Source organism: Clarias gariepinus, chromosome 16 (genome assembly GCF_024256425.1).
Source record: "Clarias gariepinus isolate MV-2021 ecotype Netherlands chromosome 16, CGAR_prim_01v2, whole genome shotgun sequence".
NCBI lineage: Eukaryota > Metazoa > Chordata > Actinopteri > Siluriformes > Clariidae > Clarias > Clarias gariepinus.
Window position 1 is genome coordinate 23697366 of NC_071115.1, and position 53485 is coordinate 23750850.

The window sequence follows — 53485 nt, forward strand, 5'->3', positions numbered from 1 at the left end:
TTGAACAAATTTTTTTATTTAGTGAAAAAAAAAAAACTAGACAAAATTGTGTGACTACTAAAACATTGTTGCAGACTTTAGGATTTTAACAATTGCTAAATTAATATGTAATATGTAAAATTAATAAGTTTTATCAGAAATTGAATAAGTATTCAATATTATTTAGAGCAATTTATTAGCATTTATTAAGCAATATATAATATTTAAAATATATGCTTTCAGGTTTCTGATTATTAGGAACAGGGTTACAGCAAGCACAGTAAAGAAGAAATAAAACATCTGATAAAAATGTACATTTGATTCCTGACCAGGACGAATCAATCCTCAATTCCTTTAGAATGATTTGCAACAATGCTAAATCCATCTATGTGGTTTCCTAATTAACTAACCTGGATAAAATGTCATATAATTAAACTGCATTTGCCATTAGTTAGAATTTGGCATGCTCCAGTCAATTTACATTTCTGATTAGTCAATTATGTTAACTACATTAGCTAGTCTAACCTGGCATTCGCAAAAAAAACGCAAAAATTTTAATTCATATTCAAATTTTATTTGTCACATACACAGTCATACACAGTACGATATGCAGTAAAATGCTTATACAACCGCCCGTGACCTTCAAATAAAAGACTTTAAATAGGAAATAAATATGAAAAAGAAAATAGAAGGTAAATTTAACTAAGAAAGAATAAAATAAATCATTAAATAAAATAACAGTACAGTACAAAATATACAATATAAGAAAAATATATAGGAAAATAACAGAAACAGCTGTACAATATAGAATTTATGGATTTCTTTGTGTAGGAATGAAGTTGAATAAAAATAAAAATGTCCGGGGGGGCAAATATGCCTAAAAGGGACATATTTAAAGTGACTTGTGTTCAACAGTCATACTGTATATAAATGTAGTATAATTTGGGACACCGGCTTCCACCAACTCCTCCTCTGTGCAAGATTGTATTTCTCTTTCCTTGATTTCTATACTACTACAAGCATATTTTAAATAGTATTTCTCTGCTTGTCAGTCTTTTTTGGTGACACTTGACCTCTTTACACAGTTCCATCTGCAGCTCATTTATATGTTTGTCTTTGAGTGTGTTTGTGTGTATAGATGGATGGATCTGTCAGATTTGACATTGAAAGGACATTCGACTGGTCCCCACTAAGAAAAATGTTTCTTTCTTTCTTTCTTTTTTTAAACAAAAACAGCAGATGTTTCGCAACTACAACAGCTAAAATCTTTCCGTTGGTTCCTCTGCGTGTGTGTTTGATCTCTTTACACCCTGCTCTGTGGAGCATAAATCTTACACTCCTGTTAAAGTGTGTTCGGCAACTTTTAACACATCCGGAATGTGGAGCGCTTTTATAACGTCGCCTCCAAACATCTGGAATTGGCACAACGCTTCATTTTGTACGTGTGTTTCAGTGCTCGGTTCAACACACTGTCAGTTTTACAGGGCTGGACAGACACACTAATCACTACACACTGAAATTACAAGCTGAAATTATTACTCTGGCCGTCATTTTTCATTTTTTGGGGTGTATGGAGAAGCTGTGTCCTATAATGTGGTGTGAGTGTGTGTATGTACATGTGTACCCTGCAGCTACAGAGTTTTACTGCTTCTGTGTAGAAAGTGCTGAGTGCAGGTTTTCCTCCAGACATTTATTAGAGCGCCGCGGGGAGGAAGGAGGCGGGGCGGTTGTCGGGGTGTGGTAGTGTTGGGCGGGGCTCTGCAGAACAAATAAGCCAATCATTTATCCGACCTGCATGAGTGACAGGCAGGGGTGTATTTAACACACCTGAGCATGATGTGGTGCAGGAGAAGTGGACTCGTGTGCAAGGTGAGTTTACATCACATGGGTACATGTTAGTAATATACACATGTATAAGAAGGTAGATGATTATATACTGGTATGCGCAGGGTGATAGTAATGGTATAAAATCATGAAACCAATTGTTTAAATGGGAATTATTTTGTCTAACTGTCTGTGACACTAAAAGAAAGATCTTTCAAGGGAAACAATGACCAAGAAGTCTTAAATTAATGTTTATGCTTAATATGCTGGACATTTTAATGGTGAAATATTTAGTTATTCTAAAAAAAAATCTTTATCATCATGAAAGCAAATGAAATCCTAAAACGTACTAAATTTAAGTGGAGGATACCTGCAGACCTGCCATGTCTTCATCCTGTGTAATCTGTTTCTCCTCTCTCACAGATGAACCCTCTCTTTTCTGCCTCATTCCTTTTTTTACCATTTTACCTTCTTCACCTTTGGCTCTGTTACTAGGTTAAATAAAGAAAAGTTAATTTTACCTCTTCATAAAAAAGATAGGTTGATTTTTTTTTAAAGATGACTTAATAGGGTGTACTTTAGAATTTTGGAACATGATTCATTTACATGATCTTTTGAAATTCAAGTTGTCTTGTGAAAGTGGTGTATCAAGTACATTGTGTTGAGTTTTGTTTGATCTTTATATTTTCAGTTTTAAAGTCATTTTCAGTCTAAAATATAAAGAAAAATATCAATTTTACAGATTTCATGTATAAAAAAGTATCGGTCCGGCTTTTGGGTGACTCTGTATTATTATTATTAATAATAATAATAATAATAATAATAATAATAACTGTAGTAGTAGTAGAACTGTACATCTAAAAATGTATTGCTCAAAAGTCAATGCAAACAGCAGTTAGTTATCCAGAAATATTAACCATCTCATCAAAACCTGGTCCTAAGAAACTCCAATATTTTAACACATTGATACAGTTACATCATGTTAATATTTGTACATGCGCTACATTTGATAGATTGGACTAACAAATGCCTTAATTTATCCTTAAAAAAAAGGTTAGCATTTTCCTCAGGTCTATTGTTCAAGGCTCAGGGGCTCAGACGCATACACGTCCACCTGTACGCATACCAGTGAATAATTCAGTAATCATAGCGTTAAATGTCCAAGCTGTTGTGGATCTTGTAAGTATCCTTACAATCATTTTGTTTACAGAAGTTAAGATTACAGTCAAATTTAGGTGTACAGTAGGCATGCCATTAATTAGCTGCATTAATAATTATATCAATAAGTAAGACGCTCATGTGTATGTGTATTTGTCCACACAGCCAACATGGTCCTGAAGCTTCTTCGTGCATTGTGCTGCATTGTTCTCCTGTCACGTGAGTATCAATTACTCTTCTGTTTTTGAGTTCATAAGATTTAAAAAGTTTTAAAAGAAACCCATTCAATTTAAATGAAACAACCAAAATTGATCAATAATTCATTGGTTAATAGTAGGTTGTTTTTCATTTAATTAAACCGAATAAATCTGTACATATGTTCTAGTCTTTCTTTCCTAAACCCTAGAAGACTCCATTTTGTGAACTCCTGTAAAGAGCTTGAATTTTTAATAAAAAAAAAAAAGAATAAATAAATAAATGAAAAATGTAGTGTTTTGTTATGATTAAAGGTAAATTACCGACTTTGGCCTAATTCCCAGTTGTAAGGCAACATTAGTCTCAGCCCAGATAAGGCGTGTCTCTGAGGTCTCTGACACGCCCCTTTCCCCCAGACTGATCTAAAATCCCTAATTGATTTTAATTCTTTGTTGTTGCGGTTGGAATCTAGTGGGTTACATTACCGCCAGCTGTAGGTCTCATTCTCCCTCGTCTTCCCCGGCCTCTTAATAGCCATTTTTCCAGCCCCGCCTTCCTTAACACGTCTGATGCATTGTTCTCTGATCTTGCTGATCTGCTTTTTCTGGGACTTCCACACACTCTTTTCACATCTGCTCTATATGTCTATACATTCTATATATGCAATCTTATAATTGGCTTACTCTATGACGTGGTTTGTGTGTTACTGTAACCTGATGTGTATTATTGAGATGTACAGTAATTGATATAATCTAATTGATCTGTTGTGCAGAATGGTCTGAAGGGAAGTCGCTGCTCAATGGCATTAAGCCAGAAGGTAAACATTTTTCTTAGAAAAAATTACGCTATAGTACTTTTTCTACCTTCTTCACTTACTAAATTGACATTCAACTCTTTCTCTTCCCTCCTTCTTTCAGAATCGGATACAGTCAGTATAGATGCGACTCAAGCTAATGGTTTTCTTTCACGCTCTCGGCGGAACGCGGACCCACGCTGGTACCGACAGTATCCTGACTTCCAGTCCTATTATCGCTACTACAGTAGCATTGGCCACACTGAGGGGGTAAGCACTGAACACACCTGACCTGCACAAAACTACAAAAAAATCCTACATGACCTCCAAACATACTAAATCCCATTTCTAGCACACAGTAACAGGCCGCTGCAGTGAGAACATCAGCCAAAAAATCTATTAGCTCATGAAGTGAATCCACACAAACAACTGATCCTTAACTGTTAAACCAACTAATTAAAATACTTTAATTAATTATTATTATTATTAAAACAGCCTAGCTTAAGGCTATTTAATAGAAAAAATAAGTTAAAATAGCACAAACATACTGTATAGCTAGGTAAGAATGGCATATTACTGTACAGTATAACACAGCTGGCTAGCCTGATGCAAAGAGGTTCAAATGAAGAAGCTAAATAGCAATGTAATAATAAAAAAATTATTTGCTAAATTTTCTTTAGAATTAGATTTTTTGTCATTAAAAATGTCATTGGGATGTATTTAAAATCATAATATTTAGTGATTTGCAATATAAATCTAATCGGCACATAGGTATCATTTAACAACAAATTATTCGAAATAAACTCAGTGGTGGGAAAAAGATGCTTTCACCCCTTTGGATCAAGACACGACCAAGTCGTATATACAAGGTGCCGTATAGGCCATACAAATTTAACCCATGCGTATTTATTAAAGGATAAAGAAGCTCCAAAATGTCAGCACTGTAGCACTACTCTAACCATAAAGCATATACTTTTGACTGCTTTTTTTGTCTGCCCAAGTTTTAATACCATAAGAAAATTTTTACCAGAACAAGATTTAAAAAACATATTCTGCAAAACAAAACCAGAAAAACGTTTACAATTCTTATCAAAAGTACACCTAAAGAACCTTATGTAAAGTCTTGTTCTTCTGGCTAAGGCCATGCTATAATGTGATATTATATTAATTTCCTTACATTATAACATAATATTATATTGGTTAGAATTAATCAGTTTAATGTTTAATATGTATCTAATGTAAAATAGTCTGGGAAGCTGATATAGCAATAAACCCTAATACAAACTAACAAACATGGGTATCGTGATAACAGTCTAGCGGGTGGGCCCTGGTGATTCCAATTCCTACTAGCTAAATAGCTAGCTAGTTTTACTTATTTTTAAAAAAACATTTGTAAAAGGAATCTTGAAAAATTAGATGTAACATTAAAACCACAAAATCCATCCATCCATCCATTTAGAAACCTCTGTAATCCAACCAGGGACCGTGGATGCCAATGGTGACCATTGTATTTATTCGCATTTTTACGACCTTGGTAGGACCTCTGGTCAACAATCATATACACACACACTACAGGCAATTTGGGAACACCAATAAGGCTAATTTGTATGTCTTCGAATTGTGGGAGGAAACTCTCCAAGTAGGTGACAGACCTGAGGTGGGAATCGAACCCGGACAAAGCAACAGTGTTAAGCACTAAGCCACCACACCACCACCACTAAATCAGCTAAACATTATCTAGATGATAGATTACTTAGTTGAGGTATGAAATGAAAGTCATAATCATGTTCTTTGTGTGTTTCCTATATTTCTCTATTCTGCTGCACAGCTGTATGAGATTGACCGGATCAGAACGCTGTATCAACAGATGAGACAACTGGAGCAGACATACGGTCCTGATGCGGCCACCTTCCAGAATAAGCTTGGCATCCCAGGGCTGCTTAGATGCGACCCGTCTAAAGACAAAAACTGCAAACTACCCCGTCCTCCTGCTTCTGTGAAAGGCCCTGCTCCTCCTCCTGCCCCTAAACAAACCCCTGCCCCACCTCCTGCACTTGTAAAAGGCCCCTCCGCCTTGGTCCCCTCCCAGGCTGATGTTATTCACCTGTGTAATGCCAGAGATCCTCTGTGTAAGCCTCACATTGTCTACCTGCCTACAGGGGCAGTTCCTGTGCTCTGTGACCCCCGATACCATCCCAACTGTAAGCTACAAGGCCCACCACCTCCCCCACCTGCCTCAGTCAAAGGCCCCGCCCCTGCTCCTCCTCCCTCACCTTTAGTCCGTAAAAAAATGGAGTTTGATTGTGACCCTTACTGGGATCCCGATTGTCTTATTGACAACCCTCCTCGCCCCATGAAGGGTAAAACTCTACCTCCTCCACCAGAGCCTGAGCCTGAAGAGGATGAAGAGGAGGAAGAGGAAGAGGAGGAGGAGACACCAGCACCACCTGCTCCTATTGCTAAGAAGCCCGCCTATCCGTACTACGGTTCTCCGTATCCATATGACTACAATGCAGAGCTGTACAACCCCGCTCGCTTTTCCTACCCTTCCCCCAACATCAAATAAATAAACAAGAAATCAGGAGCTAGTTATGACGGGGGTGTACTCGCTTTAACTATACGTACGCGAGAAGGATGTTGTGCGTATCCTGTGCACATCCAGCCCCCTAGTGGACAAACCAGTTAATTCTCCATCTCGAGTAGCTGCCACGTAGCGGTGTCACGTATAACCCTGGCTTTAGACCTTCACAAAACAAACACAACAACAACAAGTTTCCAACTGTTTACTTTTTTCCACTAATTCTGACTGAATGTTTTTTTTTTTAATACATTTCACATCCATATAAAATTAAACCTAATTATAATACGTTTTGTGTTTTGTATACTTTTTTAGCAATTGTACATGTGTGTATGTGAAACGTGGCAACATCCTGCGGTGTGTGTACTGTATATCACTGCAGGTTGCCTTGCTCATTAATGTGTGTATGTAAAGGCTGGGCTAATAAAGGCAGTGCCCTGCAGTGTGTGTTTATTAGTGCTCAAAAGCAGCTGCTTTCTGTTAACTATAGCCTTTTCCACTGATCCCGCATTCCCTTACACACACACACTGCAGGACACTTAGGGGATAAACGTAGAAAGCACTGCCACGTATCTCTTGCTCTCGTACACACACTAATGAGCACCATACCTGCTGTGGTAGTCAAACAACAACAGTGTCAGGGGTCTTGAGAAAACCAGGTTCCCCTCATAGCACCAAAAATTTAAACAATTTTGTATCTCCCTACACAGTTGTACACTCAAAGTAATAGATTTTTAAAGCACTATTACTCTCGCATTTGGGTCAAACTGATATTAAATAAACAAACATGATAAATGTTGTACAATAAAACGAAACATTTTGAACACATACATTTTTCTTCACAACCATCTATTTGCACATGTTCAGATAAATAACATTAAATAATAATACAACTTATGAACTCTACAACAAGACGGCATTAAATAATAGGACAAATGGCTGATAAGCTGTTGCATGGCTAGGTGTGACCTGTTCCTTGACCAATCAAGCAGATAAAAGGTCTGGAGCTGGTTCAGGGTGTTATTCGCTGCATTTGGTAACGGTCAACTCTCAACATGTGATATATGCAGGTAATAGAGGCCATCACTAGGCTGGAAAATACAAAATAAAATAAAAAACATTGGAAGTGGCTAATACAACAGTTTGGAGCTTAAAGAGAAGTCATTAACTGGCAAGCTCAGCAACAAGTAACTTAATAATGAATCCTGTCCCTGGTGAACAACCCTTTGTCAAAGTTTACAGTCACAAGATGGCTTTATGAAATAAATACAGACATTTAACAAGGTGCAAAGCATTCAAGAACAAAAAGGCCAGATTAGACTACACCAGAGAAGATGAAACCAAAATGAACTTGTATCAGAATGATGGGAAGAGAAAAGTATGGAGAAGGAAAGGAGTAGCTTATGATCCAAAGCATACCACATCATCTGTCACACATAGTGGAGGCATTAAGTGTGTATGGTTACCAACAGGACGACGTCACTGGTGTTTATTGATGACTGCTAATAAAAGTAGCAGAATAAATTCTGATATGTATAGAGCTACTCCATACTTTGTGCTCAGACTCCCAATGCTGTACAACTGATAGCAGATGGATAATGATCCAAAACATACAGTAAAAACTACTTGAAGCAAAGAAATAGGATATTCCTCATGGACAAAGTCAGGGACCTGCCTTCAACCCAACAGAACTTTTTTCTCAATTACTGAAGACAAAGTGCAACTTTTAACATCAATAAAAGTGATAACGTACCGCTTGTTCCGAGTGTACCAAAGCATATTATTAAGTATCACTAATATAGGCACAGTTGTTTGAGTTGTGTTTCTTTTTTTTTTTTTCAATGAAACCCACCCATGATTACAAGAATTCAGTTTCATCTATGATTGGTAGATAGATATCCATATGGACCAAGGGCTAACATGGCTAATATTTATCTATTGAACTGAAAGGTTTCACCACTCACCTCAATCTGATTTAAAAAAAAACAAAAAACATTCTGACCGAGGTGGATTGGGTCAGATTGCTCCAAACGAGGTGTTTACATGATAAATTTTTATTTTCACTGGGCTGTCATTCCGATTAGTAGTGGAACATTAAGGTCAACATATTGACACCAGTATCAGCAAAGATATTTTAAAACGTCAGAACATGGAGAATTCACACACACACACACACACACTGGACTTGTGATGAAATGTGTCAAGAATGAAAACTTCAAGCAAGTGCAGTAATGAGTCTCTTAGCTGCAATAAAATATTTGAATGGTGAAAACATTCAAGGCCATATGACCAGCCAAAATGGCTAAGCCCCCTTCAGTCATTCCCATAATCATTTAGAAAGTGAAACATCTGATCCTTGACAATTGATGGACAACTTGTTACCAACTTGCAGAAGACACGCATCTGTAGGAACTGAAGACACAATCATTTACCAACACCACTAGCACATTAAAGGAATTTGACAGGGAGTTATTGCCTGACTCCAAGAGATTTCCAGGTTTGGGCCATTAAAGGAGTTCCTGGGAGGCCAGCGTTTTAAACATAAAGCAGACAGTCCGAGTATGGCTCAGACATACTGAGAAAACTTTCTACCTTGATGGTCTCCAAGCACTAGTGAAGCGCTGAGAAAAGTGCATTATGGGTCAGCATAAAACTTTTAAATCCAGGTATATCATGACAACATACACAATCCTTCTCAAAAAAATCAGAACGTTTATTAACATAACACACACTACAGAGTAGAACACATCAGAGTGTGTGAGTCGAAGGAGTTGGTGGAGATATTATTATTATTATATAACAGAACAGAAATAACTTTACACGTTACCCTATATGAAACCAGCGTGTGTGTGTGTGTGTGTGTGTGTGTGTGTGTGTGTGTGTGTGTGTGTGTGTGTGTGTGTGTGTAAGAGTTAGAAGAAAAGCCCCCTCATGCGTCGGCCGATCCCCTGTCTGTCGTAGAGAACGTTGAACTTGTTGATGAACTGGTTCATGCTGTTGCAGGTTTTGGTAATAGTGCCAAGATACGCCATCAAGCCCACGTCGTTACATTGCTGCCCGCACATATGCACAAACACACACACACACACAGAATATATTGTAAACAATTGGGTCATTTCTGCACTACTATACTGTTTTGTTGTAGATTATTTTGCTATAATGTCAAATCACTAGTTTTCCTCCTAACAAACACTACTGAGTACATTTTGATGGTCAGAATGAACAGTGAATAAGAACACCATCCCCCCCATATTTATACATACTCATATACACACTAGTGTCAATAGTGTGTGAGACTCACGTCGTAGAAGTCGGTCTTGAACTTGAGCGTGCTGAGTACAGGTAGCCGGTGACACAGGGCGTTTGCTTCACGCAGGATCTCGTGGTTAAATGGAACTTCACCTACACACCCAAACAACACAAGCTTAGTGTGAGAAATGCAGTAAAGGTGTGATATAGTAGCATGTCACGTGTTCAGGTCTCACCAGCCTCCACTGCTTTCACATACTCCAGGATGAGTTTGACTCGACTGTGCAGCATCTTAATAGCACTGTGCTGAGCTATGAGGTGTTCTGCAACTGTGTGTGAGAGAGAGAGAGAGAGAGAGAGAATGATTCGACAGACAAACATCAAGAGCAATGTGTTGAACTCAAACTACAATACAACACCCAATATTATTGCACTCCTAAAAATAACCTGTGGAATTCTCTCCTGTTCCCGTCGACGTCATGCGTGCCACGTGATCTACTCCGATTCGCTCGGCCTCCTCTGTCGCCAAAGTATACGGTAGCTCTGCAAACAACATAGTCGCCTAGCAACAACATAGCACAATTAGAGTCACCACAATCATCATCCACAATCAAGATCCTCAATCATCATCCTCCTCCTCACCTCTCCATTAATAATGTCGATCACGGACTCATACACGCTCACGGGCAACTAGAGAAATGAGCAGAGAGAGCATCTGTGTATCGGTAGTGTATATTATAACATTATTTTTAGTGTGTGTGTGTGCCTATAAGTATGTCTTACGTCTGTGTGTTTAGTCATTGGGTTGAGCTTCAGGAACAGCGGACTTTCGATGATCTCACACACCTGCAATACACACCCACAATTTTTCACTGAAACACTGAGGCCATTATAATGATTTATATATTTATAAAATCACACTCTTTAGTTCCACCCACCTGCTTATGAATGTGGATATCTGATTGATCTGGAAGGCCACCAGTCGTGTACCAGCCAAGAAACTCCATGTCCTTGAATACTTGCTTGACTAATACACACACACAATAAGAAGACCTTACTAATGGTTCACCTCACTAGGTGTCCAGGTTCAGATTAGAAACTGGGAAATTCCAGTGAAATGGTGCAAGTTGTAGTGTTCAAATTGAACTGGGGCAGAATAACAGAACAGTAATAAAAGTTAAAAACTCATCAGAAGCCCAGGTTTGACTTGAACTGTAATAATCCTAGTTTACTAATTTAGAGTGTATTCCGCCCCCTTGTGTCCTGTTCCTGAGATGCAGGATTTACTGAGGATAAATGTACTTACACTGCTCCTCCTTTGTGTAATAATACTCTTTGTCGATGTGAATTCTGTCCTCCACTGTGTGGAACAGCAGCTCGAACGAGTTCATCACCTCGATGTTGCGGCCCTCCTGCTTCCCAATCAAAGCACCAATAACTGAAACATAGCGATACACGCGATTAGTACACACACAATACACAACTTTCAACACATTACAACAGCTCTCAAAATTCACATCTTTCTCTCTCACCTTGTATTACACGTCCCTCTTGTGACCGTAGCCTGATCCAGTGGTCTGAGATGTTCAGGATCACGAGCGGATGAAGTGCCACAGACACACTGCCAGTGACACCAGACGCCATCACGCTGGGGCTCGCTGCATGCGCGCACACACAAACACACAGCTCATAAGATTATATGGATAGTGACATAATGACCAACATAACAGTGTTGCACTGTGTGTTCTGACACCTCTATATCACAACCAGGATTAACCTTTTCATCAAGTTGATCTACACTACCGCTTCTATTAGATCAGACTACACAGGCCAGTCTTGGCCACTTATGGCTCTGTTGCCAGTTCACACGTTTTTCTTCCTTGGATTTAATTCAATTCAATTTTATTTGTATAGCCTTTTTAGCAATTGTAATTGTCGCAAAGCAGCTTTACACAATCAAAAGAATTTAGGGTTGTATGGAATGTGAATGAATCAAAATGGTCACGTAGTCCCTAATGAGCAAGCCGAGGGCGAAAGTGGCAAAGTAAAACTCCCTGAGATGGCAATAGGAAGAAACCTTGAGAGGAACCAGACTTAACAGGGAATCCATCCTTGCTTGGGTGAAACAGAAAGCAGAATTTGATCTGCATTCATACTGTGTGTTAGGTGGCAGGCAGTTCAGCATAACATTTGATGTTAATTGATGTTAATATGGAGTCCAGGTAGTTATTGGAGACTTTAGGAAATGTGCGACAAGTGTATCTCGACAGAGAGAGGGAAAGAAAAGGGGGGGGAGAGAACAGAAGAGCTCTTTTTGGTATGTCCTGACCACAAACATCTCACAAGACTTGCAGTTCTGAAGTCGCTCTGACCCAGTCCTTCAACTAATCAACTTCAAGGAAAATAATTTTTATTGGCTGCCAATTATTTCAAACCTATTTTATGCCGCGACTGGTGAGATATTGAAAATGTAGCCAAGGTAAGAAGGGCCAAGTTGACCCACCTGATATTAATCATTGTATAACTACATGATGTAATAAAGGAAAAGTAGCTGACATGTATGAAGATACAAATAATACTATCTGATGCCACAGACTTAATTAGTGGCACGTGAAGGTAATAAGCTGAATGTATATTGTTAAAGAATATGACTTTAAAGCTTCTGCACTCACAGGAAGTAGACTGTCGATAAGAACCATGTCCAGTTTATAAACACATACAGCCTTTATTCTCATATATGCAGACAGAGACATTATACCTAGAAATTTCTAAATATAATTTCTAGATATTTCTATCTCTAGAAAATTCTGCGTTCCAAATACACCATTAAGCCCAAAGAATACCTAAACAGAACAACGTCTGAGGAAATCGTAATGCCTTTAAATGTTGTATTCCTGTTAATATGAAGATATCATATCGCCTTAAGGTGTTGTCAAAAACAAAATTTAGCTTGCATGCTACGGACCAATCACTACTCGATTTCTTACTCAAAGGCGGGACAACAACGACAGACATCCAATCAGAAACAACCCGAAGTGTGCGCTAGCCAATAATCACTAAGCACAGGTTTTCTCCAGAGGCTAAGGCTCTTCAGTCAGCTATTTTATTGTACAGACAGCTCTGAATTTACCACCTCGCTGCGTTTCTTACTCACACACATGATTACAGAAATGGAGCAACACAAACTGTGCGGCATTAATGTTATAAAATGCTCATGTGAACACAACTTTGGGACAGAAACACTCACCGGCCGCGTCCACTTCCATTCCTCCACCATTACTCGCCGCCATCTTTGCTGGGTTGAAACCACACATGCGCAATACTTAACGGGCGGATGTACGGCGGAGCGTGACAATGCGCATGCGCGGGACTTGACTTTCAGTTTCACATTTTCGCCGCAAGATGGCGGGGTAGTTTTCAGTTTCTGGTGATGCACGCATTTTATTGAACGCGGCTAATACGTAACATAAACACAACTATCATGACGGGAAAATCGTTTTAAGCAATAGTTACAAGGTTAAAATTAACCTTATTAGCCTGATTAGCTATAATTTAATCAGTGATATTATTATTTCAGGTTGAAGCCCACATACATGTCTGTCTTTCTGTACTACAGAACTCTCTTCCTAACAATAATATAACACTACTCTCTCTCTATATTTATATTATATATAATATAACACAAAGAAATTAAATTTTGTAAGGTTAAGTATCTTACGCCTTATTTACGCTAAGTTATACCTAGTCGACAGCCAAATACACTCCCTGAGGGAATTACAGTTGAAAAATCGAAAAAGTAGATCAGATAAAAATGAGGTTTTGTTATAAAACGATTCCAGCATGTAAAATTAAACTTATACCTTTTCAGCGCTTTTATTTTAACTGTAAAAATATTATCTAATCTCAGTGAGAATATTCAGCTTGGCTTTTCTGATTAATATCTATTGGTGCAAGATGTTTTGTTTACATCAAGCAAGTCGCTTATTAGTATCTTGTTTTAAAGTAGATTATTAAATCCGCCACAAAACTGTTTATAACATTTCTTATTTCTTAAAAACTTTTGCAGTACTGTACTTTGATAGTAGTTGATTTAAGACACTCCCCACTGTTTGATCCGTGTGCACTACGCTTTCAAAACTTGCGGTTTCTAACCTGGCCTATAACTGCTCACAACATTACTTCTACTTAACATTCTTAATTTAATGAATGGCCCAGGTTTAACCTCAGGCAAATACATAAGTACTGTACTGTCAAAGTTTCATTATATACTGTCCAGCCAGTTTTGCATGATGCTGTGACAAAATCTAAATGGATAGACAGACAATTTTCTGAGGTTTCGTAAAGGTATCACTGAAAGAGTGAGTTCTGAGCAATGTACAGACAAAAACTTTTATTTATATAGATTAAAACACCCTGTCTAATATAAAATGCATTTATTAGCAAACAAATATGTTTGTTACAGTCAACAAATGAAAGAATTCTTGTGACAGCTGTTATGTATTTCTAGGCACAAAATATTGCAAATGTACCTAAGAAATCTAATTATTTACTGAGGAATTATTATATGCAAATGAGGGAAATGCAATTCTAATTAAATATTCGATTGAGCTTTTTACATGTAAATTATTATTTACATTTTAATGAAGACAGAATAAAACAGCATGATTCTGGAAGGACTGGAAGGAAAAAAAGGTTATCAGCTCCCTGCATTGTTTATAATGACCACTAGGGGTGCTGATTTCCTCATGTAGTCTCGCTCACTCACTCACCGTCATTACCGCTTAATCCTGTATTCAGTGTCGCGAGCAGTGGTGTCTAAAGTATTCACATTCATTACTTGGGTGAAAGTATAGATCCTAGGGTTTAAAAAGACTTCTTTAGAAGTTGAAGTATCAACTCAAGCTTTTTACTCAAGTAAAAGTGTAAAAGTACTGGTTTTAAAACTACTTAAAGTATAAAAGTAAAAGTAACATAAGGGGGAAAAAAGCATTAAGGATAAAAGCTTAGGCTGTGCCACAGGCCTATATACTGCACTAACACCTCATAAAAAAAGTTTTTTTTGTTGTATTTTTTTAACGCCCATAGTGATTTGGGATACTGTATATGGCAATTGAAAAAGAATGCATTTTAGTACAATGCAAATACATTAAATATCCTTATATGTGTACTACTGAGCATTAACATGTTTTATGGAGGAGAAGATATGATAACTAGTTGCAGATGGTGCAAAAAGTCAAACTTTAAATGTACATCCAAGCTTAGCTGCAGGAATCTGTGAGGGCAACATACAAGAACATTAGTGTACCCAGGGCAGGCTTAGTAACAATTACCCTTGTATGGTTGTCTACAATAAACATTAGTGCTGTCAGAATGAATGATTAATCCAAGTGATTAATCAAAAAATAAAATTATATATCATTCCTGTTACCTTCCTGGTGATATTACCTTCCTCGCTGGTGCTTGGTTGTGACACTTACCTCGAACCTTGAGTCTCTATCACGGACATCTTCGTCTACTTTTCACAACCTTAAAAAAATGCTATTTTATTCAAACATAATTGCTGGAGTGTGTGATGTGACGTCATGTGCAGGTGCGATGGATCGCGTACCAATCAATAGGGTGTCGGAATGGTATGTTTATATTATACTTCTCATCCAACCACAATCAAATTCACTTCATCTGGATGTTTGTTTTTTGAATAACAAGCTGACATAAAATAGGAGTAACGAGGCTATTTTTAAAATGTAAGGAGTAGAAAGTACAGATAATTGCGTGAAAATGTAAGGAGTAGAAGTAAAAAGTCGGCTGAAAAATAATTACTCCAGTAAAGTATAGATACCCAAAAAGTATTTGTACTTCGTTACTTGACACCTCTGGTCGCGAGGACCTGGACCTATCCCAGGAGACTTAGGGCACGAGGCAGGATACACCCTGGACAGGACACCAATCAATCGCAGGGCACACACACATACATACACACACTACAGGCAATTTAAGAACACCAATTATACTAACTTACATGTCTTTGCACTGTGGGAGGAAACCGGAGAACCCGGAGGAAACCCACCAAGCACAGGGAGAACATGCAAACTCCATGCACACAGAAACTGGAATCGAACCCGGACCATGGAGGTGCAGGGTGACAGTGCTAACCACTACGCCACCGTGCCGCCTTCGCGTATTCTCCTGATCTAATAAAGATTTTAGGTCATGTTTAAAGGAGAAAAAAAAAAATAGGACATCGTCACCTCTGATTGTTAGAAATGCAGACACTGGCTGACATGACTCACCTTTCTCACCTGGATGACTGAGAATCTTCACAGACTTAAATGTCTTTTGAACATACACATAATTTTGCATGCATTTGTGTGAAAGAGACATAAGAGACATAAAGGTGTTAAAAAAAATTTATTTAAAAAGATGAAACATGGTAAAGACTACAGCGTCTCTCCTTGGGGCGTTACGTATCAGTCTCCTGAGGGAAAGTGAGAGAAAAATGCAAAAATAAGACTGATGTAGCAAAAATGATTGTCAGAGATTGCTGTGTGTGTATAAGATGTGATTTTGTATGTGTGTGTTTCTGACCTGTATGTCTGTTTGATTGTGCGTTTGTCACAGGAACTCTTGTTAGAGCTGCCAGTCGAGACAGGAAACTCTCTTCTTCTTTCTAAACATACAACATAATTTTTTCATTTGCAGTGTGTGTGTGTGTGTGTGTGTGTGTGTGTGTGTGTGTGTGTGTGTGTGTGTGTGTGTGTACTGTATGTGTGATATCTCACCTGAAGCTCATGACTAATTGTTTGGGTTTGATGCTGCAGGTCCACCCTGTCACACACACACTCCTCCTCGCAGTGAGAAAGAAAATGTTCCTTCTGCTGTGCAACTCTACACACACACACACACACACACACACAAACACACACAAACACACATTGACTTTCCCTTTCTAACTTTTCTATCACAGCCAACTAAAAACAACCGAAACAATTATATTTAGTGAAAATAGACTGTGTGAAGTAGATGGGATTTACAGAGGCAGTTCACTTACACCCCAAATCCCTCTTTAAAATCGAAACCTTTGGTATGTGTGTGTGTGTGTGTGTGTGTGTAGTTGTACCTCCTGTAAAACTCAGTTGAGTGTGGTTTCCTAGCCCAGTGGCTGAGCTCCCGCTGTAGACATCTTACATACTCTGCTGTCTTTTGCCATCTTTCTCTCAACTCTGTGCACACACACACACACGCACACACACAAACAAATATATATATATATACATATAAAACGTTCTCATACACAATAGCGATAGGTACAGAGATTGTGTATAATGAAGATTAACAATGCGTACGTAAGTGCTCTTGAGGTGGGAAGAGCTGCGTTGCCGTGACGACCGTGTGCAGGTGAGAGCAGTAGTTCATTACAAGAGTGAAAAGAGAGTCACGCGATACACACCCACTGTCCAACAGTATCCTCATCAGCTGGTCCTGTGAAGAAAAAATACAGATACAGTTAAGAATGTACTGTATACAAATTTATATTCATTATTATTATTATTAATAATATTATAAAAATTATTTTATTACCATTTATTCGGCTGCTCTTATTGTTTTTTTTCATATATTTTCTATATTGTGTATTTTTGTGTAGTTATTTTATTTGTAACTTTTATTTGTATATTTTTATTTTATTCTTCCCTAGTTAAACTTACCCTTTATATTAATTTTCATATTTATTTCCTACTCATATTCTTTTATTCTTAGGTCCCGAGCAGTTGTCCAAGCATTTCACTGCATATCGTACTGTGTATGACTGTGTATGTGACAAATAAAATTTGAATTTGAAAATATTATTATAAAGATGCTGTAATTTCTCTTATTATTGGCTCACCTTTTGTCCATCATCAACTGCTGTTTTGTCCGACCGCACTGATTCGACCAATCCCTGTCGAACGCTGCGGGCGAGGGCGTGGCTGATTAAAAACTGGGCGTGGCCTCGTAGGCGTTCCAAGGCTGTTTCGAGGTCTGAGAGGAGCTCCTGGTGAAGGCTCTAACCAAACACAGAGGTTTATTCATTTAGGTGTATTAGGGGTGTATGGAAGTGTTATGTGTGTATCCCAGTTATTTACCTGTGTGTCTATGTGTGAGCACTGTGTAGTCGTCATCTCTCTCAGGGTTGCGTTATAGAAGTGTTGAGCTGCCAAATGGTGCTGGATGTCTGACAGCAGGAGGCGCTGTTTTCCTTCAATCACTGCAACACTGAAAGAAACAAACAGCAGCTTTAGAGTATTTTTTGATGTGCTATCTTGTTGTGCCACAGGTGAAATGGACACAACATGGACAAACTAGTCGATGTTTAAGGACAGACTGTAAAAGAAGTGATGATAAAGAAAAAGAGGTGGGCCAAATAAATGAAGGGTGGAGTTAAAGGTCAGATAAATAAAAGCATAGATACATGTCGGGGTGGTGTTATAAGGAACATGAACACTCTCACCTGTCCCTTAAGTCTTTCTGCCTGGTAATCACTGCTACGGTAACCTTCATGTTCTGGTTGCCTAGGTGATGAAGTGCAGCGGTAGCTAATGCTTCCTGTTCAGCCCAAATCTGCAAAGAGAAAGATAAATATGAATGAATGTTGCGATATAACGTAACTGAGTACATGTACGTAAGCACTTGAGTAGTTTTATTAAAGGATACTTTTTACTTTTACTCTGCTCATTGGTACAGCAAATATCTGTACTTTTACTTAACTACATTTCTGCGTGGCGTTATGTTACCTAACCACATTGCTGTGCAGTATTTCAACAGGAATTTTGCCACCGAGAAAAAGAGAAAGTCTTTCTGTTTTTTACTAAGAAAAAGGCTACTATAGACTAATACCAATCTTCTTTTGGTACTAAAGTAAATTTAAAGGTGAGTATGTCTGTACTTTTACTTATACTTGAGCACCATGTGCCCTAAAGAAACTTTACTTTTACTCAAGTTTAGTATACCCATACTATACCCACCTCTACCTCACCTCCCCCACACTCTTAAACAAACCTGATTGCTTTGCTCAAGATGCTCTCTGAGCATCTGCAGCTGCTGCTGGGCGTGGCTTTGCTTTTGTTGCATCTGATTGGTCCAGGTAACTTCCATGTTGTTCACTAGATTACAGCAGTGCTCCTCAGAAAGGGCGGAGCTTGTAGTAAGCATGCTGACAACACACTCACGCCACAACCTCCTGACGCTTTCCGAAAATTGACAAAAGACTTTCTGAAACACAAACGCACATACACTTTAAATTTGCTTTAGACGTTTTAAAGCCTGGAGGATGACATCAGATGTACTCTCACTCACCTTCCACACTTCACACACAGCATCGGACACTTTTCTGTCTTGCTGTAGCTCATACTCTTGTCTCTGCGTCCAGTGTTTCGACGTCAGCTCTGCCATCAGCTGAGAGACAGACAATGACATCATCAGTGGGAGGGGCTTTCCATTTCCAATTTCGTCTCCGAAAGCAAAAAAAGGTTCTTGTACTTTTTTAACTAAATAGTAAGTAGGAGGAGCTGGGCATGTCAATTTACAGATAAACAAACAAACTATGCATGGGATATGCCGTTACCCTGGCAACCTGCTGAGCATCTTGATGATCATGTGACTGGATCATGTGACTCTCTCTGTTCTGAGCCTTTATCATCTTCCTTATCCTGATGTCTGTCTTCCCACAGTGATCGCTGGCCAGCTGCAGGGTGTGCTCTGTAAGCTCTACACATATGCACACAAACTCGACGTGTTATAACTGTTTGACTACAAGTGTGTTGAATGCTGTGTGTGTGTGTGTGTGTGTGTGTGTAAGCATACGTTCAGTGCAGCGCTGTAGCTCATCACTCATCACACTCTGCAGCTCACTGATCAACTTCTCCATGTTATCAAAGTCCAGCTGTCCGTCAGCCGTCAGCTCCTCCACTGATTGGCTGGTGAGCTGTATTATAAGCTCCGCCTCCTGTCTCATTAAAGCAGTCCTAATTCTTAGCCAACCAGATAACTCCTCCCACCACTGCTGCCTGTCCCACAGAGTCTGGAGGGAAGAAAAAGAGAGAGAGCGATGGTCAAAGGGCAAGTCTACCTTTTTTTCTTTGTCTCTTCAGAATGTCTGCCTCTTAATTCGTACACTCTGTCTTTTATGTGCTTTAATTTGTACAGTCTAACTGAAATATGTGCATATCAGTCTCTTGGTTGCTTTAACTAACATCACTATTTAAAACATCAGGCTGTCTATACTTCTAACGGTGTTCTTTGTGTGTGTGTGTGTGTGTGTGTGTGTGTGTGTGTGAGAGAGAGAGAGATTTTCAAACCTGAATAATGTGATAAGGAATTTCTTTCATCTGCTTTTCCACCAGCAGCAGGCACTTGATGAGTGTCACCTCCCGTGGGGCATCATTCGGCTCGCAGCACTCAGGATGTTGACAAAGTCGCTCTAACTGTTGAGCAAAGCTCAGAGCCTGCACGGTCGCATACACACACCCAGAACATAACACTCTGTTATCTGTAAGCTTAAGCTCTCACTTTGTGTCGACACAAGTGTATGAATGTCTGTCCAGTTACCGTATGTAGTGCGCATTCCAGTGTCTGTCTTCCTGCTGTTTCTACTTCTTCCATGGAACAGATGGGCTCCGACCCCATCTTGGATCTCAGCGATCCAGAAGATGATTCCCTTTTTAGCTTCTCTAATTCCTGCCCAGAGTGACCGTGAGTTAACAAGTCATTCTCTTGTTCTTGTACATGCTTAAACAACAGCAACAACACAAATATTAGTAAGGTCTCAGATGTGTATGGAGAACTGTTAAGAATTATATGAACACATTTGGCCCATCTGCAGTACCATCAATGCCCACTGTGGGCAACATTGTTAGAAGCAGAACGACCCCACAGATATACTGTATATATACTGTATATTGCCTTCACATGCATACAGTATGAACTCAAGTAACATCGAGTAACATCCAATTCTTAATTCAAGGGTTTAAGGGTTTAAAAAGGGGTTAATATGATGTCGGCCCATCCCCTTTGCAGCTATAACAGCTTCAACTCTTCTGGGAAGGCTTTCCACAAGGTTTAGTAGTGTATTTATGGTAGTTTTTGATCATTCCTCCCTAAGCACATTTGTGAGGTCAGACACTGACGTTGGACGAGAAGGTCTCAGTCTCCCCGCTCTAATCCATCCCAAAGGTGTTTTATCAGCTTGAGGTCAGGACTTTGTGCAGGCCAGTCAAGTTCTTCCTCACCAAACTCGCTCGTCCATGTCTTTATGGACCTTGCTTTGTGCACTGGTGCGCGGCTATGTTGGAACAGGTTTTACACCAACATGTAACACTGGTGCGCGGTTATGTTGGAACCGTCCCCAAACTGTTCCCACAAAGTTGGGAGCATGAAATTGTCCAAAATGTCCGAGTATGCTAAAGCATTAAGAGTTCCTTTTAATGGAAGTAAGGGGACGAGCCCAACTTCTGAAATGCAGACAGTTTTTTGTCATCGACTGTACCAGTGAGTGTAAATACACAAGTGTACACAGGTACGGCAATACAAGGTGTATACAAGGTCACCAACTAGAAAATGATGAGGATGTTCTCAGTGTCCTAGGTGTCCATCAGTCTTACACACAACACATACGCACCTTCTCCTGCTGCTGTATGAATCTACTGTCTGTACTAAACAGAGCTTGTACAATCTGCAGGAAAATCTGAAATAAAATAAATAAATAAAAATAATGGATTAGCTTATAGTGAGTGTGTGTGTATGTGAGTGTAAGAGATACACAAAACCTACTCCCCACTGTTGCTTCTGTAACTGAGCCATATGGTGCTGGAGGTTTTGCAGCGTCACACACAGCAGACTGAGTCTCCTCTCATCTCTAATACACACACACACACACACACACACACACACATGCACGCACACCTTCAGAAACAGCTCCATCCATACAACCAGTGGTGTTCGAGTCAAACTGGGACTTGTTGTTTCTTAAATGAAGGTGTACAACCAACTGACGTTTACAGAAGACTTTAAGCACGGTATGGTGATGTGACATGAAAAACTTTTGAATTATGCAAATGTTTTGAAGAAGGTTGTACGTCCTTGAATGATGAACCCCCAGCCAAGGTGGCTCAGAGCCCAGTGCAGTCGCTCCCATGGACCTCCAGCGAGTGGAACTCCTGTATGGTCCTGACCTCACTCCAAGCCATTTGGCCCATTAAAGGAGTTCCTGGGGGGCCAGAGTCATAGTGAAGCAGGCACCCCAAACATGGTTCAGGCATACTGAGAAATATTTTTATCTTGATGGTATACAAGTACTACTGAAACGATGGGATAAGTACATTAGTGTAGCAAGTGATTATAAAGAGAAATAAAATGAGATTTTACTCTTATAACTACGTTCTGTTATTCTGCACAAGCAAAAGCCCCAGGTTGACTTGAACACCCACAGTAGTACTCTTTTTTTACTATGTATATAAGGGTTGGAAAAAAAAAATCTCATGATACATCATACAGTATATCATGATATCATTTTGTAAAGAAATGTTCAGGGTTATAGCAGTGGTGTATATTATATAAAAATACTCTATGTTGAAAATGTATAAAAACTACAAAGTTGTTGCTGATTTCTAATAAGACAATGAAAAGGTATTGAAAATTGAAAATGATTATTGATTGATCACAATATTGACCGTATATAGTTACATTGTCCAGCCGTGTTGTGTACTCACTCAGGGTAGGACAGTGTGTGTACATAGTGTTGGGCTCTCCTGAACGTAAGGTCCGTATGTCTTTTGTGGCTGGGACTAGATGAAACGCTCTCGTCCTCGTCTCCACTCTCGCCGGGCCAATCAGAAGACGAGGAGGCGGAGTCATGGGGTGAGGGATCCGAGGCTCCATCTGCTAAAGGCTAACAATCAGATAATGCATATAAGACATGTAGATTAGCTTTACGAGCCATACGATTTAAGTCTGTACATGTCAATCTTTTTGATTGACATTTCACTCACAAGAAATTTTATCACAAGTCCTGGTTTGTTTTGAATGCTTCTTGCATTTTGATCACTGGATCAACTATTGTTTAATGAAAATATGTATGGAAGCCTGGGGATGCCACTTTTTCACAAAATCTTGTCCAGGCAATCATGTACATTATATAATTAACACAGGAGAAATCCTGTCCTTAGCTCATTTTTATAAAATGTATATATATAATATTGCTAACAAGCTGAACAACAGCTTCTGGACAAATCTATAATCGTATCAATTTAACAAGATAATATTCTATGTAATTTAAACTTTGTAATCCATTCAGTGTACTTAAAGAGAAAATAAGAGGATTAGATGATAAATAAAAAAACAATTGTCTGATCTTACTCTGTATCTCTGATTAATAGGATAGACCACGCGCGCCTTCAGCGCAAACGCACTGACGTCATTGATCACAGGGCTGTCTGTGCAGCTCACCTGAAAGACCAGCAGAGAGAGAAATGATAAAGGAAATATTTAAATGTTACAATGTTCTATTTGTACAGAAGCTTGTGTGTGTAGGTGTGTGTGTGTGTACAAACTGTTTCTGCAGCCTCTGTGTTCCTTTCCACCATGACATCCTGCTCTGTTTCATCGTCTCTCTCGTCCACATCAATAAGGCTCCACGGATCACCTTTAGACTACACAGGATGCAAACTTTAATTCACAGGAAAATTTAAACACACTATTTTATTAAAATGCATTTCTAACGTGGGAGAATTCCAATGTGGTAATACTGTAGTTTCTTCTACAGTATTGGAACTTTCTTATAGGAAAAGTATTCAATATTTTTATTTGATTTGATAAATTAGTTTCATAAAATCATAAATGTAAACTTTATTTTATAAGCAAGTTAACGTCAACATTTTGCTTCTACACACAGAACAGGATTGCAGAACTAACATCTGTCAACGCCTTCATCATACACTTTCCCCATGAATTATTCCCAGCACAGAAATGATGTAAATGTGAGAGACCTTTGCAGACAGACAGTAGGGTTTGAAAAGCAGTGTGTGTACAAGTACGGCGGCTATCATTCCCAGTAGCAGTCCTAAACACACACTTCCCAACAACACTCCCGAGTGCAGAGACACACACTCTGCTTGGCGAAGCAGCACATCGCCCGAGCACTCCATCCTACACACACAAACACATTTTACTCCAACATACATTTTCTGTAAAACAGGACAAAAGTCAGATGATGCAATTAAACAATAAAGGCAGTGTTGATTTTGATTTACTGAAATGAAATAAATAATGAGGTCAATGATCTATAGCAGAGATGGTAAATGGTAGTGCTTCAATCAAACCATACTTCTGAATTTTAAGACACATTTGAACTCATATTTGAGACAATTATAGGGATGGAAATTTAATAAATTAAACTTTCACAAAATGTTAGTTAAATACCCCTGATCTATAGCAAGGCGATGTGGGATTTCCAGTCTTTCTGCCTCAAACCTAACCTTACATAACTCGCTTATGTTTGAGACAGATTACACATTTTTCTTCTGTTTAAATGCCATTGTAACCAATGTTGCCAACTTTTGCAACTCATTTCCTAAACAACCATGGCAGAAGTCATATTCTGTGGTTGTGGCAAAGATGTTACTATGTTTTAGAAGGGTCAAATTATTGGCCTACATCAAGAAATGAAAACAACTACAGAGATTGCTGAAACTACTAAAATTATTAAAACCTAAAAGAATAGTGGTACAACATGACCTTCGAGGAAGAAATGTGGTCAGAAAGACATCCTAAATGAGCCTGATGGAAGATCACTTAATCATTAATGACCTCGAATCATGTAAAAAATAAAACAACAGTAGAACTCACGGTTATGTTTAATTGTGAAAGTAAGAGCATTTACACACGCCCAATGCGAAGAAAACTTACAGGATTGGGAATAAACAGCTGTGTAGCCTTAAGGGAAAGAAATGATGATGAACCCAGATTTGCCCTGTTCCAGGGTGATGTCAGTATAAGCAGAGAATCAGATGAAGTGCTTTAGCAATGTTATGAGCTGAAAATGAGGGCATCTGACGACCTTAATATAATGACCAGGTTTTTCCATTAATGGAAATTTTTCCATTTAATTTTCCATTAAAGTCCAAATTTTCCATCATTAATACAATGTTAAAAAGAAGTCGATGCAACTCTGGTCAAATACAAATCAAAAAATGATGTGACATCGCATTAGTTTATCAAAACAATGCCACGGCTGTAATCGAAGCAAAAGCCGTCCCTTTTTAAAGGACCATTAAAGTGTGTATTGTTGATAAAAAGACAAATTAGTGATCCTCGATGCTCCCAATGACCAATCACTGACCAATGTGGTTTACAGTATGGAAGAAAATTACGAAGCACTAGTTAAAGCTAGACTGTATTCAACACACACAACAACAATCTGTAACCAACATCACACACCACCACTACATACAGACTTCTCTGTGATCAGTATTGCTCCCAATGACCAATTACAGCAATGCCCTTCTGTGACAACACAACCTTAAACTTTCCTAAATCCTTTAACACCACAAACCAAAATATTAGCACTGCACTTATTAAACCCACAGCATATATTACAGTATGAACACAGTTAATGTACTTTACGCTGGAATTTTCCTTTAACACATAAAAAAAATTGTAAAACAAAGATGACTTTTCTCATATTCGACTCGCCGAGCTTTCGTTGCTATGGTAACTTCGTAACGGGTCACGGCAACAGTGTGTTCGCTTTGATGTTTAAAATGGCGCTCTGCACATGCGCATAAAGTTTGCTCTGGAATACAACACTTTTTCATAAAAATGCATATAAAAGTGCATATAGATATTTTACCTACAACACGTAAACATGTGTTACACTTTCGCAGCATACTTACTGTGTGTGTGTGTGTGATCAGTAAACCAACATCATCGCGCGCACACGGATTCGGGATGACTCCTCTTTTCTTCCAGCAAACAGAATCCACTTTCGTCCAATAGGATTGTTCCTTCTCGCAGATTAGCCAATAGGATTCAGAGAGGCGGAGTCAGAATTCCTAAAGTTTGGAGTTTTAGGAAAGCTAAAAGTAGCAGACTCCACCTCTTCTTTTTTGCTTTCCAAAAACTAAACATGTTACAGGAAAAGCGGAAATGCGGTTCAACTCTGCTGAATTCTTACGTTTATTTATTTTAACCAACACACGCTTTTTATTATTACTACCACTTATATTTAAAATGTCAATGTAGCGAAAAAAGAGAGAATTTTGCGTGATTTATGTATACATTTTTGTTTTGTCCTGGGTGTTAAATGCTTTGGTGTCGCGCGAGCTTCTTTTTGTGCTGCGCGTCCGTCCTACTGTGTTCAGCGCGAGCCGCTCACCGCCGCCGCAGTGCGCGCGTGAAGGAGGGTAATGGCACGTTCAACACCGTGAGTCAGGTAGCGCATGCGCTTCGGGATGGTAACATACTGTATACATGCGTGTTCATCTGATGTGACAGTGTTGTGGTGTTTACATGATAAACACTCATTTTATTAGTGAAGGTGTTAATTTTCATCGCAATTTTTCATGACTGTAGTACTTACTAAAACCCATTCTCAAGTCCAAGTTAATCTAGATATTAAAAGCTCCAACTGTACTTAAACAAACAATGACTTTGTACTCTGGAGACATTGGAGAGAAAATATTCTGTGCCCACGACTTAGTAAAGTGTGGGAACGAGATACTATGTTGTGGTCACTACTTACTAGGGATGTTATTTACTTGTGGCTACATCATAGTATCTCATGGCCATGCATTATACAGTATGTGCCAAAATATAAAGTATTGAAATGAAAAGAGCAAGGATACTACCTTGTTGTTATTTGTAAGTGTATTTCTTCTGAAAGAAACATAAACACTATTAGCATGTTGATTTACCACGGGATGTAAGTGTTGTGCTGTAGACAGTGTTCATATTGCTCATGCAGATTCTTGAATGTATCCCAGAACAGCGGTTGCAGCAAACGCTTGCAAAAAGAGTCGATTTGACAAACGCACATGCTTGTGATGCACAAGTTTCACTACTGTATATTTTGGCACAACTAAAACGAAAATGAACAAGTTAACTTTTTTCCTTTATCCCTTATATCCAGGGTGGATTTTTTTCCCCAGAAGCACTGTATACATACAGTTTAATTGCATGTGTTCACTCTTGTGTCTTTCTCTTTTATGCAGAGATTCGTTGGATTTGTTCGGAGGAATCAGCATAAGCGTTTGGAACTTAATGCAGGTAAAATACACTATACAACTGCAACATTTATTAATTTTCTTTACTGCTTATCCTTTCCCTAGCCAGGAGCCTGCTATGAAGGTGTGTTCTTTTACCGTTTAATTATTTACAGCACTCTTCAAATCGACATAATTACCAGCAGAAAGCTTTAGTATAGTTGGAACCATAAAAACATGTGCACATAACTTTAATAAATGATTAATACATCAGCTGCATTGACTCTAGTAGTGGTGGTTTCAATATTTGTTTTTTAATATTTAGATTTTTATTTTATTTTATATTATTATTCATATTTTCGAGATTTTATGCATGAAAGAGAGAGAGGAATTCTGTTTATCTTTAACCACAGGGAGTACTTCCATCTTAAGTTGGAGTAATGAGGAGGCTGCTCTTCGTTCAGCGGCCCCTGAGGGCCTCTGGAGACATAGCCTGCACTCTCTAATTGACCAGCTGAGAGAGACGGTGTTTCGGCAAAACCACCAGAGAGGGGCACGACACACACTGCCTCTGGTGAGACCTGTCTGCTTGACGTCTGTTTCTGGTCAGCGGGTCAGAGTGAAGTGTATCTCTGTATGATTTGTATCTACGTCCTGTTGCAGATGGGGTCTCGTTCAACAGAGTCATCAAAGTTTCCTGTCCAGTTTGAGAAATGTGCTCAGGTAATATTCTTTCTCTCTCTCATAGTCCTCTGTCTCTTCATCTCGTCTCTTGCCTGATATTCTCTCTCTTTTTATTTGCGCGTTTCAGGTAGTGACAGGAAGTGAGTTTCCCCAGGTTAGAGTCTCTCTGGTGGTTCAAAACCTAGAGGGTGGAACAGAACTATCACAACTGTATATACGTGACACCATCTCTGACATCATCAGCTTGCAGACCAATGGAACTGTGCAGGACAGACAATACCAAATCTTCAACACAGCAACCCTGCCTGGTATACACACACACACACACACACACACACACACATACTCCAAACCATCAGCATGAACACACTGCCCACACATTTTTATAATTGATGTTGTTCTTTTTGTTTATATGTGTGTGTGTGTGTGTGTTTAGCTGGCTCCAGTTATGCGGTGTCGTACACAGCGAGCGTGAAAAGAAGCACAGATGAACACCTGCTTCTACCAGCATTCCTTACTTTCTCCAGCACATCTCAGGCACAGACACACACACACACACACACACACACACACACAAACGGATCCCTGTTGAAATCTTGTCCATGTCAAACCTGTTGACAGTTTATGTATAGACTGTTTAAGAATCACTAACTGACTAACAGTAACTGATTCACTGACTCACTGATCTTTTCATTTGCTTACTGACTTCCAGTGTTGGGTGTAACGCATTACAGATTAACGCATTAGAGTACTTGGATTACTTTTTTGATGTAGCGAGTAATCTAACGCGTTAGGGTCGCCATTTAAGGACTTAGTTATTTAGATATATTTTCAAAAATGTAATCCGTTATTCAGACAATTTATGAAATCCATGAGCCAGACAGCAGTCATTCCCAATTCGTTATTGTGTGTGTGTGAAAGGCGCCCCCGATAACCTTGTTCCCCTTGTTATTCCTGCTGTTATACCCCTAATTTTACTTCCACTTGAGAAATATTACGTTGAAGTACAGCTACTCTTATTTGAGCACATTATTTGGCTACTGGTCGCACCTCTGCACACAAATGACTGATTTATTGTTCCACTAACTTACTGCCTTACCCATGTTCGTTCTTTCTTTCTTTCTTTCTTTCTTTCTTTCTTTCTTTCTTTCTTTCGTTAATCACCCAGTGTTGCACTAATTTGCTGACTGACTCTAATCTGACTCTAATCTAATCTGACTCACTTTGCTGACTGACTCACAGTCTCCCTCTCTCCTTCTATCTCTCTCTCTCTCACTGACTTACTGGCTGTATTTAAGTGAGCGATTTTCTTTTTCTTTATACAGAATATGAATGTTTTCGGGCCTGTGGTGGCAAATTTCACTCTGAGGATAAATACTACTGAAAAGGTAAAATCCCCCACACATACAGTTCCACTGTTTAACATGGCTTCTAAATGAGAGTGATTGCAGTTATTTCTCATTGATTGTGTGTTTGTGTTTCCCACAGGTGTGTGTAAATCATGCCTTACACTTTGCAGGCTTCTGTTTGGCTTTTCTGAGCTGCACTCTGCTCTTGTCTTTGACGCTGCTCACCGTCGGCTGTGTCTACAAGAACTGTCTGTACACACCTCAGCATAAGGTGACACACAATTTTTTTTTTTAATAATGGTGATGTTATTTGTGTAATTTAAGCATACAGATATATGGTGCTGATTTGGATTTTTTTTTAGAAGAGGCGAAGCTTTATTGTAGAGGAGGAGCTAGAGGAGCCTGTGTGTAACGCCAGTGACGCAGCCAATGAGGATGCTACGTTTGAGGATAGGATTATTGACATCATGGCACTGGAGGATCCAAAAGACATGCCACTTGCTCTGGACAAGTAAGAATGAGTCCTGACCCTTGACCCCTGACCCTTAGCGCGTTATTTCTATAAACTCAAAAGCAGCTGCGTACCTTTTGTACATAAGAAAGAATACCATTTCTGTCCACTAGGGGGTAGCATACAGCAGAAACAACAACCATTATTAAAGCTGCAATACAGTCGTTATCCTTTTTCTCAGTTTTTAACTTTATACTTGTTTAACGTGTGTCTCTTTCTCAGTTTAGAGAAATCCTCTATGTTGCGGGACGCCCTGATGCTGGAGTGTGTGCGTGTACAGATGCTGAAAGGTGTGTTCAGGGTACTAACAGCCAGGGTACGCGGATCCAATAATGAAGTAAGCATGGTGGACCTGCTCAGTCATTTGACCGAGATGCAGGAGGATCAGAAGTCACAACTCAGCATGCAGTCTAACATTGAAGCGCACACAGAGCGACAGGTGAGACAGACAAACATTATGGATAAGGATTTGTGGGACCGAATTTAATGAGTTTGAAGCATGTTTGGTCACATCATGGGTATATGAATACGTGTAGGATGTGGAGCAGCGGCGTTTAGAGGCGTTATGCAGGAGAGAAGAGCTCCATGATATCATCAGTGAGGATATTGAGGAGGCCGCCATGACTGGAGGAACGCACATGACCAATCAGCTGCTGCGAACGTACTACGGCTGTCAGGTACGCCAGAAGGTCTACAGTTACGTAGTAGTGATACCCGGTGTTCTATCATTTTATCTTAACCCACCTGTCACAGAAATGTATGGTTAGTTAAATGTATTTAAGTAAACATATAGCTACTTTCTCAATCCTACAGTACTTACAGTGCTGTAAAAATGTATTTGCAAATCTTTAATTTTTTGCAGTTTTAATTTTACACAAAGATAACCAGAGTAAATACAAAATTCAGTTTTTAAATGCAGATTCGTTTTTATAAAGGCCAAAAAAAGCTGTCCAAAACTGATGGCCGGATTCTCCTTCAGGATTTTCTGGTAGAGCGCAGAATTCATGATTCGATCAATTATGGCAAGTCGTCCCAGGTCCGAAAGCTATAAAGCAGCCCCAGACCATCACACTACCACCACCATGTTTAACTGTTCTTTTTTTTTTTAATTCTGTGTTAATTTTCCTCCAGATGTGACAGGACACACACCTTTTAAATAGTTCAACTTTAGTTTAATCAGTCCACAGAATATTTGCCCGAAAGTCTTTGAGATGATCAACATGTTTTTTGGCAAATGTATAACGAGCCTTTATGTTTTTTTTGGTCAGCAGTGGCTTTCGCCTTGGAACTCTCCCATGGGTGCCATTTTTACCCAGTCTCTTTCTTATTATTCAATCATGAACACTGATCATAACTAAAGCAAAATGCTTCAGTTCTTTAGATGTCGTTCTGAGGTTTTTTTTGAGCCCCTGGACGAGTCGTTGTGCTTTTGGAGTAATTTTGGTTCACCACTGTTTCAAGTTCTGTTTATTTGTGAATATTGGCTCTCATCATGGTTCGCTGGAGTTCCAAAGCGTTATAATAGCTTCATAAACCTTTCCAGACTACATGTCAATCACCTTCTTTCTCATCTGTTCATGAATTTCTTTAGATTGCAGCAGGATGTGCTGATTTTTGACCTCTTTAAGCTTCATTTTGTTCGACAGCTTCTAATTAAGTAATTTCTTAATTCAACAGGTCTGGCAGTAAGGTGTGGCAAGTTGAATTCAGCTTTCCAAAAAATTTAATTATTCACAGTTCATGCATGCTTAAGCTATTACTTTTTCACATAGTGCCAGGCAGGTTTGGACAGCTTTTTCCCTTAATAAATAAATACATCATTTTGGATTCACTTAGGTTATCTTGCAATATATATATAAAAAAAAATTAGTCTGAGTCTGAATTTAAGTGCAACAAATATACATAAAATCAGATAAAATAAAATGTGCAAAAACACTTTCATTACTACACATAAATCCACAAGTTGCATTGAGTATGACCATGGATTTATGGGTGGGGTGCAGCAGAACATGATGTATTATTGGTTTGCACACACATGGTAAGCGTGGGTAGGAAAGTGTGATGGGTTGATCATATCTATAGAACATACATTTATGAAACACTGGAATCTAAACTAGCAATGCATTTAGAAGAATCTCACATGTACTGTGTATTAAAAGTATTACTGTGTATTATGAAGTATTTTTATAAGCACAGTTGAAAGTCGGTTAATGAACGTAATTCGTTCCTAAATTCTGTTCATGACCCGATTTCATCATAGACCGATTTAGATTTTCCCATGGGGATACATTTATATAGAATTAATCCATTCCCAATCAATATGAACTATATTTAACTTTTATTTAACTAGTACACTCCTCCATCTCTTCCTCAGACGATAGCTCCTCCAACAACGATCGCGATTACAGACTGTATTATAAACTTATGCTGGCCGACCCACTCATGCTTTTGGATTCAGGGTCGTGTCCCGAGGTGGAGTTTGTAAACAGGGACAAATTTTAGACAAATTTCAGTCATGAGACTTTTTGTCCGTATTGTGGGGTGTTCGTAAACCGAGGTTCCATTACTGCTTAACTTCTACAGAAGAGAGTGATTTGAGATGCTCCGCCCACAGGATCAGCTGGAGTCAGTGCTGGATCTGTTCGTGGCCAATCAGAGAGCAGCGCTGAGTGAGCAGCAGGCGCAGCGGCGCTTTCTGTTACAGGGTCTGCAAGATCTCCAGCGGTCCATGTGTGACATGTTCAGGGTTTTCTCTCGACACATCGACAGCTGGTTCACCCGCATCCGCAGGTCTACAGTACTCTCACTCACTGTCCCTGTCTGACACTCTGTCTCTCAGTCTGTCTCTGTCTTTCTGTCGCTCTCATTGAGAAGAAGACACTATCCGTCTCTCTCTCTGTCCCACTTCCTCTGGCCGTCTGACATCTCCACTGACTTTCTTTCCCTGTCTCCCTCCTTCTATGTCCCTTTTTCCTGTTTTTCTCTTTGTCTCTTTTTCTGTCTCTTTCTGTGTCTTTGTCCCTCTCTGTCCCACTCTGTCGCTTCACTTTCTCTCTATCACTTTTTTTATTTCTCTCTGTCTGTCTTTATCTCACACTTTCTCCTTGTCTCTGTTTCACATTTTCTCTCTGTATGTATGTCTTTCTCTTTTCCTCTCTTTGTGTCTGTCCTTTATTTAAACTGAATAGGCTCACTGGTGGAACACGAGCAATCAGGTGCGAAATAATTGGCACCCTACTTATCAGAAAGTCAACATAGATTATATTTTGAACATTGTTTATGTTCAAAATAAATGTGATTTATGTGTAAGTTTACAGCTGTAACCTCCTGGCAGAAGCAACCAGGTAAATAGGGATTAATTTCCCAACAAAGATAGGAATAGCTGAGGTTTGGGTTGGGGTTATGTATAGACATGGGCATATCAGTAAGTAATAATGCATAAATAATTTAAAGGTGATCGCAATTCTGGGTGTGTGTAGGGAGGGTGTCCTCTCTGATCAACACTGCGTCCACCAGCTGGAGCGTGCTCAATCAGCGCTCCAGTGTGTCCAAAAAGGTTTTGAGGAAACGCTGGTCCGAGAACGTAATTCGGCTCATCATGACATCATCAAAACGAGACGAGCACGCATCACTGAAACGGTAAACGTTACCCCTGATATTCATTAGCATTATAGACCAAGGCCTTACCATTAGTTTAATCTTATACTGTGTGTGTGTGTGTGTGTGTGTGTGTGTGTATAGCTGTGTGAGCAGAAGCATGAGCAGCAGGATTTGGTGTGTGGACCTTTTATGTGTGATGGCTCACTGGAGGATTACCTAATGCGTTGGCAGACGCTCCTCTGTGCTCACAACACACACCTCTCTGAACTTATTACACACCTGGACCAGGAGGCAGCAGCACACATACGACGGGTACACACACACACACACACACACACACACACACATACCGATGACACTCACCGATGCGCTCTCATGTTTTTACACATATATACAAGTACGCTTTTACTGCCATTTTGTGTGTGTGTGTGTGTGTGTGTGTGTGTGTGTAGGTGCTAGTGTGTGTGCTGCGGGATGCTGTAGCTGACCTGAAGCAGGTGGAGTGCGAGACCAGTGAGTCGCTGCAGGAGGCCGGAGTCCCACGCTGGCTCCTCCTCCAGTTGAAGGCGGGGTCAGTGGTAGGCGGATGCCTGGCCGACACGGAGGCGGAGCTTGGCGGCCGGAAGAGGGAGGCGGCTAAAACGCTGCGACTGACACGCAGCAGAGTTCAGCAAATCAGAGAGCAGGAGCTGCAGCAGCAGAGGGAAAGGAGGGAGAGAATGCAGACGTACTGTAGGTGTGTACACGTGTGTGTGTGTGTGTGTGTGTGTGTGTGAGAGGGACGTCCTTAAACTTTATGCAAATGATAAAATATGCGATCCGCGCAAATGTTTTTTAGTTCGAATGCAGGGATTATGTGTGTGTGTGTGTGTGTGTGTGTGTATGTATGTATCTTCATCTGTCTATCAGGAGTATGTGGGAGAGTCAGTGCGCTCTGTCGGAGAGTGATCTGCTTCGTATGCAGTTGGAGTATGTGAAGAGTGTGTGTCATCTGGATCGCTGCCTGGCCCGCCCTCTGGCCAATCAGAGCACAAAACACACTCTAGATGCCTCTGATGGTGACCCGATCTTCACGCGGGTGAGATTTCATACCGTGTTTTTTTTTTTTTATTGTGTGTGTGTGTGGGTGTTGTTCGATAAAAAATTAGTTTCCTCTTTCTCACAGGTTTGTAAGTGCAAGGATGAGATGTGTGTGTGCGAGGACGAGGAGAGGGTGACGATGCAAGTCGTGGCTGTGCAGTGGGACAAAGCGGAGAGGAAGCGCCGAGTCCTAGAAACACACTCCGCTCTGTTGACGCTACAGACGCTGCTGATGCAGACGGTCTCACACACACCTGCGTGGGATGAGCTCTCACACGCCATACACAGTCACAGCTCGGTAAGTGTAAGGAAATCGGAATCCCGAAAACAGATTTAACCTTTACACACACCGTCTTAATCCTTAGCATTTCCTCTCTGTTCAGGCGTTAGAGGAGGCCGAGCTCCTGTTGCAGAAGGAGGAGTCTGAGTGGGAGCAGTCCATGGACGGGCTCGCTCACAGTAAACTCTTGACTCGCGCTGAGGAAGAAATGTTCAGAGTAAACACAGACTGCACGATCAGTGAGTGCCTGCAGGAGGCGCTTTACAAGAGACAGCAGCTCACACACATCCTCACTGAGAGGTAACGCCACACGTGAGAGGAGTGAACATAAGGAGTTAGGGTGTGTGTGTGTGTGTGGAAAAAGAAGGCCCCAAGAATGTGTGTGTGTGTGTGTTTCTAGGTTGAGGATGGATCTCAGGAGGCAGCAGGTGATGGAGGATCTGAGGGACCAGCAGGAGCTCAAGAGGCTTTACACACATTTTGACCAGGTAATGCTGTGTGTGTGTTTGTGGATTTAGGATATACATTCCACAGTATTCGTTAAACTGAGATGTGTGTGTGTGTGTGTGTAGAGGACTTCTGTTCTGGAGTGATGGTTAAACTTACTTGTGTGTGTGTGTGTTTGTAGGATCTCCTCCTTGTTGCCTTGCTCGTCAAATACAGCGGAGTTTCAGAACCGGTTCTCCGGCAGCTCCTTTGCCTCCTGCTGCCTACACAGCCTGAAGCAGAACTCCAATCACTCATACACACACTTGCACCTAAAGAAGGGTAAAACACACACACACACACACACACACACACACACACACACATTCCTGCTCCCTCACACTCATAGTGTTTTTGTATTGCGTATTTGTATAGAAGGATTTTAGGACCCTGGTGCCATCTGGTGGACAGACTGAGGAAAGACATAATCAGCAAACGCACATCATTTCAGTCCCACACACACTCTGACAGGTGAGAAATATTCACCTGCATGTTAACATAATTGTATGCCTTAAACGTCCCAGACTCCCATTATGCCTTACGTCCCACAGAATGCTAAAGAAGAAGCAGAAACTTGTAGAAAAGCTCTTTTGCAAATCTCAGGCAGATGAATCAGGACAGAACTTGCTCCCAGCGAGCACTCGGGCAATCACTGCACCTGAACCTCCAATACAAAAGGAAGAAGAAGCTTCTCCTGTGGCAGGAGAGACCATGCCAGAGGAGGCGGAGTGCACAAGCCATGCTGGTGAAGCAGAAGATGCGGCAGGTGGTGAAATGATGGAAGAAAGACTGTTTACTATCTGCTCTAGACCAGGAGGAAATCCAGAACATGCACACGTGGGACTTACTAGAGACGCTACACATCACACGCCACATACTTCAGATGCATCAGATAGGACAGACAGTCAGAGAAAGAGGAGGAAATTCAAGTTCAAGAAGGGAGCAGTGGCTCCTCAAGAGCAGACTTAATAGACAGATGCACAAGCATACACGACCATACACAACTACAACTACACACGGGCCATGCTTGATCCAATTAGGTGCATGCAGTTTATTCAGGAGGGAGACTAACATATTATACAAAGAATTTCATTGGACAGCAATTTAATAAAAGCACTATAAATCTTTTAAAATCTCTTGCTGACAAAACATTTTATATACTTTTACATTATGTGAGACATAATGTATCTGTAATAAAATCCTTACTGATTAGTATTGTGTTGGTAATTGTACGGTTGAGAGGTAATAAATATGTAACAAATATTGATACACCGTTGATTCTGATAGCTCCAGTTCCAGCTGATTGTTCTCAGACTTTCAGATCACTTTGTTGAACTTTATCTAAAAGTGGTTTGTGTTGTAATGGTAGGCCGTAACATTACAACACGTAGTTGCCAGCAATGATGAGTGGACTCAAGCACCTTGTGCCATTGTACCCTGGGCATACCAGAAAGATAGTAGGCACAATGGGCAAACACATTTAAAGGGCACATACCAATACCATTATGCCATAATTTCTGAGTAGGGATATTTTATGCCAAGACCTTTAAAAAGCCCTGGATGTTTAGATGTTAACACTATGATGTCATAGCCACCTTGGCAGCTCTGGTCTCTTGCACTGTGTCTCCACAAGACCTCTGAGGGGAGTGGAGTGGACCAGAATATTGGCAAAGGTTACTTTGGGTTTAGTGGGTTGCACTGAGCAACAGTCCAGTCCTTTTTGTCCTTAGGCCAAGTATGATGCCCCTGACACAAGAAATGCAACAGTTATAGCACATGTCTTTGATATGTCTGTGCGTGGTGGCTCTTGAAGCACTGACTCCAGCTGCAGTCCACTCCATGGGCGTGGCTAGGCCATTTTTAGGGGGGTTTTAACTGTATGGTGTCTAAACAAAGGAGCGTGGAGTGGATGTCTTGTTATATGTATGTTGTGTGATTGTAAAAATGTATATGGTTACAATTTTGTACTTGCCCTTTTTATTTTTTCAACTTGGTTCGTTCTGAGGGAGCAGCGCTTGAACTATAAAAGCAACGTGCAACTGTTGTGAGCAATTCTTTAACAAAAATTTGCGTGTACATTTATTTATCTGTTTGTTTGGTTTTTGTACAGTGTTTATTTGTTATTTTGTACATAGCTTTGGTTATTTTAAATAAATCGAGCATTGTAAATAAATCATCACTTTTCACTTAACATCCCTGAGAGTTATGCCATCATTTTTTGATTTTCCCCCCCTATGTTTGGTGTCGGTGAACCCTTTGCCTGACATCGGGCTGTAAAGACCCGTTGTCTCACATCATCTGTGAGAACTTAAAGATGAAAGTTAGTACATCCTTAAGTTCTCCAAAACAGTCCTTTAGAACCTTACCAGGTATGTTTTCTGGTCAGGCTGCCTTGCGGTGATTGCTTGTGTGGTAAAGGTAGGATCTTCTGTGCCTTTGTGTTGTTTTGGGTCTCAATTTGGCCAAAGCCTCAATGTGGCTGTTAAGCAGAGATACAGTACAAGCGTTAGCAAAGGACTAGTTGGCTTTTGGTGTTGCTAGGCCTGCTGTGTCACCGGCTCTAAAGGATGTGTCCCATATTCTCAGAAGCTTGTGCCCTTCTCCTGTCAGCCATGGTTTCTGGTTAACCTGAATAGTGATGTTTTTTTTGTGTGCAGACATCGGTGCACTTTGAGATGTAAATGATAACAGCCTCAGTATGTTCCACTATGTCTGTGTGGTTGCATTGAAGCAGTCTTTAGGGTAGACTTCGGTCCATACGCAGCATGAGCATGATGGTAATGTGGTCAGAGAGTCCAAGGTGGGGCAAGGGGGATGCTTTGTAAAGGCTGTGCTCCCTTATGTATTATTGCTCCCAATGTATTATTGCTCTTTTTGGGAAAGTCTATGTGCTGATGAAGTTTTGGTAGAAAAGACTTTAGATCTGTGTGATGAAGTCCCCAGCAGTGATGAGAAATCCATCCTAATGTGCTGTCTGTTGCTCACTGACAGCCTGGTAAAGTTCACTAAGTGCATCAATTTGGTCACTGTTGTTATAACTTGGGGGGAATGTAAACAGCAACGAATAAAATCACTATAAATTCCCTTGGTAGGTAGAAGGGTCGGCACTTGATATGAATAAACTCACGATAGCACCCTTTTGTAACTAAGCATCACTAATATAAACATAAGCATTAACATGGACCCAAACAAAAAGCACTCAGAAATGCACGATTGAATGCTGATGTCGGAGAGAGAGAGGGGCTGCTGCGTCCTTTTGCACTGCTGCCTGTAAGCTTAGTTATGGTTTGATTAAATTTTGGTCACAGCTTTACAGAATTAAAAAGAAAATTGTGAGAGGAAAAAAAAAAGTGTAATACAGTATGTACTGTATCAATGAAAATCATCAGATTGTCCCTGTTGATCAAACCGAGGAAAGACGAACTTTAAAACTTCTCCAAAAATCCACTGAATGCATTTAGTTCACTCATGACAACTGCTGTATTGCCTGGCCCACTTTTCACATCAGAAAGAAGAGATACAAATTGCTTACTGTTCATGTTTGGCCCACTTTTTGTACACTTTTGTTTTTGAAGCTAACTATATTCCTCAGGTTAACCAAAGGAAGGCTGGTTTTGCGAGAAAATTTAATCTACTGTAATCTATCATTAGTTGTGAATACTACTGAAAATATTGCACACCGGCTATAATAGATAATATGTGAAAAGCACTGGTGAGTGTCATGTAAAGTTTACAGCATAAATATACTGCATTAGCGGTTTACAATAAAGAAAAAATATCCAGCACAAGATCCCTCAACTTGGTGCCAAATCCCATTTTGAGACCTGTAATAAGAGACATTAGTATTGCCCTATTATGAGATGAATAAAGTGTCCTTATCTGTTGATGTTTAATTAGAAGAAAATGTTCTAATCTTTTTTTAAAACTTATGTGAACTGACTCCGATCTCTGCTCCCCGTTTTTCCGCCGCACTCAAAAATGGCAACTCCTCACATTTTTGCACTACTACCGCTGTGGTGCTGAATTACCAGTGCCATTTCAGAGCTTCTGTTGTGGACCACCAGGGATCACATGGGCATGAGGCAGGGTGGGGGAATAAAGCATGACTCGTAAAAGATAATCACCACAGCTTTTCTGCCACTTAAAGGAGATTGAAAAGGGAGCAAAACAATCACAAGAAGGTGTGAATCTCTGTTGCTAATGTTTGACGCTGACCAATTTGTTCATTATCTTGCAAACAGCAACAAAGTTACGCTCTTCTGCAAGAGCTGACTGCAACTCTTCACTCCCGCTGTACACAGAACAGTCTTCATTTGCAGTTGCACCCTTGCAACAGTGACCACAACCACAATCTAATTGGACACATCCCTCATTATCCTCTGCGTCTAAAGACAATGCATCATGCCCCTTCTGACCACCTTCCCTTTCCCCTCTAACTTTGTCAAACCGAGGGAGTAGATTCTGTAAATTACATCCCCACCCAAGGCAGAATTTTACAAATGCACCTATAAGAACACAATGACTACCAGATACTTACCTTACTGTGTACCACCAAGAAGTGGTGGAAACCAAGAGCTGAAAAAGTGCTCATGCAGAATTAAATGCAGTTAGCATGTGATCTCCTGGAATATCCAAGAAAATGACTTGTGTGTGGTGTGGCCAGCTTGGCAATTTTGCAGATGAGAGTGGAGGGACTTGCTTCATTGCCTCTATCACGACACCTCACCCTGGCACTAAGGACTGGGCGGTGGTGAAGAGAGGAGAGCCCTGAACAAACCCCTGACTCCGTTTCAACAAACCCTTGCTAGCTATAGCTGCACTGTCCAAAGTCCCAAACCCCTACCATAACTAGAAAATTAGATGGTACAGGACACCGGTTACAGCCCTAAATGAGGGAGTTAGGGAGTCCTGTCATTTTGACCATCCCATTGAGAGTTAGACTGCTTTGGTGTGCTGGTGCTTTTTAGCTGATTGGCCATTACTGATTAGGTTTTTGCCTGACTTACCTGATTCTCTTTTTAAAGAGCACCTGTGAGAGATACTGCCAGGCTTCCAGGCTGAGTAAGATGTCATTAAGATACTATATGACAGCATTATGAAAATCTCTAACAGAGGCCAGAGACTTAGTCAGATATCAGAGTTCAGACACCTTCTTTCCAGGGGGATGACTTGGTGGAGCACACTGGGAGAGCCCAGATCATTTCAATCTTTGACCTCAAGAAAAGGGTACTGGTAAGCCTAATCCGAATGTCTATGGATGGTCTGAGGAAACCAGGGCATCCGGAGAAAACCTACCAAGCAAAGAATATGCAAACTCCATGCACACAAACCCAAATCCAGAAATCGAACTCTCCACCCTAAAGGTACAAGATCACAGTGCTAACCACTATACCACTCTTCAGCCACTTAAATAATCATATTTAAATCAGAATTTTCTTTTAATTGTATGGCTGTAAAGCTGCTTTGCAGAAATTACCATCGTTAAAGCGCTATGCTAATAAAATTTAATTGAATAGATGATTTATTTAAAATAATTCTGGGATTCTGTAGAGAATAAGAAGAACCACAACGGTAAGAAAGAAACTCAAACAAAGGCATTATAATTGCATTTTATTTATTATTGCTCAGTATAGTAATTACTCAGAAACTTATGAAGAGTTAAACTTTTCCATAATAATTCACTGCGCGAGTCATGAATGAGTTATGCTCCTAAACTGAATTTTGTTCCAAATCAAATCTTATCCCAAATTTACATTAGAAACCAAACTAAATCTTGTCTAATAAAATCAGAATATATAAATATGATATTTAAAACCCTATCTTAAGCACTATGTAACTTTTGCTAATTGTAAAACAAATTCTAAATGATAATAAACCTTTTTTAGCTATCGGTGCTACTGAAAAATGCTCTGGCAAGTTTGCAGAACCACTCATAGAAATCAAATAACACCTTCAAGCTTCATGCGTTCAACAAACAAAATACAATATTGTGCTGTGTGCATGGCTGTGATCTCTCAGAGAAATTCAAGTCTTCAGCATCACTGGCACCAAGACACACAAGAGAACATGATCCATCACACTGAACTTCACAAAGAAGTAACAACAGTGTTAGTTTTGTCGATTATAGAGAGACATTACCTGGGCTTTGAAATAGAAAGTCTCTGTTTTTCACATTATATATGAATTCCTGTCTCAGGACAAAAAAAATCAACTTGGAGTGCAGTTATTACAGACCACCAGAGAAACAGAGAGAGAGAGAGAGAGAGAGAGAGAGATGTGATCTGTTAATGAACACAGCAATTATATCATTCAGCTGGCATCATCACTTTGCTTTTTCTTTCAGTTATAAGCAGTGAGAACAATCATTCTAGTGATTCAAGTTTTTGATTTCCAAAAGCTCCCAACACCCCCCCCCCCAAAAAAAAATAACAACAGCACCAGAAATTTGAGAGAATTTAACCCATTATACTCCCTGAAAGACTAACTTTGCTTAATTTCTTATAGTTTTTCTACAGTCATGAATTATATTTAATCCATCCATCCATCCATCCATTTAGGAACCTCTTTAGTCCAACTAGGGACCATGAAGGCCAATGATGACCATTTATTCCCATTCGTATGACCGTGGTAGGACCTCTGGTCAACAAAATTTAATGAATAATATGCTTTAATATCAATATAAGGGAGTTAAAGGGGTTAATCAATCTCAATATACATACACTATATGGACAAAAGTATTTAGCCAAACCTACAATGACATTGTATCCAAATACATATACTTCAATATGGATTCGGTCACCCTTTTGCAGCCATAACAGGTTCCACTCTTGGAAGGCTGTCCACAAGATTTTGGAGTCTTTCTGTGAGAATTTATGCCTGTTCATTCTGTAGAGCATTTATAAGGTCAGGCACTGATGTTGGACGAGAAGGTCTGGCTTGCAGTCTCCGTTTCAATTCATCCCAGAGATGCTCAATGGGGTTGTGGTCAGGGCTCTGTAACGGCCAGTCAAGTTCTTCCACCCCAAACTCATGTCTTTATAGTCCTTGCTTTGTGCACTGGGGCACAGTCATGTTGGGATAGAAAAAGATCTTCCCCAAACTGTTGCCTCAAAGTTGATAAGTTGGTATTGCATTGTCCAAGCATTTAGCTTGCCCTTCACTGGGGATAAGGGGCCTGATTCAAACACCTGAATTCAATAATTAACAGGTTTGCAAAAAAAATACTTTTGTCCATATAGTCTAATTCATTCCCGTTTATTATCATTTGACCTGATACATCATCATTTAGGACATCAAATCCTCTTCAAGACATGATCGCTGTGGCACTCATTAATGAATGAATTATTTTAGATATTTTCTTTTTTTTTTGCTCACAGTCATATCTGCTGTCCTTCTCTGGTTGTTGCTAACCTGAAGCAGATGTATTGCATGTTAGAGTTAGCACCAACAAACACGTTCTGAGTGAAAATAAGAGCACCTGTACAGTGGAGAAGTGTTTGAGGAGTGTGTGTCCAGAGTCTCTGAATGTGCTGTGAAATATCAGCTTATGAAGCGTGTGACTGTTCCTGTAGCCATCTCATCCAAATGAGAAATCCAGAATTCATATCACTGTCTGTCTATTCAAACTGAGAAGGCAAACCACATGACGGTCATTTATATCTAAACATAGTGGAATAATAGCAAATAGGTCGTCTTTCCGTCAATCGAAGTAGTGGAAATCAACTTGAAAAAAGTTTGTTTTTCATCTTTTTACATTAGGAAGAAGGCCAAAGGCTTGTCTTTTGTCCAAAAAAAAAAGGTCAAGGTTTCACTGTTTTTTCGATCACAATGGTCAAAAGATAGAACAAATGGCTTTCTGACTAATCATAATGCAAGTGGGGACAAATAATAATAATAATAATAATATTAAAAATCTCATTTCAATATGACGACTATAGGGAGAAAGCAAACTCATGATGAAAAGAAATCTACAGTAATAGCAGTCCTTTTTGTCCATTTACAAGGGAAAGTTAAAAACTCTGTTGAAACACAGTAAAGAGAAATCAAGTGACAGTGCTGAGAAAGCCAACGATTGCGCCTTCCGTCTAGTTAAGTTCAGAATATTAAGTCATTAGAATTTCATCCAATAATGTGAGACAGAAGATAAGATCTGTGCTTCTCATCCAAACACAGTGGATAGCTGGAGATGCATACTGGACTAGTTGACTGATACATGTGCTCATTGTACAAGACTATGCTGAACGTCTTTTTATTGTCTTTATTACTTTGTTTTTGAAACAGAGAAGTGTGCAGGACTGTTTTTAAAAGGTATTCTGACCAGTCCTTTAGGATTCTGCTGATATTTTTGTTTGTACACACTCACAATATTATCTAATGAAAAATCCAGTATTTCTAGTAATATGATGCTAGAAATAAATGAGGGCAGTGGTGGTTCAGATGGTTAAGGCACTGGGTTGCTGGCCCTTGTCAAAGTCACTTGAATCCTTATGCTTGCCCATTGTTTCTGCTTTCAACGCATTTTTTTCAGGAAATAAAAAGGTTCATTTGCTGCCTGTTAGATGTGGCACTGTAATGAGATATTGTCACTGCAGCTACAGTACTGTGACAAAGGCCATATTTCGATGGCTAGATGACTAGGACATAGCAACTCCAAAACTGCAGATCTTGTGGGATGTTCCCGGTCTGCAGTGGACTTCAGGACTTACCAAAAATGGTTTACCGAAGGATAATCAGTGAACTGGTGACAGGGTCAGGGTCAGCCAAGACTCACTGATGCACATGCAGAGCAAAGGCTGGCCTGTGTATTCCAATCAAATAGAAGAGCTACTGTAGCTCAAATTGAGGAAGAGATTAATGCTGGTTCAGAACACACAGCGCATTACTGTTTTAATTTAGTTTTTAACCTCCTCAATATTATGGCGGTCTCCTTGATGTTATGGCTGACTGGTGTAGTTGTGTGTTCTATGTTGAAGTCTTGGAATTTGGAGAAAAGTTGTTTATGATTGGAAAAATATATGATTTATTATTTGGCACATTTATTGCACTGATCTGTTTATTTCTAAAGTTAATCCATGTATTTTTTGTATGTATTTTGGTTGTAAAATTAAGTGCGGTTTAATTGTTCTTTCCGATTTCAATTTTAATCAGCATTTGAGTTCACTAATAAAGCAGCGAATCAACTGTTGCTTAAAACACACAAAAAATAAAACTAATAGTCAACTATTTTTTGGTGGTAAAAATAGAAAGTTTTATAAAGCCCCAAGTGAAGAAAAGGCTAAGATCGCTTGCTTTTGTCTAATCACAAAGGAGAAAAAAAAAAGCTTTTGGTCTAGAAATGTGCTCCAACTGATCTTTCTTCTGTGCAATCAAAATGGAAGTGAAAAAAAAAAAGGTAACGCTGGTTCCGAGAACTTAATATAAGGAATCATCATTACTGTGTGCAAAAGAGACAGACCACACAGGTACCAAAGTGGTATTTATATTTTTCTAAAAATTTCGAAGAGAACGGCAACCGAGTGCATACGGTAGAAGAGGCTCATGGGAAGGGCAAAATTCAGCACCGTGCTCCAGATGGGGAATCCAAATGAGGCTTCCTCCAAACCGTTATCAAACTGTGGCCGGCATCCAAATGCAGGTAGGATCCAGAGCTACATATGACACACATACATGCACACACACAAAAACACAGCAAAAAAAAAAAAGCCAAACAATTACATAAACTGAATGAGATAGCAATGAGAATTTTACCACAGCTATAAATAAAGAGACTTACCGAAATGTTGCACATAAACAGGAAGATGGCGATGTTTTTTAGGATCTGCCTTTTTCTGTTTGGCGACTCTGGGATTCTGTGTCCAACAGAGTGCGGCACATTCCCGTTGGTCCTAATGTAAGTTTGCTTTTCATTCTCACACTGCTTATCTGGTGGCTCATAAGCATGATTAATGATGCCATCATAAACAGCAAAGATTTTTTCATTTCCTTGGCTCGGGCTTAAGATGGAGTTATGGTTGGCACTAAGGGCAGGCTGCTCTTCAGGTTCACGACGTCTCCTGTAAAGGGACTCGACAACGAAAAGATTTTGCACGCACTTCTCCAAAACTAAGAGTATGGCATATCCTAAATTGGCCCATCGGTAGATTGGGGACTTTTTGGCCCCACTCACTGCGATGACGCTACACCAGCAGACAAGCCAGGAGCCGATGGAAGAGCCGAGCAGCAGCTTCGAATCGAGTGTCCTGGCTGGATTTGGCGCCGTGTCCATGGGGCAATCCTCGAGGCGGTATATGACCAAGCCGACAGCAGCGGCGACACTCATGCATGCCAAAATGGAGATTCCAAACCAGTAGAACATGGAGATGGCTTCATGGCGTGCTTTCAGTGATTCCTCCACACGGAGGATGTAGATGATGAGCACTGTGATGGCACTGGCAAGTGCCAAGAGCCCAAGGGCCAGGCCAAGCAGCAGGAAAGGTCTGGTTCCCGAGTTTTTAAAAGGTAAAATTTTCTCAGGCTTATGATTGGTGTGTTTGTTGATAGTGCGACCAACATTTTTCCACATGACGAAAAGCATCACAGAGACAAAGATGTGGTACTCAATGTTGAAAGGACAGAGATAGTACAGACTGCTGCTGAACATCGAACACGCACTGGTCGTACAGTTACAGTTAGGCACTTCACCCTCTACGAGAGAAGAAAAATTAAAGTAGACATGTCTTGTACAATCGACTTTAACAGCAGGATATGATGGGGTGAAATGGGATCATATCCTTGGTGTGTGTGCTTGCATATGTGTGAGTTTGTTCTATTTACCCCAGACAGTGAAGTTGAAATATCCGACTGCTGACAATCGCCTCTGGTGGTCACTGAGAGCATGTTCGGCTTCGGTCATCACTCCATTAGTCCAAATCAGCAGGTTAGTGAATACAGCATGAATCACGCCAAACCTAACACACATTTACATTTACTCATTCGGATGTTGATGTTTGTATCCAATCGGTGATTTCGGACAGCAGTTGAGGGCAGTTGGGGGTTGACTGGTCCAATGCAGAAATTCGAACTCATGACCATTGCACTAGCCAATTAATTGCATTAGGCATACTGTGGAAATACATGCATGCATACACATTTACCTCTCAAATGTTTCTGAGTGCTTGATGACATCTTTAACGTGAAACCAGAGAAAATGTACCTGCAAAATACGATGGAGAAAGATCACAATCATTAGATCATCCACATCACACACACACACACACACACACACACACACGCAAATTCGCATCATTTGCAGCTAATTTTCAACATTCAGCAAACATACACCCATCAGCCAGGACATTAAAACATACAACATTAAAGCCAATATTGTTTTGTTTCCTTTTGTGCGGGGCATGACTTCACAGGACTCTGGGGCTGTAGTGTCTTGCACTGGGATGGTAGGGGAAGGTTCTTTGAGTGCCGTGGTTTGCACGGTGGGACTTCCTCTGATCAGACTTGTTTCTCCAGCGCATCCCATGGGTGCTTGATCGGACTGGGATCTGGGGAATTTAAAGGCCAGATGAAGAACCATGGAGCTACATTGGCTTTTTTTTTGTGGAATTGGACCTGACATGCTCCGCCTTTGGTCCCTACAGGCATAGGAGATTTGGGTGCCCATGATCCTGTCACTAATTTACAGGTATATAATTAAGTAATATCATACAAGAGGGAGTGCTGTTTACTGTTGTCAATGGAAATGTTGTGCATGGATACAATCCCTTGTTCCATACAAAGGATTGGAGAGGGATTTAAGCCTTACATTAGAAGCTAATTAACTTTGTAGCCGAACCCAGACGGTTTAGATGCAATTCAGAATGACATAGAAGTGATTATTAAGGAGTCAAAATGTTGTTTAAAATTATAATGCTATTAGATGTATTTTCCTGCTGAAAATACTCCTGTGACAAATTTTGAACCAATTTTGCCATGCAGTGGGTTTTGCTCTCCACTCTTTACAAATACTGGCTACTGACAGTTAGTGTAATTAATAATTACTAGAACCCTTGGGATGGGAATGTGATACTTATAGTTTTCCATTGCAGTGCTGTTATCGTTATGCTACTCGATGAAAGTCTCGCATCCAATAAGAATACTCGATTGTAATTATATTCAGTGTTATTTATTATAACTGTGGTAGTGTTAATGTTATGGCTGATCAGTGTATTATTAGGGCACATCTATTACAATTATTGTATTTTTGGAAGCACAAAAACATTATCGATTAATGCAGGTCATACACAGCTCCCCAATGACACTTATACTTTTCAAAAAAATCCAACCGATGGTTTTCACAAAATTCTCCTTTTTAGCTGATTAAGAACTAGATGACCGTATCACCCTGAAATTTGCACCCCCCCCCCCCCCCAACACTCAACAATATCCTACATATAAAAAATAACTAGAAACAATATTTAAGAAAGATATTTAAACATGTTACAGTCAGAGAAGCAAAAAAGTATGGGCTTATCTTAACCTTTTCAGCTGAGTGTTAGCTAACATCATTACCAAACATCAGCTGAAAAACTCATTATATAGAAAAACTAAACTCTTGACTGTGTTCTTAAATCAGTATGAACTTTGTGTGTTTATAAAACTTGTAATAAGCTTTAAAAAGGTTTAGTGGGCAGCTCGCTAAAATGCTAACATCAGGATACATGGGATTTGTCCTAGCACCAATAGTGCTTGGAGAATATCATTAAATGATAATTCAATGCGTATTTATATCTTAAATACCGTGTAATGTCTGTGTAATTGGTGCGTGTACAGATAAGTGCTTTGCAGGCAGGTGGGTACTTAGAGGCAAAAACAATTAAAAAAGGCAAAAAAGTATTTTTTCTTTTACCTACTTAACCAGTAGTACCTACAGTAGTACCTAGGGGGGTTCTGACCTGCACAGGATGAATGATTATGAGATGGATGTACTTCCTGAATCAGATGCCAGGCTAGGACTGAATACCTCGGGCAAACACACAATCACACACCACTGCATTGATGTAACCAAATATGGATACATTGTTTGAAATAAACAGATCATGTGCTCTGAACAGCTACTAATACATGGGAGACTAGACATCGTGAGAGCCCATGGGACACAACAGCAAAAAGATTTTTCCTTACGCAGATGATCGCTCAGATATGAAGCTCATGTTCGTTAACGTGAACTTTAATTTTCATATCTTGTTTATATTTTGGGAAAAAAAATAGTAAAGTTCTTAGAACTTGCCACAAGAAGGTACAAACAAAAGTTATACATTTATGGCATTTGGCAGAAGCCCTCATTCAGAGCGACTTACATTTTCATCTCATTATACACTACCGTTCAAAACTTTTAGAAAACTTGTTTCTTTCTTTTTTTTGTTCAGTGATTTATTTTCTACATTCTACAACAATACTGGGGATTTCAAAACTATAAAATATCACATATGGGATTAGGTAATTACGTAACAACAAGAAAAACAACAGTTAGTTGTTATTTTAAGACACAGAGGTCAGCCCTTCTGTAATAGTTCTTGCAAGAACAGTATTGTCAAGTGCATTTGCAAAATCCGTCAAGCACCCTAATGAAACTGGCTCCCATGAAGACCATCCCAGGAGGGCGAGACCAAAACCTACCTCTGCCGCAGACCAGAAGTTCATTTAGAGTTATCAGCCTGAAAAATGACCAATTAACAGCACCTCAGATTAGAGGCGTTATGAAGTCTTTACAGAGCAGAAGTAGCAGACACATCTCACGGTTAACTGTTCAAAGGAGATTAATGCATTTTTTGGACGCCTTCAGCATTCCTTTACAATGTAGAAAGCAATAAAAATCAGGAACCATCATGGAGTTAGGAAGTGTTCTAAAACTTTTGAACGGTAGTGTACATGTGAACAATTAAGAGTTAAGGGCGTTACTCATGGGCCCAACCGCAGCAACTTGGGGCTTGAACCTAGGACCTTCTGAGCTGTAGTCCAATGCCTTAACCACTGAGCTACTCCAACTAATTCATGTAGTAGGAGAATAAACTAAGCAGTCATATTTTTTCCCACTTTAGGTTTAAATCTGAATAGTGACGCAAAATATGGAAAACAGCATTAAATTACACTATTGCTAACACACTCAAAATGCAATTTTTGTGGTTTTTGAGAGAAAGGAGGAAACCGGAGAACCTGGCGGACCCCACACAAACTCAACTCAGGAGCTCTAGTGCAGTGAGGTGGCATTGAAACCAGCTCTTTCATTTTTTTTTTCCTTTAAACTACACTAACTTAGATAACTTGCATAGTTCAAATCGAATTAAATCTAATCAAATCAAAACTTTGACCTTGTTCGATTCGCTCAAACAGAGCTTTGCCGGAATCAGCTTTAGCAGAATGAGTCGTAATGAAGATTAACAGGATCAGCAGTGACAGAGAGCCTTTTATTTAAGCACAAAGCACGCATTTATTCCCCGCAGACCCCTAGCGATATAAGACCCTCTGATTCAGAGATCAATTACAGCGCTGAGCACCGAGTCAATTACGTCTCCATATTTCAGTTCAAACTTTAGACATGTGATCCTGGAGAGAGCTTTTAGGCTAAATGCAGGCAGAGATAAAAAAAAAAAAACTACTGTTACATCAATTTACATAACTTACATATAACTTACAGAAATAAATGCATATGTTCAGGGGGACCATTATTGATTGAATTTATTTGAATAATTCGTTTATAAGAGTTCTATGATGGAGATGTTTGCAATATTGTATTTAGACTCACATTTGTGTGTGCCAATAAATAATCCCCCCATATATAACCTACAGAATTTGCTTTGGAGAAAAATAATGCAAACTGAAAAATATAAGAACTGCTACATGTCCTTTTACCACACACACACACACACACACACACACAAAAACCCACCTGTGACACTGTGTGAAGTGCATGTACGACTGGGTAGACACCAAGCATGGAAGACACACAATCCTGATAACCCACAAAATTCCCGACACGGAAAGCATCAGTGATGAGTGTGAGCAGAGCGAGCAGAGTTAGACCACCTGTATAAAAAAAAACAATTGAAAATTTATGTATGAACATGAACCTACACATATTTATATAATTATGTGATGCTGAATTAACATTTAAGTGCTGAATTATCTATTGTGTGATTTTGTGTGTGCCTGTGCCCTGAGATGAATTGGCACCTCATACAGTACAGGGTGTCCCTGGCATTTTGCCCCGACCCCCCCCCCCAATCCTTCACGCAATGAGTGGCTTTGAAGATTAATAAATGAATAAAGGAATGCATAAAAGGATGAATCATTTATTAATGTCCCAAGTCTATAACTGTGTCAAATTTTATTGCTATAATTTTCCTTTTTCAAGTCTTCGTGCCCTGTAGATTTGGCAGGGTCATCTTGGAAGAGACCACTTCCATATATTAGAATAAAAATGCTACTTTAAAGAAAAAAGATGATAAGCCAGAAGTACTTTGTATTGATTTGCACGGACCATTCCCTCAAACACTGGCTCGGCAAATTACCCACAAATCCTTCGCATTGTCACTATTTCTACTGCCAGGCAAACCATCCCATAAACTGAAGCACCTGTTCTAAATTGCTGTGTGCTCTGGCATCAAGTATACCAATCTGGGAGTCAAGTATAGTACACATGGTTTATTTAAACGTTTTATACAAAAATGTCATGCTTTAGATTCATGTGGGTTTATTCACACTGATGGATGATCATAATCCTATTTTACAAAAGGGAAAGTTTTGCAATAGTAAAAAAAAAAAAAAAAAAAATCAAGCAGAAATTGTAAACTCTCAGAAATAAAGGTACAAAATTACAGGTTTCCTCTGTGGTGTTATCAGGGGTAATTTTCTTTAGTCTCAGCAATAATAATAATTAAAACAGAAACAAGGAGAGAGATGGGAGGCGAGGAGAGGTCCAGTTTGATGTTGATTTTTGAGGGTTCATTGCACGGGATGATGGATTTGACTCTAGACAGACTTTATTTCTATATGTTTATCTATCTATCTATCTTTGGCTTTTGTTTTCTTTACATCTGGGTACCTCGGATCCAGCTGGTGGCCGCGTCCGCGTCTCTCTCCGGCGGCGCACTGCGCTTGCGCTCCAGGCGCGCCACGTAGCAGATCATCCACAGCAGCTGCATGAGCATGAGCGTGGAGAGGAAGGCCAGCACCGTCTCCTCGGTCACCGTCGGTCCTTGGTACGCGAACGCGAGCATGAGCGCGAGCCCGACCAGCAGCAGGTTGATGCCGTACTGCGCGCTCAGCACCTCGCCGTTCTTCTGCGGGTACTTCCGACTCAGGCTGCCGCGCAGCGTGGCCAAAATCTTCATCTCGCGCGCCGAGGAAGACGAAGATGATGAGGAAGATGATGAGGAGGATGTTGAAGACGAAGACGACGACGAACTGGGACAGTGCTTGTTCACGAATTTGATATCGGGCCCGCTGTGCTCCACCATGGTGCTCCGCAATCCAACAGTACCGACTGAAACGAGGTGAGACGTCTGGCCAGGTGTTCGTGAGTGCGCGTTTCCAGCATCCGCTTCGTGTTCGCTGTGATCTAGCTATATATCCCGCTGTAAATCTGCAGATTAGGAGCTGGAGGTCGAGTTTCAGTCCTCTTCAGCGGCTCGGAGTCAGCGGTGATGCCAGATATTCATCCAACACCATCCCTCCATCACTCCATCCTTATTTGGCTTCAAGTTGAGAAGGGACAAGCTGCTTAAAATGCGCTGAAATCCGATTTAAAGCGCGGCGCGTTACGCAGAGGATGGAGTGCGTGCCAGAGAAAACCGATCATTCACCGACAGACTTTAGAAGACTACCGGCCGTGCGTAAAATGCGCGTATTTTCACCTGGTTTGGGGAGAGACAGTGTTCTCTTGTAAAAAAAAAAAAAAAAAGTAAGAATATAGGCTCGCTCTGGCACTGCTCTCTTGCACTCTTCACCTCCGCGCAGCTCCGTGTGGGTCGAGTGGAAATGAACTGAGGCTTATTTAGCTTTTCTTTCTTCATTGGGTCTGATGGGAAAGAAAGGAGGAAGCGGGGTTTCGCGTTTCACTGGTCAATGGTCAGTCCGACAATGGCTCTTTATGGAATCGCCTTTGTGTGACACGCAACGCCGACATGGCTCGGGTAACTTTCCAAAAATTGGAAAAAAAATATCTTTTTTTTTTTCCTTTCCTCTCCACATTCCAGTGCGCTTTATTTTATTAAACAAACAAAGATATAATCAAAAAGGAGGGAGAAAAAAAGGAACATAACATAAAAAGCCAGAAACATAAAACACCAGAAGGGTAGTGGGCTGTTAGTTTAGCTTCAATGGATTCCAAAGAAAATGGAATTTAACTGCGCGCGACATTACAGGGCCTGCGATCATTAACGTGAAACGGATCCCGGCGAACACTTGAACAAAAGTCACCATTATGACAACAATGACAGGACCGATCCTTGAGAGTCACGCGCGCACATACACACACACAAAGCATAAATCAAAGGTAAGCGCGCAAATCCGACATAAATCCTCCATAAACGCAAAAAACGCTGCCGGGATGCAGGCATTAATATGCGCGCGCGCGCGCGCACACACACACACCTGACAAAATACCTGCACCTCAATCTCACCAATCAAAGCATGCCTGATACAGTGACTATTTGCTGTCATATACATATACATATAGTATACACTCATCATAACTTTAAAACCATCTGTCCTGCCAAAACATCTCCGACCCATTGAGGCAGGAATATAACGCCATACCAGACCCCCTGAGTGTGTGTGCAGAGGTAGTATCCGACACTGAGATGTTAGCAGGAAATTCTTTAGAGCACATATAATACCAAATAATTTTCTTTGTTGCTTTTAGGCATTCAGGTTCATTCCACAGGAACGTGCATGTACAAAAAAAAGTGACATTTTCAGATTAAGGTCTAGGGAATTTGGAGGCCAGAAGACATTCTTTGTCGTATTCCTCAAACTATTCCTAAACATTTTTTTGCAGTCTGGAGGGAGCATTATCCTGCTAAAAGAGGCCACAGCCATTAGGGAATACTGTTACCATGAAGGCATGTACTTGGTCTGCAACAATACATATACAACGATACACCTAACCCAGGTGCCAAAATAACATCCACATGAATGCCAGGACCCAATTTTTTCCTAGCAGAAAATTGGAGAGTACTAATGTACAGTAAAAGAAAGTGTGAGTCATTAGACCAGGCCACCTTGTTTTTAAGATGCTCTGAGTATTTTGCCACCTTTCAATTAATGCCAGTATTAATTATTTTTGCAATTTGTCCTAAAGTAGCTCTTCTATGGAGTCCCATCAGACGGCTAGCCTTTGCTCCTCAGTTAACCCTCGTAAGACCATAACCCTGTCCTTTCTTGGAACACCTCTGTTAGTTATTAACCAATGCATAGCAGGAACATTCTACAAATCCGGTCATAAGTTTTTTTTTTTTTTT

The 53485-nt window shown here is 40.0% G+C and overlaps 5 protein-coding genes across 9 annotated transcripts; 2 read left to right on the plus strand and 3 right to left on the minus strand.

Annotated features, from left to right (window-relative positions):
- The first annotated feature begins 1837 nt into the window (after positions 1-1837).
- and3 (actinodin3) lies at positions 1838-6721 on the plus strand. The gene is made up of 5 exons (XM_053515216.1): positions 1838-1848; positions 3127-3180; positions 3929-3973; positions 4074-4219; positions 5778-6721. Exons 2-5 carry the CDS (start codon positions 3132-3134, stop codon positions 6513-6515), a joined length of 978 nt encoding a protein of 325 aa, XP_053371191.1. The 5' UTR covers positions 1838-1848; positions 3127-3131; the 3' UTR covers positions 6516-6721.
- Positions 6722-9219: 2498 nt separating this feature from the next.
- Positions 9220-13081, minus strand: cops6 (COP9 signalosome subunit 6). The gene is made up of 10 exons (XM_053514870.1): positions 13024-13081; positions 11309-11434; positions 11083-11214; positions 10715-10803; positions 10560-10622; positions 10419-10466; positions 10224-10338; positions 10013-10105; positions 9829-9929; positions 9220-9580 (listed from the first exon to the last, which is right to left on the minus strand). The coding sequence occupies exons 1-10, from the start codon at positions 13064-13066 to the stop codon at positions 9440-9442; spliced, it is 951 nt and encodes a 316-aa protein (XP_053370845.1). The 5' UTR covers positions 13067-13081; the 3' UTR covers positions 9220-9439.
- A 3088-nt stretch (positions 13082-16169) lies between these two features.
- On the minus strand, positions 16170-25771 carry LOC128544122 (evC complex member EVC). 2 transcript variants are annotated; one of them, XM_053514096.1, is made up of 21 exons: positions 25697-25771; positions 23792-23951; positions 23357-23455; positions 23163-23252; positions 22517-22695; positions 21579-21663; positions 21427-21492; positions 20358-20486; positions 20108-20254; positions 19614-19830; positions 19375-19517; positions 19107-19205; positions 18810-19022; positions 18262-18371; positions 17897-18026; positions 17659-17817; positions 17120-17255; positions 16894-16996; positions 16556-16661; positions 16362-16443; positions 16170-16251 (listed from the first exon to the last, which is right to left on the minus strand). In XM_053514096.1, exons 2-21 carry the CDS (start codon positions 23948-23950, stop codon positions 16244-16246), a joined length of 2460 nt encoding a protein of 819 aa, XP_053370071.1. In that variant the 5' UTR covers position 23951; positions 25697-25771; the 3' UTR covers positions 16170-16243. The 2 variants fall into 2 exon arrangements, with proteins under 2 accessions (XP_053370071.1, XP_053370070.1); XM_053514095.1 differs by lacking the exon at positions 25697-25771 and adding an exon at positions 24651-24749.
- A 157-nt stretch (positions 25772-25928) lies between these two features.
- Positions 25929-37149, plus strand: LOC128545031 (limbin-like). 4 transcript variants are annotated; one of them, XM_053515361.1, is made up of 22 exons: positions 25929-26235; positions 27014-27068; positions 27418-27578; positions 27668-27727; positions 27816-27996; positions 28125-28225; positions 29014-29076; positions 29177-29308; positions 29400-29548; positions 29771-29987; positions 30085-30225; positions 32163-32338; positions 33028-33187; positions 33290-33460; positions 33601-33884; positions 34058-34226; positions 34314-34526; positions 34612-34808; positions 34909-34996; positions 35137-35276; positions 35370-35465; positions 35546-37149. In XM_053515361.1, the coding sequence occupies exons 1-22, from the start codon at positions 26107-26109 to the stop codon at positions 35961-35963; spliced, it is 3501 nt and encodes a 1166-aa protein (XP_053371336.1). In that variant the 5' UTR covers positions 25929-26106; the 3' UTR covers positions 35964-37149. The 4 variants fall into 4 exon arrangements, with proteins under 4 accessions (XP_053371336.1, XP_053371337.1, XP_053371338.1 ...); XM_053515362.1 differs by having other exon boundaries at positions 29403-29548; XM_053515363.1 differs by having other exon boundaries at positions 25929-26226.
- A 7197-nt stretch (positions 37150-44346) lies between these two features.
- Positions 44347-51908, minus strand: otop1 (otopetrin 1). Its single transcript, XM_053515153.1, is given in 7 exon segments — positions 44347-44641; positions 44767-45677; positions 45807-45940; positions 46127-46185; positions 49912-50048; positions 51067-51483; positions 51486-51908. Coding segments are annotated over 7 exon segments (1905 nt in total). The 5' UTR covers positions 51562-51908; the 3' UTR covers positions 44347-44470.
- Positions 51909-53485: the final 1577 nt, after the last annotated feature.

What these genes read in the sequence shown, in the direction of transcription:
- and3 (XM_053515216.1), top strand. Translation starts at nt 3,132, where the DNA reads ATGGTCCTGAAGCTTCTTCGTGCATTGTGCTGCATTGTTCTCCTGTCA. An exon ending in CAATGGCATTAAGCCAGAAG is followed by an intron (nt 3,974 to 4,073) that starts GTAAACATTTTT and finishes TCCTTCTTTCAG; the next exon opens with AATCGGATACAGTCAGTATA. An exon ending in GCATTGGCCACACTGAGGGG is followed by an intron (nt 4,220 to 5,777) that starts GTAAGCACTGAA and finishes TCTGCTGCACAG; the next exon opens with CTGTATGAGATTGACCGGAT.
- cops6 (XM_053514870.1), bottom strand. Translation starts at nt 13,066, where the DNA reads ATGGCGGCGAGTAATGGTGGAGGAATGGAAGTGGACGCGGCCG. An exon ending in ATATCCACATTCATAAGCAG is followed by an intron (nt 10,623 to 10,714) that starts GTGGGTGGAACT and finishes TGTGTATTGCAG; the next exon opens with GTGTGTGAGATCATCGAAAG. An exon ending in AACAGGAGAGAATTCCACAG is followed by an intron (nt 10,106 to 10,223) that starts GTTATTTTTAGG and finishes TCTCACACACAG; the next exon opens with TTGCAGAACACCTCATAGCT.
- LOC128544122 (XM_053514096.1), bottom strand. Translation starts at nt 23,950, where the DNA reads ATGGAGTGCTCGGGCGATGTGCTGCTTCGCCAAGCAGAGTGTGTGTCT. An exon ending in CAGAAAGACTTAAGGGACAG is followed by an intron (nt 18,027 to 18,261) that starts GTGAGAGTGTTC and finishes TGTTTCTTTCAG; the next exon opens with TGTTGCAGTGATTGAAGGAA. An exon ending in CAATTAGTCATGAGCTTCAG is followed by an intron (nt 16,444 to 16,555) that starts GTGAGATATCAC and finishes TTGTATGTTTAG; the next exon opens with AAAGAAGAAGAGAGTTTCCT.
- LOC128545031 (XM_053515361.1), top strand. Translation starts at nt 26,107, where the DNA reads ATGCTTTGGTGTCGCGCGAGCTTCTTTTTGTGCTGCGCGTCCGTCCTA. An exon ending in GAGCACGCATCACTGAAACG is followed by an intron (nt 33,188 to 33,289) that starts GTAAACGTTACC and finishes GTGTGTGTATAG; the next exon opens with CTGTGTGAGCAGAAGCATGA. An exon ending in TTTACACACATTTTGACCAG is followed by an intron (nt 34,997 to 35,136) that starts GTAATGCTGTGT and finishes GTGTGTTTGTAG; the next exon opens with GATCTCCTCCTTGTTGCCTT.